Source organism: Enoplosus armatus, chromosome 20 (assembly GCF_043641665.1).
Source record: "Enoplosus armatus isolate fEnoArm2 chromosome 20, fEnoArm2.hap1, whole genome shotgun sequence".
Lineage (NCBI taxonomy): Eukaryota > Metazoa > Chordata > Actinopteri > Centrarchiformes > Enoplosidae > Enoplosus > Enoplosus armatus.
In genome coordinates this window covers 16781558-16852220 of record NC_092199.1, presented here as the reverse complement: position 1 = coordinate 16852220, position 70663 = coordinate 16781558, and the positions used below count along the sequence as shown (strand labels likewise).

The following is a 70663-nucleotide window of genomic DNA, read 5'->3' as shown; positions in this document are numbered from 1 at the left end:
TTCAGCGGCTTGTAGCTGATGTTGAAAGCACAACGTGGCGTGCATCACTTCATTCAATAAAGACTTTCATTGTACCATTGAAAGTGGACGGTGCACCACGGCTAACGAGCCGCGATAGCTTCAACCGCTTTGGACTCTCCGGCTCTCTGTTCCCTCAAAGGTCGGCGCTGTCAAGGCAGTTGGCGTTTGGTTCCGCGGTTCAAAATCTGTGGGTCAAAGTTCCCCGAAGTTGACATGAAATGCGCATGCGGTCAAATCCACGAATGCCGTGATTTCACTGGAGTGAAAGGATTTAGTTTGAAACGTTGGGGTCAACAGGCCTTTAGACGTGACACTAGAATGGTTTATATCCTGCCTGCAAAGCATATCGAGTAGAATCAATGTAACAAATGCAACACATAAAGAGTTTTGAGCCTCTTTTACGTTGAACAGTGCTTTAAGCCAGCGAAGAGACATTTTTTTATGTGCTTCGATCAATAAGGTGCTTATTCTGTATCTGCACTGTATCCGCGAAGCACAGGGCAACACACGAACGTCCCTTGAACTATTATTATTGTTGTTGTCGAAGGGCCCCAATCCCATCCGACACCCCACCGTTCCTAATTATACAGTGAAAATAATCCCATCGTGTAAAGAGGTTAAGTACAAGTGTGTGCGCATATGTGTGTGTGTGTGTGTGTTCCCCTGTGAATGCCAGCTGTAGGGAGTGTATATTCCCACTGAGGCCAAACCCCATCTGACTGAGCTGCGACATATGCTGCTCTCACCTAATGGACACACACACACACACACACACACACATAGAGACACTGCTCACTTGTTATCTGCAGAATAAGCAGACACACCAACACACGCAGCCTAATTGGTTTTGGGACTGTTCGCGTCTTGATGAAGAACCATTTACAGTCAGTGACGGACGGTTATTGAGCCACTGTTACTGTTGTAACAACTTAGATGGAAAGAGAGACAACGGTTGAAAAAGACAATATCATGAAACTCAACTCGTGCTATTAGCCGCAAGTTGGTCTCAAGTCTTGGCAGTCAAGTTCCAAATCAAGTCCCAAGTCCTAAATCTCGGGGGTTGTGAGTCCTAAAGTAAAGCAATGCACTCTTCACCAAATGTATTGCAGTTTCAAAATGTATAACACCAGAGCCGTGGACTTAAGACTTGGACTCGAGGAGGACTTAAAGCTGCTTTGATTTTTTTCCCTGGGGGTTGGTGAGGTTAGGCCACTTGGGGGCAGCAGAACCACCTGCAAACACAGCATCGAGGTAGTATCACCTTATGAGGTTGCTATAGCGAGCGTGTTGGCAAACAGTCGCCTATTTACGCACTCCAGCAGACGGAGCAACATTCATCGGAGTTTACGGCCCGCCACGAATAGTCCAATATTCACTATTGGGCTCTTCAGCAGCCAAATGCTCCACTGCGTTCACCAGCTAGCTGCTAACCTCGTCTGCCGGCTGTTTGGTGCTGAGAAGGTGGCGAGCAATAAAGTGGTGGCCTTAAAATTGCAAACGAAGAGCTTTAAGGAGAGCCATGAGCACCTTTCAGCCACTTCCCTTTGGATTTTGTGGGAAAACTGTGGAAAACAAACGCTATATGTGAGCACACAACTCAACTCCAACCAAGATTATTCCCGCAGCCTTGCCCCAGAGAAAATGTTTGTAGAGCTGAAACCCAAATCTGCCAATATTTGCCCTCATCCCTGTTGAGTAAATGAGTAAATAACAGCATGGGATTCGAATCAAAGCATTGTCTTATACATAAAAGCTTTTTTTTTTTTTTTAGACATCAAATATACCTTCTTTTTTTAAATATACAATGTTATAAAGTTTGTTTTGTATCATTTTCAAAAAATTGGTCTCCATGCTTTGGTTTGACTGTTTAAGGCGCATCTAAGCTGCTCAAAGCCAGCCTTGCCATTATCTGCATACTCTAATACTCCCACAGAGACCAGAGTGGTTTGCCATTATTTCAGCCAAGCAGAGGAGATCCCAGCCAGCAGAGCCCTCCATCGATCCCCCGAGTCCCCCGAGTCCAAACACAGCTTCTACCAAGGTCCACGTGGTGACCGCCGTAGCCGGGCCTCCATCAGGACTGATAACGATCCCAAATCCATCAAACAGTAATGGGCTGAGATACAGTAACATCAAGTACGATGACTCGCGAAGCCAAAACACAGTAACTATGCATTTGGTCAAAAGTGAGTTGAGGCCAGAATATGACTTTGTTTGACTTTGACATCTGTTTTTACCATCGGGGGGGGGGGGGGGGGGTATGCCTTAGAAATGTCTGTGAAAACAACATGAAATATATCTTATCTGTAACCAATATCATGGTGATTTACTTTCTTATTCCGCTTCACTAAATGAGGCTATATAATATATATCAGCCTAAAAAGGCATTAAATGGAAGCATTACAACCTTTCTTTTGCACAGTGTTCAAGCCAGCCGGAAAACATGAAATCCTTTTTCTTTCAACTGTGATCATAAAAATGTGTAAACTCGTACTTTCGGTTAACAGCAGCGGTTGGTCAATTGAATTAAAAAGTCATTGTTATGTCACCAACTGATTTTTGTTTTTTGTTTTCGCTCAAAAGTGTGGAAAACATGTTGAATTTTGAAAACATCTCCTCATGCCACAAAGAAACCTGCTGAGTAACAGCTTGGCGAGTTGGAAGCACATGCACACAACAGAGGCCACGTTCTCCGGCCCATTATGCAGTTGGGTCCCGGTAACCCGTCACAAAGATTACCCAGCAGCCCACATGGCCTCCATTCACAAATCCAAAATAACTCGTCCCAGCCTGAAGCGGCGGCGGCGGCGGCGGCGGCAGCACAACCCCAGCCAGCCAATCGAAGGGCAGAGTTCCACCGACAGAGACACAACGGTTACCAGCCGCTCTTTTCATAGCCAGTGATCCGAGACCTGTTAGTGGCCATGTAAAAGACACACACACACACACACACACACACACACACACGTTGGAGCTTTTTAGCGGGCGCATAAAAAGAAATATGCTGTCAGCCCCTGTGCAAGAGAACAAAAGTCTTCTTAACAGACAATTAGAATTCCTGCTTCTGTCCTCGTCTATGTCCATGCATGCCTTCCCCCGTGCTCCCATATCCTCCCACTCTCGTCCCCCTGTTCCATCCGTGCCCCTGCCCCCCCGCACCCCCTGAACTGAACCTCCTGCAGGCCCGTTCACGCCGGACCAGAGCGCAAAGGGTCTGAATGTGGGGAAAAGCAAAGTGATGTGACTGAAAGCAGCACTTTGTGCTACGGCTGAGCATCTGTAGGTTAAGCGGCCTGTGTAAATCCTGCATGACAAGGCAATCTGTATGTGGCAGGTGGACAGAACTGTTTCGATGGGGCGCACTAGGTGAGGACTTGTTTTGTGGATGCAATTTTGCCTTAATGTTTCCCCTGGTGACGCCCGTTTTATGTGTTTCATTCCACAACGCACAAGGCGGCCTTAGTGGTATTGACGGGCCCTGTGGTTTTGTGTGTTTTGTGCACGTGTCTCTTTGTTCCTCTTTGCCCTTTTGGCATAGACTCGAAGTGGGACTGAACCGGCGCTGCTGCGAGACGTGCAGTCAACTTCCACGGCCCCCAACTTTCATTAAGCAACACGAAAACACAAAAGCAATTCATAGAACAAGAAAGGGAACAATAATGAAACCAGGCACAAGATATGAGAATATACTGCAGAAAGAAAAGAAAGAAAAGGCAAAAATCAAGAGCAAATTAAAAAAAAAAAAAATATATATATATATAAATGTTTTTAATATAAATATATGTGAAACTATTAAAATAAAATATATTTGGACTTATCTGTTCTTTAATATACATTTAGAACTTAAAAATGAACTAAATCGACTGGAAATAAATTAAAGAAAAAGTCAATATATGTAATGAACACTAACAAGGCATTTCTTTTTTTTTTCCCTTTTTGAACAAGCCCACACAGCGTTAGCTGTCTAGCATTATGACTATTTAAGCCACCTGTCCCTTTGCAACATGAAACATTTGGAACGTGGAAGCTAAGTTAGCCTTGCTTGCTAACATTAGCACGGATTCCCACCGGACGTCGCTCTTGGCGCAGGTCATTTCCGCGCCACCTGAGTGCCGTTAGCGACACCTTGTGGCACAGAGGGCCTCTACCTCTGGGTCCAGGTTGTGTCGATGGACCAGGCCGTCGCAGTTTGTGTGGCGCGCGGAATCCCAGGGAAACGCGTGGCCGTGCTCGGGCCACCGATGGCTCCTCGGCAGACCTCAAACCTACACAGCAGTGGGCTGAAGAGTGCCTGCATGGCTCCTGGAATTGATATAGCAAAGTATTTGGTTCCCGCCACCACAGATGCTGCATCAGTCAAATTACCGTATTGACTGTGACAGCCATTACCAAAGACTGACATCACCGCAGAACACTAACGTAAGGGAGACATAAATAAAACCTACATTTCAGTTCAACTAAAAAGAAAGGATCATTTTACTTTACATCTATATATGAACATTTGTGCGTGTTGGTGCTGACAAGTGTCCATTGGAGATGAGACTAAAGCTCGAAATGACCAAAACTTTCAACCAAAGTTGTCATGGAAACATCTTTTGCAGATAAAAACAGTGACTGGGGATTAAGTCAGATCTATAACATGTGACTGAACACTACAGCTTTAAATTTCAGTGAGCGGGCGTGTGTGTGTGTGCACAAGTGCGTTTCATCCGTGAACGCAGCTTATGTAAGGCTATTCCAGGCCGCCCAGGGGCCACTCAGATATGACCCCCCCCCCCCCATCGCAGAAGTTGATAGCTATGCTGAGGAACACGCGCGAGCCTCTTCGTCACTGCGAGGCACGGTGCCTAGACGCACGGTTTCCCAGCGTTTTTTCTTCCTTTCCTTTCACAGAAAAATCCAATCAAGTCCTCTGAAAAGCCCCCTGCCTCTCCTCGGGCCTCGCTGGGTCAGAATGCGGCGGGCGGCCTGAGGAGGCCCCAGAAGGTTAGGAGCTGAGCTAGGGTCAAGGTACCCAGGCGACGGCGGCCTTTACAAATCCCTGCTCTCTCGGTGCCCCTTCTGTTTCATTAGCCGCCACCCCCCCTCCTCCTCCCATTATCACCCCCTCTCTAATTTAACTGAGGGGCAGGGAGAGGGTGCGAGCGTGTGGGGAGGGCTCAGTTGTTTGTGTGTGTGTGTGTTCAAGTTTATTACTCGTCTGTGCGTGCGCGCTCCACCTCCCAGCCCCACAGGATTCCGGTGATGCAACTCCTTCCTCCTTGCTCCTCTTCCTCTAAAATAGCGGCAGACCTAATGACCCCCACTCTAATTGCACCGTGTCAATATTGTTTTGCGTTTGGATTCCCACAGCTCTCATTTGATATGCACAAAGAGGGGGGGGCTCATCAGAACTCGATATGCTTAGCAACTCAGCCGGGGTGCATAAACGCTGATATCACGCTGCCGACTGTCACCCTCCGTATTACTCTGCAAGTTTGTTGGAATCGGGGTGTGTCACGTTAAATTTCTTTCTCGGAGCGTCTCTGCTTTACGAGCTGCCGCTTTGGTGATTCTCCATTGCTCCCCGTTAGTATGCATTCATTTCAGATACACATCCATTCCTCCTACTCTATTTCACCGCAGACAGAGAATGCAGAAAACAAATGTTTGTGAACGGTTATCTCAGCCTGGGCTTGGGGAATATCAGCAAGCCTGCGTTGCAAACTTGGGGTGCAGAGTTTGAAAGACCTGGGCATTCTGTTGGTTTGCATCATGGGGAAATGGAGGATTTCTATATCTTGTCTTATTGGCGACACATCTGATGTGTTTTTGATAGTCTTTGGCCGACGATTCCTCCACAGAGGAACGACAGAGACTTGGGTGTGTTTTGGTGTCATTATAAATTGTCTTTACTAATCTGTTTTCTTCATGTGGTGAAAACTGTATCTTACATGTGCTTGAACCCACTTGATCAATTCCAGTATCGGTTTGAAGGCCTGTAATGTTAATTAATTAAAGGGCCATACGGTGTTCTTTAAAGCTACAATCAAATGTATTTATTATATATCAAAATCTTATTTCTGATTCTGTTTCTGGCTGCCATTGTTTTCAGCAATACCCATTCGATGTATTTTGCATTTTGTAATTGCCTCTCTATATTGTAGTCTTCATTGTCGCTGGCGGAGTCCACCTTTCCCGCACAGGACGTGCTCCAAACAGACAACAGTTTTTAATTAGTTTGGTCAACAATTCCTCCACAGAGGAATGAGATAGCTTTGGGTACGCACTCAATACTTAGTTAGTGGGATACGTTCATTGTTGGTTTGGGGCTTTTCATGGGAAAATATTATTAATAGTCATTAATATAAAACAGGTTTAACTTCAAGCAAACAGTATATCATGTACACATCTTTACACGCGGAAATGTTATGTGAGCCATTCTAGAGTTTAAAAAAAAAAAACTGAGGGGAAACAATAGAAATGTCGCGTCACGTGACGACCACTTAGCCATCTCCATGACAACTGGGCCAACTCCATCATGCTGATGAAGACAATAAGGTGCATTAAAAAAAAGGCTCCCTTAAGAGCTCGTAAGTTGACCTTGAGGTTTTTTTTTTTTTCACACAAAAATGTTTGTTTCTACCTTTCGGCTATTCCACATCCAGCCTTTTGAGTTCACACGTGCATGTTCACATTAACTGCTGTATCAACGGGTCCTCAGTTTTCCATAGTAACAGTCCCAGATCATCTTGCAATGGATCGTGAAATAGCGCATAAAGTTCTTTGTGTGTGTGTGTGTGTGTGTGTGTGTGTGTAATGGAAAGAAGGACCTATTTACAAGGGCATGCAATAAAGCCGACACGTCAGCTGAGCGCCCCGACATTGAACAATAAGTTACCACCCGATACATTGACTCCTGACAGGCAGACAATCAATAGAGGGACTCGAACTTTATTAACGCCTCCAGTTAGGCCCGGTGTGATCGATAAGGGCGCCGACGCGCCGACATTCTAACAAAGAGCCGCCCCTAATGGCTTAAATGAAGCCCTGGAAAAAGAAACGATAAACTCTGCACTTATCAAATTAATCCAGATCTATTTTCAGCACAAGGATTCGATGCTTCAATTTGGCTTTTTGTTGCATTTGCACATAAAGGATTTCGCCTGGCCAACTGCAACGCTGGTCTGCCCCCCCCCCCACCAAAGTTTGCACTGATTTAAATCTTTCTCTCTCTCCGGCATCCGCTGGTAACATAATTATATCTGTGGTCCCTCTTGATTTGAGGGTCATGAGAAACATTATAATGCTTTCGCTGCTCGAAAGCAAGAAAATGGAAGGATTACGGTCAGTCTCATTCTTGCGGAGACTGTTGTGTGTCTGTGAGAAAGTGCTCCGCGAAGTGAAGGGATGTGCGAAGCAGTGCACGCTGGGATTTACAAGAGATTAAGGCAAACTTTCCCTTTAAGATTAAACATGTGTAATCTTTAAACCAAACGAGGACTGAAGGATTAGGAAGACTTCTATGACCAAAAAAAAAAAAAAAATCCCCTTCTCAAGATGTCGTGCAATGCCAAGATTATACCTTGAAAGAATCGTTTAATCCTGTGTGGTGCGCTCAGGCTGACAGGTTGGGGTCTGTCTAAATGATTCTACTTCAGTGTGCAATTTCAAAAGGAGCTTTTTTTCCCCTTCAGAATAACAGAGTGGACAAATATGCCTCTTTCATCCTAAAAAAGAAACGAAAAACGTTTGACTGTAAAATGACTCCATAAACTTATCAATGGTTGAACTGAACAGTCAAAAGGTCAGTCAAAAAGTAACAGCTGGCCACAATGACTGGTGAGTGTTGGTGTCAATCAATCAAACTTATTTATTATGTATCAAAATCTTATTTCTGATATTGTTTCTGGCTGCCATTGTTTTCAGCAATACCCATTCGATGTATTCTGCATTCTGTAATTGTCTCTCTCCGTGTTGTAGTTTTCATTGCCACTGGCGGAGTCCGCCATTTCACCGCAAACAACGCTCCTACTCGCGGACTGGGCGTGGTCCAAGCGGCGGCCGCCGAAGTTGGACGACATCGCCGACTGTCTCCCTGAGGGCAACAGAGCAAGCCACACAGGACACAGCAGTGACATATTATTACTTACTATAAAGTTGTTGTAGTGAAAGACAAAAAGTTGCCTACGGAACAGAGAATCTCACTTGGATTCTCATTTGCGATTAGCACAAAGGGGTGAGGCGGCTCGATTCAAATCTGAATTACATCGAGATGAAGTTTAAATATAGGAATATACACAGATACCCAAAAGTACTTCCTTTTTTTCTTTTTATACTTTTTCATGCTGGTTTGGGTGAGCCCTGATGCTTGTAGGAGCTTTTTGGGTGTAGATGTGGTGCGGAATGAACCTCCATCATGTTGGAGGTGGCCAGTCATAACTTTGCAGCATCCAGTAAGTAGTAAAAGAATAAATGGGCAGGCCGAGGTGCTGCTCTCATGTCTATATGTCTGTCTTTACAGTTGCACCGCAGGGCAGAATGCCACAACAGATGGACAGAGAGGGCCCCCTCCCGCGCAGGCATTACCTTAATACTCATTGGAGCAATAACGCCCGCTATCAACCGATATTTTACAGGGAAGAGCCCCCCCCCCCTCCCCTCCCTCTGGTGTTGTACGTGAAAGCTTAGGGAATCATTACCACGGCCTCTGCATAACCTCCATAAGTCAGGTTAGTGTCAATAACTCCAGCTTTAAAAAAGAAAAACTGATAAGTGCGATCGCCCCCCCCCCCCGCTCATGGAAAGACCACTTCCTGAGCGGCAGGCGTCCCCGTGAGATGATTCTCATATATAAGTCACGCCGCGCGCTCTGGATGCGTCACTCCGAATATCGCTCGAGGGCAGTCATCCTCGCCGCGTTGGGGTGGGGGGGGGCTTGTCAACATATCGCTCGGGCCGATGACTGAGAGGAGCAGTCAGGCTCAGGTCATCCTCACCTACTCGCAGCCAGACAATGTATTCATAATGCGGGGCCGCCTGCCGCTGCACTGCGGTGAAACCCACGCGCTGCCGCGTGACACATGTAAATTGCGCCCGATCAGAAGCGCCAATTTGGAGGGTCCAGCTGAGTGCTGCAGGAGGAGGACTCCCCGTCCCCGTTTGACATGTGGAAACCTCGCAGCGCTGCATTTATTCATGCGGGCGTTGGAGAGGGGCACATTCCTGTCCGCCGTACAAAAGATGTGGAACTCCCCCCGAGGAGAGTGACCTGGAGGACAGGCTCACGCATACCAGCTGGACTTGACACCAACACACACACACACACACACACACACACACACACTGAATCAACTCATTTGCATTTTTGTTGGGGAGCCCTGTGACATTTAGTTGCCGAGCGAATGTAACACGAACCTGCCAAATGTTTTTGTTTTGTTTTGTTTTTGACCTATCGAGCAATCACCCAGTAGAATATGCGTTGACGTCCCGGGCTGATTGGAGCGGCATTGATCCCTGCAGGGTAATCCCTGCAGGACGCTGAGTCCTCCAGCTATAAACCCTCAGTGACGTGTAATTGGACGTGTTGCGTCTGTGTACACAACATCACCGCCGCCTGAGGAAGGCCTTTGGTAAACAGCATTCTTTTTTTTTTATTATTATTATTATTATTATTATTATTGCAATGCACCTGCAATTATTAGTAACAATAGAGGGGAAAGTGCCCCCAAGAGCCAATGAACGGTGCGTCACAGTTCAGAAGAAAACGGGTCAAGATTCATCACTCGAAGTCTGTTCGTCGGTTGTTTCATAGTCGACAATTTAGGAGAGTTAGAGTGAGTGATTCAAAAGGGGGCAAACACTGGGACACGCTGCTCCCCCACAGATAACTGGCTGTGAAAGGGGGGGGGGGGGGGGGTCTGAGAAAGGCTGCAAAGTGTCGTCGATAATTGTGTGTTGCTGCCACCTAGAGGACGTGCAGAGAAAGACGTTGACACTGGTGACTCCATTAGAAATAAAGGTCCCGCATTCAAACCATTTTTATACGTCAAGCATGATCAGCAGAATGTACATGATTCACTATCACTGCCGTGTTGACGTGTAACCTGTAACGTTGCAGCTGGTTGGGGTTGTTTTACATTCACGTGCGACAGCGCCGCATTAACGCACGCCTGGATCACTATCTTGCACGTGTGTGCTGTCCCTGCACAAACCAACCAAACACGGGAATAAAGATGATTCTGAGTACATATTGCCGGGCAGCTTAACTTTTAACAATGCGCGTCAAGTACTATGGCCGTCCGATAAGTGTGGTGCAGTAAAAAGCGCAGTATTTGCCTCTGAAGGGTTGTGGAGCGGAGGTATAGAGTAAATGAAGTTCGTAATAATTAGGACTTTATTGTGAGATTCAGCTGTTGCTGAAATGCAAATGCCGATGAATTCAAGTACTTTACTTCGAAAAGCATCCATCTGGATTCGTGAGGTTTGCGCACAGTTTCAGAGAGGAAATGTAAGTGTTCTGTCACTCACCTCATGGATCACGTGACTGACGAAATGGGATTCCACTCAGGCCCGATTGTACATCAGCCTGGATGTTTGAGTTTGGATCTTTCATGTGACGTTCTGGCGTCTTTCATAAGGCCTCATAGGATCCAAGTCCTCGTGGGCTTTCTTTGCTTCCATGAAGGAAAATAGAAGCACTGAAGTGAAATACAAGTACCTCAAAATTGCTTCATATCGGCTGCCTTTTCCGCCTGCAAATACCAGCGGCGCACATGTACTGTGTTTCTGTACACGCAGTGAATCTGCATCAATCTTTTCATGTGAAAAAAAAACAACAACGCACAGTGCACACGTGGCAGGATGCAAGACGAACATTTATTACATTTGCTTGATTTGCCCCGCTCTTAATCCGCCATGGCGGTTTCTTCTAACAGGACGCCATTACAATACACACAATGCATCAGCTCATCCCAGATCAGTCTTCTTATTTCGTTTTGGTTTGTCATTTTCAACATATTTGATACTTTAATGTTCTGTGAGGGCTCATATGTCAAGCCAGGACTGAATATACCCACTAGGGGGCCCAAAGTTGTTGTGGGCCACTGCTATTGACCCCCCTCCTCCACCACCACCACCACCACCACCTCTCTCTTGTCTTAGGCCCTGGTATTAATATACTTTCTGTGCATTGTGTCTGTAAGCAAAATATATACAAAGATTAAGTTAAGTTAAATAAATTTGAACTGATCTGGGATCCAAGCGCTTTGCCCACATACCACATCTACCATCTCCAAACGGTCCAATGCGCCATTTCACATCTCCGCGTGACTCCAGCCTCTCCCCTCCCCTAATGCATCTGCTCGGCCAGGGCCGAGTCCTTCACTCCGGCGGCCAGCACAGCGAAGAGGAAGGAGGGGAGGAGGGAGCGGAGGTGGAGGGCCACCCAGGGGATGGGGTGGGCCAGCACGACCTCCTTCCTCTTCCTGTTCACCGTTTGCATAATCTCATTGGCCAGGACGGACGGGCGCACGCCATGGGTCAGCTGCTTGGCGATAACTGTGGAGGAACAGATGCATTCAGATTTGTCTTTGACTACAAAACATGGATGTTAAACAGCATGTTTTTCAGTTTTCTCGACTCCCAAAAGCAAACGACATTTCCCATGAACTGAGCTACCTTTGTAATGGCTTTCCATATATCGTTACGCCTTCAGTCACCTCCAGACCGGTTCTTTTACTCACATGCAGCCAGGGAGTTTGCTTTAGGGGCGGGCTCCTCGACAGGCAGCGGGTCGGAGGCGTCGATGAAGGTGTGGCTGATGGTGCTGACGACTATTCCATACTCCTCCACTTCAGCCCGCAGGCAGTCGAAGAAGGCCTGCGCCGCGTGCTTGGATGCGGCATCTGACAGGCGCACACACAGTCATGTTTCCGTCACTTCAGGGGACATTACATTGACTTCCATTCATTTCCTGGGGACATATCCTAAGCCCAACCACGACCACTACTTGCCTAAACCTAACCCTTACCCTCACCTTAACCTAAACCATACCTAACCCTAATCTTAAAACCAAGGCCTCACCCTAAAATGTAATGATTTACATTATGGGGACTTGGCGATTTGTCCCTAAAAGGAAGGGCGAGTCCCCACAATGTGACTGTGTAAACAGATTTATGCCCACACAACAAAGGTAAGACACGCTCACACACACACACACACACAGTAATTGTTGTGCACAAACACAAAAGAGGTGTGACACAGCCGTCTCATTCCATACATTGCAGGGGACATACTTTGTCTAATGGCTTTCTGTCACAGGAAGCCTTCCTGTCTGTTACACTGCGCCGTAAGAACAAAACTACTATGTTTGAAACCTCAGTGGCGTTGGTACTATTTTATTTCTACCTATGTGTAAGCATTAAAGGGAACATTAAAGTGTCTAGCCATGTGAACGCTTTTGGTTTGATGTTTTTGGTCCAGGCATTTAAGATATTCATCCGTGAGACTGCTGCCTCCACGTCATAACAGTGGAGGTGAATGGAATTTTGTTTGTGGTGCCTGTGGTAGGCTTTCTCGCAAAGCAAGTGTTCACCTCACTTCGACTAGCTGGGCCACCTGTGCAGACGCTAGCTGTGAGTTAGCTAGCGATGCTTGGTATTCAGTCCGATACAACAGCCCTGCGATGTCTTCCTACCTTCGTGGAGCTTATAACGTTCAGTTCAGAGAGGTGCCACACATGTGTCGGACCAAATAATAGAAACGCCTGTCGGTATAACGCAATGGAAATTTCAGCAGCACCACGGCCCCCGCATCCTCCAAAAGCCACGACCACACAGCCCAATCAACACCCCTCTAAAACAGTCTCGACAGAAACTGAACGTTAATAGCGCACGTTTAACTAATCAGGAGGTGATGATGCGACATCTCATAAAACAAATCACATTACACATGAAGTGACTTCTATACAGTTGCTGGCGGGCCCTACCCACCTCGAATGGCTAGATGCCACAAGAGGAGTGTGCGAAAAATATATGTACTTCCTGATTTAGGTGAACCAGCGCCTTTAAATCTGGTTGAGAAAAGCTTCTATTGGCGACTCACATGAACTTCTGAAGGGGACCGCCAGTCTTCCCTGGATGCTGTTGACCAGCACAATGTGCCCCGATCTTCTTGAGATCATTGTCGGAAGAACACCTGCCAAATTAGCATTTAGATTAAAAAAAACAAAAAACAAAACAACAATATCATAAAAATAGGATTGTAGCCTTTTTTGGTTATGATTTTGCTCAGGAGTCTCCCGCCCACCTTTGGCCAGAGTGCTGGGGCCGAAGTAGTTCATGTCCATGACGTTTCTGTCCAGTTCCAGGGAGACGCTCTGCACGGGGGCCTTCAGTTTCACGCTGCTGTTACAGATCAGCACATCCACGCAGCCGTAACACTCCGCCACCTCCGCCACCACGTCCTCCATGCTGTCCATATCACTGAAGTCCAGGATCACCAGCTTTGGGGCAAACGTCTGCAGGGGGCAAGAAAGATAAATAAATAAAAACATCTTTGTGGGGAAGGTAAATGAGCCATGATCTCCGGCCAATGATAAACCCGAGAACAATCTCAGCAGTAACCAGAAATCAGTTGATTTGTATCGTTGACAGCTAAAACACCATTGGTTCATATATGTGCATACTGTTATCTATTTATGTACTTTTTCCCCATATAGACACACATCTGCTCTGGCCGGTGTACATTAGATAGATGGAGGACAGTGTGCTGTCAGAGAGGATATCCTGCTATTGTGTTGACAAAAGGAGGAAGCGGTGATCTGGGTTGGGGGCGTAGAGGATTATGATAAAAACAAGGACAGAAGCTGCTATTCTCTCGCTTAAAACTTTAAACCCACCGCGCCATGTCCATGTCGTGCGTTAATTCCTCGCGACTGCTCGAGGGATCTTTGTGGTATGGCGAGGGCTTTGCTCTCCGATAAGAACCCGCCACCGTGCTGTCCCAAAGTTCCCAGTGTGCATAAATAGACATGAGAGGGTCGTGTGTACTGGAGCAGCCATAGTGAACGATTTGTTTCTCAGCTGGGTGGTTTGCCAGATAAAAGGGGGTGACTCAGCACCACGAGAGAGAGTAATGGTTTTCGTTTGGAAGGGTTTCCTCGGAGTCTGGCATGTTTATGACGTTTCAAACTGAGACTAATGCCGGTGCGCGGCGTGCGCATTTATTCGATTTCCTCACCTCCCCGGGGTCAGCGTCATTCGTCAGAGAGTCGTACAGGGACTCCAGCTTATCCCAGCTCGCCCCGCACAGGATCAGCCGGGCACCGCCCTTGTGGAAGAGATGGGCACACTCTGAACAGGAAAGGGAAACACACATGTCGAATGACTTATCTATTCACTTAAAGGAAGGAGTGTGACATTTTGTGACATCTGCCCTCCTGCTAGAGAGTTAGATAAGAGGATTGATACCACTCTCGTGTCTGCATGCTAAATATGAAGCTACAGCCAGCGGTTAGCTTCGCTTAACATAAAGAGTGAAAACCGGGGTGCAGCTAGCCTTGAGGTGTCCAAAGGATGGACTCCAGGAACTTACTGCCCCCGGCCAAGAAGCAGTCCAGCACATTAGCCAACATGAGGAGATATAATATATTAATTAGTGAGCTTTAGAGGTGCTGGTAGGCGGGTAGCTTCCTTTCCACATTGCCAGGCTCGCTGTTTGCTTTCTGTCTTTATGCTAAGCTAAGCTAACAGCTGGCTGTAGCTTCATATCGTCTAACTCTCAGCAAGAAAGCAGAAATGTAGAAAGGTTGCCATTTACATGCAGTTCAGAGCAACACACTTTGGATTTAGTCTGCAACACAATAACCACCAAATGGCAGAAATCCAAGGTCTGAATCTATTCCCAAGTCAATTGTCCCTTTGCCCCCAAGGCTTACAAGTCTAGTGAAATTTCATGGAATCTGCTTTTGAGACCGGCAGACAGAGAAACTAACAAAATAAAAAAAGGATGAAAACAAAACCTCCATGGCAATGGAAGTAAGGTTGAAAGCACAAGTGGGATCATTTACCCGTTCCCACCCCGGACACTGAATCCGTGATCACCACCACTTTGTTCCGCACCAGGGACTTGGACATGAACTGCATGACCTCATTGTAGATGTAGTACACCCCCGCCGCCACGACAATCAGCAGGGGCAACACCATCACGGAGGGCAGGGCCATGTTCTGTAGGGGACAGAGCACAGGGTCAGTGCAGGGGGAAGCTACAGGCCTACTGGCCTGAATCAGAGGAGCCGGCAGGACAGCTCAGATCAGGTTTTAGCCCCCCCCCCCCGAGGTGCGTCTCACTCTAACTAATACAGTGTCAATAACAAATAGCACATCAAATTGAAAGTAAGTGCAGATCTGAAAGCTGAAGATCCATTCTCCAAATGATTTTCTGTACTCCTCTTCTCTGTTTGGTATTGATTCAATCACACCAAAAATGGACGATGGGCTTTAATCAGGATTCGCCTTATCAGTGTACTTCAGGAAAACAGCGTTCCTTATGTTTTGCTGGCTCAGTGTTCATCAGCATGATCTGTCAGAGACAATCGCGTCGTGTGCGACAGTAACATTCCCAAATGCGTTCCGGAAACAGCAAAGGCCACGAAGCAATACAATTCTCCGTGCCGTGTGTGTCTCTTCCTGTCTGCACCGCTGAGGCTGAAGTGTGTTGTGAATGTAGCGCTAGAGCCAGCAGCCAATTAGTATAGCTTAGCACAAAGACTCGCAAGGGGAAACAGCTAAAACCCACCCACCAGCGTTTCTGAAGCTCTCTATTTGACACATTATATCTCACTGGTGTAATCAATGCAAAAAGCGTGTAAAAATTACAATTTGCGTTTTACAGGGGGGGGGGGGGGGGGGGACTCCACTTCCCTGACAACTTGTCCCGACCAAGAAATAGCACATAGCTCCTCTATGAAACCGCCACATAGGCACAACACAGCAGACTGGATATAACGTGATGATTAGTGAGCGTCAGAGGTGCCTTTGGACGTGGACAGGCTGGCTGTTTCCCCCTGTTGCTTTCACTCTTTGTGCTAAGCTAACTGGCTGCCGACTCCAGCTCCACGTTAACTGTGCAAATGTGAGAGTGGCATTGCGCTTCTCATCTAACGCTCCGCAAGCAATCGCCTTTCCCAAAATGTCAAACTATTACTTTAAAGTGGACGCGAGGCAGCGTGCTAAAGCCAGAGAAGTGTGAACTAATTCCTTGCCCAGAGCCATTTGTACTTTTCCATACGTCTAAAAATACTTCCAGGCTGTGACTGTGACAAACTATAGTTTTCTGCTCTAAATGTGTTAAGGCCCCCGAGGGAAGAATTTGCATTCGGAGGCCTTGATATAAAAGTTACCATGTGAAGTGAGTTTGAGGAGAACAGCTAAATATATTCTGCCACAGAATGCCTTTTCACTATGTCACCTCCAGGATATTGTCATAGGATACCCCAAGGGGTGGGGGGTGGGGGGGGGCAACCGGGTAGGCTCACATTTATAAGCAATGGATGACCTTACTTGTCCTGCTTTACTTGGGAAACACTTTAAGATAGCCCCTAATCCACATTAAAACTAGTATTTATGATGACTCCAGAGAACCCACTTCCCAGCTCAGCCCCACATTTGGGCAGACACACGATTGGATCCCAGAGGGTTAGTCAGCCTGTGAGTGCACATCTATAGCAACCACACAACACACACACACACACACACACCTGTAATCTGTGTTATTCTTGGTCCACTTACAGCACGAACTGGGAGCTAATCCTTCAGCAGGACTGGCTGTTGTTTTTTTTCCCCCCGGGTTTAGTTAGGTAACAGAGGCACCTTCTCCTCCCTCTATGTCCCCCACACAGCTCTGTTCCTCAGTCTGTCCGCCCGTCTGTCCGGCTGCTGTCCCCTGGAACCTGCTGCTTATAATAGCCCCCTGCTTGAGTCAGCCATTAATAGTAGTATCTGAGGCATCCCTCCCTTGTTGCCAGCATGAAGGGATGGACGACAAGTGAGAGTCTCAGTTCCACTTTGTGTTAAGGGGCAAATGTTTGCATTATACTGCTGTTTTAAAGTCAGTAATGTTTTCCAACTAATCAATTACTCTCTTATTAATAAAGCATGTAATGCAGAAATACCTTGACTAAGAGAGACAGATCATTTCCCTACTCTTTCCTAGGGCCAGATACAGCTTGAAGACTGAATTACTTAGAATTGAATTTGGCTACCCAGCCATATAAAGTTGTCAAAATTAGCTCCACCTCAAGCAACTTGTTTGAAAACCTGTTCGCACATGAATGCATCAGTATATATAGTATAAAACATGGAAAATGCATTGTCATATATTAAAATAACCAACTGTATATGAAGTAGTTTAGCATTAATTCCTGCTTGAGCCACTACAGTATTAAAATAGCACCAGTAATGATAATGCAATGTCATTAGCAGCAATGACACAAAACACACAATAATGTAACAGTGTGAAAAGCATGCAGTTATAGTACTTGTAAAATACTTTAAGGACATTTAGCTGTGTTTAGCTTGTTTAATTTTACTTATTTCGCCTCTGCACTGTGTACTTTTACTTGAGTAGAATTTTGAATTAGAAACTTATTTAGTACTTAGCTGTTGTATTGCTTATTTTACTTGAGTTAAGGAGGAAAGTGTGAATTGGTTTTGAGCTTTTGAGGTGTGACACTAGGAATCTGACATAATGTCAAATTAAATAGGCTTTAAAAAGCATCTAAATCTTGTAAGGTTATCCTCCTTTCTAAGGGTCAGTAACTGTGTTCTCTCTATGGGCGGCGACAGCGAGCAGTTATCGCGAGACTCCATAGAATTCCAGGAGCTTGTGTGTGCGCTCTCTCCGCTCCCCCCTCGCTCCATTGGGAAAGAAGAAAATAAACCTATTGCTGCTAAACAGGCTAGTTATGGAACCAAACCCCAAATACTCATTTGGCCCTCTGTGACTGGCCAAGAGTTGCGTTCCCCGCATGCGGCGTCTCTACCTGGGAGAAAAGCACGGGTACCGTTCAGAGTTTCGGACCGTCTTTTTTTTTTTTTAAGTCAAGTTAAATACGCCAGCCAGGAGAGAATTTCATTAGCTAGCCTCTCTGCGAGCTAGCTAACTGGGCTAACCCGTAGCCTAGCAAAGAAGCACTGGGTGAACTTCGCATGGACTGACTGCTGCGGCTGGGATAGTAGCCTGCTGTCTGACTGCAAGCTGGGTTGGGCCGTTCACATGGGAGTTACTTTTGTTACTTAATGGACACCGTCGCCTCGGAGCTCGAAGGCGATAACTGTGTGCAAATGTTGTTTTTGCGGCGTCCGTCGCGTTATTGATTTTTTTTTTTTTAGGAGATCCACTGGCAAGCTAACAGGATATTAGCCACCTTCCCTCGCCTCTGCTTTGTGGTTGCAGGCCATGGACTGAAAAGCATTCATCACTGACTGAGTGGTGATGAGAAGGCTGGCTTGATGGCAGCTAATTATTTATCGGGAAGCAGCAATTGGATACGACCAAACGGACAGAATAAGCGTTCGATTTGAAACGTTGTTCCCGGAACACTTCAACAAATGCATCGGAGCTCCGGGGCTTTTGCGAAGTTGGGATAACGTTGGAAGACACGCACGCAAGAAAACAGCGGGATTACAACGCCACCGAGGAGCTACCCCCGGGAGTTTGAACAGAGGCGAAATATAATGTCTGCCGCAAAAGAAAACCCTTGCAGGAAATTCCAGGCGAACTTCTTCAACAAAAGCAAATGTCAAAACTGCTTCAAGCCGCGGGAGTTGCATCTCTTGACGGACCAGGACTTGACCCAGGTAAGCAGCGCATGCTACGAACAATAATACTATTAATAACATTCAGACCCCCCCGTTTTTTTTTAATAGTTTAAAGCCCCGTCAGTGATTGCCAGCCAATCATTTCCAAGACCTGCCAAACTTTGGGAAGCGAAAAACGATTATCGTCTGGTGACTGTGTAACCAGCTTGTCAGCAATGTAGGCTGGCAGCCACATCCGCGTAGCTTTTAAAACGCCTTGATTGCCTTCTTAACATCTGTTTTTATGTTTTTAATTTTAAAGGGTTATCAACGGCCCTCCGAGTTAGATATCAGAGTGGATGTGTAATGAGCAGCAGGGTGTCCACTAGAGAGGCTGTCACGTCTGTATGTGGTGCAATCAACCCGAAAGCACTTGGTAAGCAATAGTGCAATTACTGCTGTGGTGTAGAGGAAATTAGGGTGTTTGTTTAGTCTGAGACACAAGGCATCCATGGGCTCCTAAGCTCTTCCTTGTGCCTCTCTCTCTCTCCATGTGACTGAACCAGAGCGGTGAAAGTGGAACTCCCGTGGATTCCTCCTCACCACGATGGTTACATTCGCCTGCCAGTTTGGTCCCTGTGATTGATCGTGTAACCTTCAGCTGTTGTTTATCTGCAGTTGTTTTTTTTGTTTGTTCGTTTGTTCTTTTTAACATGCGTGCCCCGGGCAGACTAGAGGCCACTATGTGGAAGCTAGTGGGGATCTGGATGAAGTCCCTGTTCCTCTCTCCCTCAGATCATTAGTTTAGTCTCTGTTGTGTCCTGTAATTGATCCCAGACGTGAGGCCCAGATGGGCCCTTGAACGCGGCTCAAGAGCCAAAACAGCAACGTCAGCATCCTCCTCTCCTCCATGAGTGTGTGTGTGTGTGGGGGACACACACACACATGCACACACTTGCTCTCTTTTTCAAAAGTAGGTATGGCCTGCTGCACTTCAGTTTATTGCAGGGTAACCCTTTCAGATGCAAGGCTCCTCAGTCAGGACAGGCAGCTCGCGGTTGCATCACTCCCTCTAATCTCTCTGTGACCCGGCCCGCACTCTCTCCCGCAACCCGGAACCACAGTGGCTCACTACCCCGGCCTTCAAGAATAATACCGGCCGTCGGCCCTTGGCTCATCACTGTTACCCCAGCCGTCCACAGGCTGTTGGAAAACTGTCTCCAGTCTGTCAGCCATCCAAACAGTTAGCAGGGAGCTCAGTTGCACAAGCAGGATTTGTAAGGACTCTGGAAGTCCTCAAACCAGTTGCCGCTATGCACCAGGCGTAAAGCTGCATTATGTAACTCCACATAAACAGTGTTCAACTTCTGAGCCTTGTCCAGCAGGCCCAAGGTGAGGGCTAGGTTTTGTGAAATGTTCCCAGGGAAGAAACTGATTCGGGCCAACCTAGAGGAGATAAACTCAATAACCCAGTGAGAAGAAAGCCCCCGTAAAGCTGTGTATTGCTGTTAAAACACCATGAATAGGTGATTTAGCTAAGTGAATTTGAGCCCTAAATTAAATGCACATTATGTAGAACTTAAAGGGAGTCGGAGCTCGAAAAGCAGCTCTGAAACAGATAGCCCACATGGAAAAGTTATGCAAAGGGAAGAGAGCTCAATGTCGGAAGGACAGTATCCAATATAAACAATCTCTTTGTTCAACACTGCTAGAATAAAAGGTGGGCCGGGGGAGGGGGGCTGCTGCCGGAGCTCGAGCGCATTCTTTTATTTCAGTCAGTGTGCCTCCAAAAGGAGTTTTTATTTCCCCCACGAGTTCCTAGTCCGTTGTCACGGTTTTCACCCGGTCACATGAATTGTCTATCCCCAGAGAGCCGAGATGTTCGCTGGCTTGGCGGGCCCCCACCCCGTCTGGGGGGAAAGCGGTCACGCTGTCCGGGAGAGGTGGTGGGAGGCAGGGCAGTGATGGAGGATGCAGGCAGGATAAGGTTTTACGTATACGTGGGAGGGACGGAGAAAAGACGGGCGGAGATGTGATGGGACCTTAAGGAGAGGGAGCGGGAGTCACAGGGAGAGGAAGGAAGCGTGGGGTTGGAAGGAGTAGAGTTTCCCAACGTCCCACCATGTGAGGTCATACGGATGCGCTGTTGAATCAAATATAACAGAGCCTCTTAGCTTTAACGCATACCAAATGTTCCCGTTACCGACTGCAGGCTGTTCTCAGAGTTGTTTTCATCACTCAAGGATAGACGTCATCACTTGAACTTCATGCCAAATAGACTATAGCTCATGCCTGTGGCTCTGTCCCAGCCTAATTGTGTTTCTGTACGAGCTTTTGTATGTAGGATCGCCGTCGGTGATGAAAGACTTTCACAAGGGTCTGCTGGTGTCACATTCAGCTGCGTTTGTTTTTGTCACCCACATCCTGGTCAGTGACAACGGCACTCCTGCTAGAATGAACCCGCTCTTCTGAGTCGCTGCCCCAACTACCTTCAGGATAGATAGATCTGCAAACACTGGCCTCATATTGTAGTCCAGACTGGGGAAACACTGAAGACACTGACGCATTATTACCTTTTTATTATGGTTGAGTGCTTCCATGTAGCAGCAAAGTTAAGAGGCCAACTTTCTGTCATCTGTATCCGCGATCGCTCCTTCATTGTCACTAATGCCAATCACACAGCATTGTGTAGTCCCTGATGTAGTTATGTTTATGCTGTTGAGTGTCGGCACAATTACAGAACACTTTGAAGCTCTGCCAGGGAAGCGCCTGTAGCCTTTGTTAGACAGCAGTTATGTCTGGCTGAAAGAAGTCAGTGAGAGCGCCTGTAATGTTGTGCTCAATTGCACCAAAAGTCAAAATGAATCTTACTTATAATTGTATTCGCCACAGTGTTTGCATTCTTTCATTCACTTCGTGATGCGAGCGAGGGTGGAATGGTTCCCCTTTCGTCGTTACTGAATATGGGGCAGCCGTTTTGAATTCACAGCAGAGGGTTTGCGGTGGAAGCGGCTTTGCTAGGTGTCCGTTACTGAAAAAGAGGAGATAACTGAGCCTGTTTCACAACTTGCTTAATGTTGTATTGCCTCTCAATAATCTCCACTGGCTTAAGAAACCTGCAGAAGAAAACACAAGCTGACCAATCATTGTTCCTGCGCTCCCCATGTGGCATCTCCGTAGCCTGTTTTAGACCCGATTATGTAGTTACATTTGTAACGTCAGCTCCATCCATAGGCTCCGTAGTCTGTGCATGCGGCAAATATATCTGAATGTGTCTGTTTATGTTGACACTCAATACATTTAAGTTTACATTACATTACAATACATTACTTTTTTTTTTTTTCATTCTTTACACAACTGTTCAAACATTGTCATGTTTCATGTAACACTTTGAATGCCTTCCAGGAGAGACTGTCTGAATATGTGCGCCACTATCCCAATATGTGCGCCACTATCCCCATAATAATTTCCGACGAAGTTGGACAACGCGACACATGAGCCAGTTCAAGCACACATTTGTCGCACAGCACCATGTAGCGCATGCAGTGTGCCAATGCCACTGGTTACTTTGCAGTCGTCAACCCACAGGGGAGATGAGTTGAGATAAGTTTTTATAATATATCAGCGTTCATTTGGACCACAAGTGTGTGAGCGCATGCAGGGATGTGCGTTCCTCCTCCTCCTGTTCTTTCTGAAACAACCGTCCCGTGCTTTCTCCCTCTCTCATAGTGGTCGTCTCACGAGTGTCTGTACCCCTTTCGGGCTGTCTGACTCTGTGCAGGACCTCCAGAACATGAGTGAAATCGCTTGTCATCATCCGCCAAATCAGCAGACTGATTTTGATTTATCTGGGTCACGACACGCAGCCCCTCTAAAATGATCTTTTTTTCCCTTTTTTTTTTTTAATGGTTTCACCTCGTGAAAAACGGCCTTCATGGGCACGTCCACACAAGCTCAAACAAGGCATGTATAGATTTATAGCAGGCATGCAGTGACATGGAGCGGTAACAGGGCCAGTATTAGAAGAGCAGACTAATAATCGGAGCCTTCTGGCAGAGACGTTTTTAGGTGTGAGTGCTGGTACGAGAGCCGCTCGCTAATGGTTAACACTTGCAGAGAGACTGTCAGTGTTAATGGAGAGCAAAGAGCAGCAGTTTAAAGGGCCTACCCGCCGCCCACTGGGAGCGGGCTCCATGTTTACATGTTTCCACGTCTTTTGAGCCCTTCTGCCTCCTGAGGTAGTACGTGTTTTGTTTGTTTTGAGTGTGCCAGTCAGTCAGTCAGTCAGTCAGCGTTTGTCACACTGGTCTCCTCTGCTGTGGGGAAACAGGAAAGAGAGGCACTCAGGCATGTCATCAAACAGAGCTGATTACAGCGAAAGGCTCCCTAACCGGTTGTGTGTGTGTGTGTGTGTGTGTGTGTGTGTGTGTGTGTGTGTGTGTGTGTGTGTGTGTGTGTGTGTGTGTGTGTGTGTGTATGTGTTTGTGTGTGGCTGCAAAATGCACTGTGAGAACGGAGGCAACATCTGGACCCCAAAAGGCTCTCTTCTCTTTCTCTTTTTTTTACGCCATCTCTCTCCCTCCCAACCCCCCCTCAGCTCACACTCTCTTCCAGTTTTAATGATTACCTAAATTGCTCTTTTTCTCTCCCCCTCTCTCCTTTACAGGCTAAACCTATTTACGGTGGATGGCTGTGCTTGGCCCCCGAGGGAACTGACTTCGACAATCCTATGCAGAGGTCCCGGGTAAGAGCATGCATACTTACACACACAATGTATACACATATATATACGCTGATACCTGCCCTTAATTAATGGAAATTTACTGCAGTAGGAATACTGAACAAGCTCCATTCACCTTACAGCCTCTCCTGAAGTGAGGCTACACTTTAATGCTGAATAGTTTTTGGTATTGAAGAGGAGCAACATGGTTGTGTGTGTGTGTGTGTGTGTGTGTGTGTGTGTGTGTGTGTGTGTGTGTGTGTGTGTGTGTGTTTCAAAATCCGACTGCTCTGATCAGCATGTACTTCCCCTGACAGAAATGGCAGCGGAGATTCTTCGTGCTGTACGAACATGGCTGCCTGCGCTTTGCCCTGGACGAATCGGTAAGTAACAAGCCTCATGCACTGTTAGGACTTCTCCTCGTCTCCTTCCATAGGAGCCGCATTGTGAGGCTGGACCTAAAGCCTTGGAAACAGCATACTTACATGCTTGTTTTGGTTGTGTGTAGCGGCAGCGTTAGGGGTCGTAATTTTAGAACACGAGTAGTTAAAGTTGCCCTGTGGGGTTTTCTTGTGGACAAACAAATGTATGTTTACATCCAGTATTTCGTATTGAAGCCCATCGTGTGTGTTCTTGAGGCCTAGCAAACTAGTTGAATTTGCAACGCCCACTTTCGTTTGCATCCGTTGTTACTAGCTTGCGATCATCTTCTTCCCTGCCGTTTGCTGGCGCATGGCCACACTTCTCGGCCACCAACTGTCGATCCGTATAGCCTGAAACCAGATGGCAGGAGCGTGTATTGTGGGGCGTCTTGACATCTTCGGTCTGACTGGTTCTCGGAGACCCGTCACGTGGATCAGCATCGCCATGTGTCCTGTTAGTCACCGCTCTCAGCCGCAGCTTTACCTGTATCTTTGTCTTTCTACTCTTCATGGTTTTTTTGTAACACTTGTTATGTCCCTCACATTTCCTATTGTCTCTCATAGTGTGTTTCCCACTTAAACCTTTATATGTTGTGTGTGTGTGTGATCATTTAATGAAATGACAGGTGTGTTTTGTGTCTGCGTGTGTAAGAGTTATCATTCATCGAGTGTTCTCAGGTCTGCCGAGGGGGGTTGGCAAAAATCGTAAGGCTACAGTATAAGTCTCATGGAGGGTTAAATGGAGCAATTGAGGTACACAGGGTTTTTCTAAAAGAGCGACACAATAGTGCTGCAAAATCAGACTCTTCATAATTTCACATATGATATGCAAACTATGTCAGTAAAAACACATTTTGAAACTGATGGCACCATCGTAGCCAGGTGCCGGTGAGCGTTCTGCCGTGAAAGAGGCCTGAGAACTAAAGAGAGCCTGGGAAGTCGCCTCTCGGTGCCCACCATAAGCCTGTGTTTGTGGTGGTGTGTGTGTGTTTGTGTCGCCAGGGGAATGTGACACGGGTGACCAAACCCATGCTGGCCGATCTGGCTGGAAATTAGACTGCTTGTGTGTAAACACTGGGGGGCCACGCACTACCGGCCAGCAAACACACAGGCTTTTACTTTTACGTGTCGTGAAGACAGGCTCCCCCAAATCCAGCATAGCAAACACTTTCGACCAGCGACCCTGTTCTTCACAAGCTTGTCAAATGAAAGTGATGGACTCTCCCAGCAGGTGTGTCCCCGTAAGTGCTGACTTTGTAGTAGCCCGACTCTGCCTCTGTGGATAAGCCAGGCGTTTGAAGTCACATTTGGTGAATCTCTTTGTGCTGCCAGTGATGACAATGGGAGGAAACTCAGGTTGCGTTTCGCGCGCGCAGTTTCCACCGTGCAATGTGTTTCCAGTGACACCCAGGGCTGGTGTGCAGTTGTGTTTTCCTCTCATTGTAACAGTGATTCCAAAACTGTCCGCCTCCATTGTCCTTTGGTCTTTTCATGTGCTCCACAAGGCAGGAAAAACTGGGCCGTGGAAATGGCTGCTTTGTGCTCCGTACCCTGAGGATAGGAACTCCCCAAAACCGTGGAGCTGATAACGGCACATAAATGGTCTCGATCTCATCAAGCTCATCATTGTTTACCCAAACGGCTCGAGCCACCAGCGGAGGGCAGATATGATTTGTTTGGGGTCAGGGTAGAGGTTTTACATTCATCATACCCCATTCCTCTCATGTGGCTTTTATATAGTGGAGAGATTTACAGGAACCACGCCCACCCATTCTTTGTCTTAAGGCTCTTTTGATCACATTAGCTCTCTTGCTGTTGGTCAACACGCCTCTCATGGCGAGGAGGCTCATGCCACACAGTACACACATTTAAAAGCATTGTTATTTTTGGCTCCATATTGAATGGCGGCCATATCGAGTCACGAGAGCTCGAAGTCAAGTCTCCTCCTTCATGTTCTCGTTTTGTGCAACAGTTCTTGTTGTGGTCCACGACCGTCAGACATATATATATACTTGTGATTTCAAGATCTTACTTTTATTTATGGGATTGAATCACTTTAGCATAATTTAAGAATCGTTGGCATGGTAGAGAGAGCTCCAACTCTGAGGTGAGGTGATTTTCCAACTACTCGCATTGATAAAAACACAAAACCTTTCCCCCCTTTTAATGTTATGTGATGGGGAGGGAGAGAGGTATGTTTCTCTGGCGCACAAACATTATATGTCCTCAGCTTAGGCCTCCAGTAAACTGGAACTTGAACCAGTTATTCGCTACAGCTTTAAAGGAATAGTTCGACAGTTCCGCTTATTTGCGCTCTCGTACCTAAAGCCAGCCGCCGATAAGCTAAGCTAAGCTTAGCTTAGCCCGGCCATTTCCAAAAGGAGCTAAATTGGCCTGCCAGCTCCTCTAAAGCTTGTTAATTAAGACATACTATCTTATCTGCACAAAAATCTGTGTAAAAATGTCAGTGTGCGGTTTTATGGGGGTTATGTGTGGGTTATTGCTTGGCACTGAGCAGTGACTTTTTGGATAAATAGACCCATCAATCATTGCAAGGCTTGATTGATGGGTCTTTTTCCTAACTCTTTACTCCATTTTCTAAAAGAAATTCCATGTTCTTCTTCATATAGGACAGATAAATAATATGAGAGTTCTATCTTGGGCTCCTGATGTTATTAACTTGGAGTCCCTCAAATGGATCATACTCCAAAAACTCAAGAGTTTTTTTTTATTTATTTTTTTAAGTGTGTTCACACCAAATGCAAAGCAATTTTTTTTCTTGTGTTGTTCAAGTGTGGCCACTGGTTTGTTTTCGGAGTCCGTGTTCATTCGCCCCAAACAGCCAAACCGCCCACTGCACAGACAATGGCTGCAAGCTAGGCGAGCCACTGTTTTGTGTCTTTGTGTGTTGACAGCTCGGCCGCCGAAGAAACTTATCAGGAACTCCAGTTATTTGTGGCATTTACCTCCGGACCCTTCTCCATTTCTTCTTTTCTCCATTTCTTCTTGTCTCCATGTGCTCATGAGGTGAAAGCAGTGTCAGCTATGTTTTAGCAGTATGATATTGATCTCTTTTTGCTTTTTCTGTGTGTTTAGTCAGTCTCAGTGCCCTGTTCACACCTGGCATGCACTTCCGTCTTGGGTGATCCGATCACAAGTTCTAAGTACAGGTGTGAATGCACCCAAGATGCGTTGGGGATGCGCTGAGATTCGATCGCTCAGACCACGTTCGGAGGTGGTCCGGGCCACATATGGCCCCATTCTTTTAGCAGTGAATGTGTCCTGGGCCACATTGACGGACAGGCTACTCAGTCGAGACGCATTCTAATGCCAGGTGTGAATTGACGTACTTAGAGCTGTCCACTTGTGATCGGATCACCCAAGACGCGTTTTAATGTCAGGTGTAAATAGGGCCTAGGATCAGGGTTAGACTATTATCATATATCACTTTGATAATGACACAAGAACGTGGTTGAATCAAACTGTCGTTGTATTGATGCCCCAATCATCTGAATCCACTTTAAGAACAAGGCCCAGGGAGCAATGACATCTTCTGCTATTTTTCGCCCAGTTGACCTGCAGGGTGCTATCTGAAGCCTCTTATAGCTGAACTATTTGCACCACGAGCAGAGGGAAAGATGCTCTCCCATCTAAAGCAGAATTCCTCCTCCAATGCCCTTATTTGGTGAACTGCAGTGAGCTCGCAGGCCCGGACCACAGAGAGCAAGAGAAAGGGAGCTGCAGCCCCCTAAGAACCACAGAGGAAACGTCAGACCTGCCCCAGACCCAGACATTCCACACCCGGCCTGCCACAGCAAGCACCCAGCTGTGCTGATGCTGCCGCCGGTAATGCATCAGATAGTTGAACAGTTGGAGGAATAGTTTAGTTTAGTACATCACCATTACATGTGAGACTAATCAGATTTAAGACGAAGACTGCGAATGGAAAGATAGTGAGAGAGACCATCACAGAGAGAGAGAGAGATTTTCCCAGAAGGATGGGGATATAATGAGACCACCCTGAAAGGTTAAAAGGTCGATGACCATGAGAACATGCCGAAGGAGGGGTCAGGAGGGGACCACTTTGCTCCGGGGCTGCTTCTTTCCTACGTCGTATTTTTAGAGGATTAAAAGCAGTTCTGTCACTCAGGTTTTAGCTTCAACTGTTGTCGGTTTTCTGAAAGTACGTCCATCACGGCAGGAGCTTAGGAGACGCCTGACTGGCAACCCCTATCTTCTAAGAGTTTTGATGGAGGGTGCTGTGTCGAGGCACATGCACCATATAAAACAGCAGCCCTCCTCTCCAGAGCCCGCTGTGGCGGACTTGCCTTTTGGCTCGGCCTGTAAAAGCCTCCTGGAGGATTTATTATTATTATTTATGGAGTGGGTGTACTCCACTCAATTCTAAAGCTGGCTCTGTTGTTTTTACAGTTTTTTTTCTTTTTGGAAACTTTACCATTGGGCATGGACTCCCATTAAAAAAAAAAAAAAAAAGCATGCTTTAGTCTAAAGCATTTTACTTGTCAGTCTCCTGTGGGTTGTATTGTTTCTGTTTAGTTTGCCTCTGCATGTTTTATAGCCTCTTGTGTCGTGTCCGCCAGAGTGACAGACACGAGAAGTCCGTGAGAAAGTCGGTTTTGATCATTTTTCCATCGCAAAGCTAAAAATAGCCAGCCCCGTGGAAGGCAGAGACAATTGGAGGATATGGAATTGGACCCGTTGTGCAGAAATCAAACCCACGACAATTCATTTGCGTTTGAATGGTAGCTTTGGCAGATACGTCTCCTTTGTTTTGGTGCCAGTAGGCAGCGGGCAGTTTCCAAGCAACGAGTTGCCTTTTTTTTATGCTTTCAGGACCAGGATCAGCGTGACTTGAGAAATCCAGGCTCCACCTAACGGCAACAAATAACACAGAAAAGCGTCCCTTCACCTCTGCCTGATCTGATACACTGACTATGTGGGTGGACAGTGGGTTCAAGTTGTTGGATCAAACTAGACTCAATTCATTTCAGCCAACGCAGTTTGAATGTGTTTGTCGTAGTTCCAGGTGCCAAAAAGGGCCCTGCTCAGGGGGCACTACTTTGTGATGGCCCATGAACTATTGGGGCGGAGTTTGCGGTGACGCACTTCGCTGACAGTTGAAACACAAAACTTGCGGCTCTTGTGTACAACTTCACTTACAAAATAAGGAAGCACTGGACCACACCAGCAGTAATAATAGAACGAGGGATGGACACTTCCTGCACTGCCGGACGAATCGCTGCAGCTCTAATCACAGTTGTATATACTAATATAGTGTACTAGTGCATAAAAAAAACAAACGATCAGCATCAGGCTCCATTTCCACTTCTGCATACCGTCTGTTTATCCGTTCATTACGTCCGTTTAAACTCGAGTCGCACCACATTGCAAACAAAGTGAAACAGTGTTTCTGTCTCCTACTGTTTAGTGGTAATAGATTTCTAGAATGCAGTCTCAGCTTTTCTGCACGTGTGTTACCCTTCTCATCTTAGTCAAACATCACTGCCATACTGATGATGCCACACTGCAGGGTTGCACACAGTTACTTACTCTCAAACATGATGGTTTTCTTTCCAGTGGAGGAAAAGTCCTCCATGGCGTCTTTCGAGCTCTAAAGCGCGACGCAGTGCAGTTGCCATATTTGGCAGCCCCTGGGGTTTTTTATTTTTTTACAGGCAGATCTTAATAAAGCTGGATCTGCGTTCGGTGGCCTTAAAAGGAGCTGGAACGGGATCCAGCACCTGTTTTACATCTGTAGCAGGCACGGCCCAGCAAAGCCTGATAACAGAGCCGCAGGATTCAGAGCAGACAGAGGGGGTTGGAGAGGAAGTTTAGGGGATTTCTCCTCTCTGATGTTAACGAGACAATAAGTTATCAGGTTCAAATGACAATGTATTTATTATCCAGTCACACAAAACATACATGAAGCTTAAATCAGTGTATTTCTATTTCTTTTTTTATTTACCACCAAGATATTGAGGTTTTTCCGCCGTTCTAAGTGAATCGCTTCAGTGTCGTATCTGGTTTACAAAGCAGACCCAGCTCTGTGTTCTTCACTGATCTCACACACACACAAAGCAGCTTTAGTCTGGCATCCCATTGCTGTCATCTCCCCTTTTCACTCAGTGTGCGCTGCAAGTGAAAGTGATTTGCCTAGTTGCCATGGTGAGCTGCTTGATAACAGTGGAGGGTCCATACGGTACAGGCCCTGAAATCTACCTCCTTTTTGAAAAAGAGAGGCAGGTGAGTGACGAGGGATTGGAAGTGTGAATCCAGCTGAGCCAAGTCTCTGAAACACTGTGCAGCACTCAGGTCTCCTCTGTTTGAGTCTTGAACCACTTGAAATGTGATGCCGATGATATCAGCGTTTAGTCGGGCAGTCACCCATCCGATATGGAAACAAACCAGTGACTCAAACACTGAAACCATTTCAAATTTTTTCCACATTTGTCATTTCTTTTAAAAAATACTTTGTTGAGTTCTGTGTAAACTGCTCTATCATTTCAGTTAGCTCATATAGGCTAATACAGTGGCTAATATGTCGCTTTGTGCCCCCTCTAGCCAAGCACTCTGCCTCAGGGCACGGTTAACATGAACCTGTGCACGGACGTCATAGACGCCGAGCCCAAGACGGGCCAGAAGAACTCCCTGTGCATCATCACGCCGGAGCAAGAGTACTTCATCAGAGGGGAGAATAAAGAGATCATCAATGGGTACGTTGTCCCGATGTGTCTGCTAATGATGGGCTGGGTGGGATAGGACGAATACGCACGGGTGTCAAGAACCCTCTCGTCTGTCTGCAGGTGGAGCGAACAGCTGGTGGTGTACCCCCGAACCAACAAACAGAACCAGAAGAAGAAACGCAAGGTGGAGCCCACGACCTCCCAGGTAATCCTCCTGTGGTTCGCGTCACAGCTCGACACCACATTCTGCTCTTTCTTGTTTCGTGCTCTCTGACCGCTGTCGTGTGTTCCTGTCCAGGAGCCGGGTCCGGCCAAGGTAGCGGTGACCGGCTCCGGCATCCCCGAGGCGGAGAAGGTTCCAGACTCGAGCTCCATCATCTGGCAGGAGGAGCTGAACCAGAGAGAGGCCGAGGGGGCTGCTGTCTGGGCCGCTGCGGACCTGCCTCCAGGATCCCCGCTGCCCCGCACAGGTAAAGGAGGAATAACACCTTCGTATGAATTGGAAAAATAAATTCAAGCAAATATCACACGTAACAGAAAGTAATGTGTATCATCTTTTGTTCTGAAAGTATTAATATGTGCTGTCCTCTCATCTGCTTGTCTAGGTGACTGTATGCCCGCTGCACAGGGTTCTGACGCCGGCTCCGTGAATGGCGACGAGGTGGACCGGGGAAGCCTGGTGCTGCATGGCTCCGCGCCACAGCCCCCCAGCGACCTGCTCTCCCCGACGGGCTCGTGCTCCAGCCTGGGGGGCGTCCCGCGCTGCCTCTCCCCGGCCCCCAGCGATCCCTTCCCCTCCGGCAGCTCCCTGCTCTCCAACGGCTCCCACATCAGCGGCTCGGTGAGCTCCCTGGACTCGGACGCCAGCGGCAGCACGGTGACCAGCACAGACAGCCACCCGGCCCACCAGAGGGGCAGCCTCTCCTACGGCCACCACGACGCACCACGATCCCGCCGGCTGGAGGCCGAGGCCCGAAAGGCTGAGAAGAGGAGCCGCTTCAGGAGCCCTGACAGGCAGGAGAGGGAGGCTGTCCTCAGCCCCGAGAGGAGGTCAGTGTCTGCTCCTGCTGCCTCGCACCTCGCCTTTCTTTGTCTCAGTGGTTCCCGACTTTTTACACTAAAAGAAGCAAAGTTGGGACCTTTTGTGTTAAGACATGATGCAATTGGCAAACATCACTTTTTGAAGGCAGAAACTAGTTTTCAGACTGAACCTGCTGACGGCTGACGTTGTGTGATCATTCTCTTTATTTTAAATTTGACTGTTGTCATCCCAAAACACTAATCACAGTCAGGTTTTAGCCCATCGTGAACTGCTTAGACATCATTGTCATTTGTTCGTCTTTTCATGTGTGAAAACAATTCGAACATTTCGAATATATTGCACGACATTTTCAGTCCCCCAGTCCCCTCCCCGTCTTAATAGCAATTTAGTGTGCACTTCCATAAAGTTTGTGGGTCTCTTAAGAGATGGATTTAAAAACGGAACATATATCTAACAAATATGTATCATAACTTCAAGATATAAAAGCGGAATCCTACAATTTCCGCAGTGCAGCACCTTTCAAACCATGCTTCCAGTTAGTGTGACCGATTTCTTTCTGTTATAAAATTATAGTCTTCAAGCCCGAGGTGGGACGATAACAGCTGTTTTCACAGGCCGACTAAACTAATCTCAACGTGTAAAACCGGCCGGCCTGTTGCGTCGTCCCAGCTGATGCCTGGCTCCCCAAAACGACAGTAAATAACTGAGAACGCTTCAGCTGTACGTGCCGGTGTTGGAAAGACACACTCATTGGCGAAGATGGTTTGGGCGGTGTCGTTACGTGTAACAGTTCCTTGTCTGGGCACATTGGCGGTCCAATATATGGGACTAAATATGAGAGGAGGCTCATTTTCACTGATCCAGGGTGTTGTTTATTTTGCTGAGAGAGGCTCGAGTGAAACAAGGACACATTAACACACAGGTGAGCCTGAAGAGGGGATATTACATCGGCCTCTGATTTAACCGGATGAACCAGGTCAGTAGACTGCTTTCTTGGAATCTCAGCTACAGACACTGTGGTCTGGAAATACTTGAGCCTCTTGACTTATCCTTTTAAAGGCATGGATACACACATATACACACACATACACAGACACACAGTCCAGTGACGCACAAAGCTTTTGATGTGCACACATACACTCTCACAACTGGTTTTAATGGAAGGGAGGAGAAAAGGCTGTATTTAGTGAAATGAAGACATGCTGGGAGTTGTGATGGGCTTTGAATACCCCTCGTGTGTGTGTGTTTCTTGATAATCACCCCTCCCTGTCAGTTTCTTTTTTTTTTTTTTTTGTCTATCGGCAGTCTTACTAACTGTAAGCATAAACACACATTTTCCATTCAGTAATCCGGTGCCGTTCGAGAAGAGGTCACAGGTCTCACGCACACACACATACACACCCGAAACGGCAGCATTTCAAACAAACCGAGCGGTCGAGGTGGGGGGGGCGGGTCATCTTTTTCCTCCCACAACCAGCTTCCTGCTCTATTCAGTCCCTCCATCCATGTCGGGCGTGAAAGGAAAAGGAGCAGAGGAAAGTAGGAGGAGTGCCCGCATGCTGCCCTGTAAACACATGGAGCCAGTTTGGGGGGGGTTTAAGTGAAGCAGACTCTCCCTCTGGACGGACTAGACCCTTTCAGAAATGTGCCTCATTGCGCACATGCGATGGCAATTTACACGTCGGTCCTGTCCAAATAAGCACCAGAGTCATGTTTACATAAAAGTCCCAGCCCAGCAGCCCCCCCCATGTGGACAAACAAGATGAAAAAGAACACAACCCAGGGGACATCTCATTCCTGGTCTCTCTTTCCTCATTTCCTGTCACCTCTCTTAATGACAGCCATCTAATTAAGACATAGGAAATAGCATGTCATGTCCAGTTGCACGGGCGACATTATTTAATATCCTGCAAAATGCTTTACACACAGCGTTCTATCCTTGTGTGCTGATGACATCGAGGATTTATTTTGAGGTGGAGATGGGGAGTGAGTGTGACATTGCCTCATAGTTTGAGGGCGGGTCGTTCCAAGAAATGTCATTGTCGTTTTTTTTTCAAAATCTAGAGGACAGAATTACTGGATTTTCAAAGGCAAATAATTTCTGTTGTAATAAACACTACAGACTGGGACCAGGTTCAGTTGCTAGTGTAATAGCAACCGTACGCGTAAGTGTATTACATGTTCCATGTCTGAAAAGGGCTTAAATGTCCCTGTAGGTCAAAACCCATCCATGTCTGTGTCCCATTTGCCAAACTTTAATTAATATCTTGAACTCTGAAACGCACACACACGCACTGTAAGACGAGTTGACGACAATGAGCAAAATGGGTGGCTGGCTTATTAAAAAGTCTATGTATGATTTTGATTCAGGCGGGATACGTCTCTAAAGCTCTCTGCAGGGAGAGAGGAAAAAAGACGAATCTTAACTTTGATCCCTGATAAACTAAAAGTCACAGCAGATGAAACTCAACAACACTCTGGTGTGCCGGTGGCATGCTCCGGAAATGTCACTGGCCTTTAAAAAAAACAAACAAAAGAAACATGATGGGCAAACATGTTTGATACAAACAAGACCTGCATTGCTCAGGGACAGTTGGATCTGACCTTCTCATAGCAGGTTTGTGATAAGGCCCTGTCAAATTTATATCTATATCTATATATATATTTACTCAAGCCTGTCTGAGACGTAGCTTTAGACCAAAAAGAAAAATCACACTGTCCTCGTCCTCCTCCCCTCTCCTTCCTTCCCTTTTAAGGACTGCAGCTTTGGCCGAAGAGTCCCCAAATAAGGGCAACATTTAGGCAAAAGAGTAATATAATATTTTCCCACCGCCTCTCGCCCTCTTCCTCTCCTCTCTGTAATGCAGAAGAGTCCTCTGTCATGTAACAAAAGGCTTGTGCGGGTGCGTGTCACCATTTGAGGAAGGTTACAGGTGGACACCAGTGAGCGGCCGGTTTGTTGTTTGTTTGTTTTTTTTGGGGGGGGGGGGGGGGGGGGGGCTCTTGTCCTTTATGGATATTTCACAGGCATGTAGCCAATTTAACGGATGAAGTCGTAGCGCAAGAGCAACGTAGCATGCTGTTCAGCCCCATGTTTTAGGGCCATGACCATCCCCACTAAAATCGTGACTCATAATATCGTAAATATCTGTCAGCGCGCTTCATTTCTCCCACCTCAAATAAATGTCTTTAAATCCAGCCCACTGCATAACTAAATAATGTGATGGTAACAGAGGTAGTGTATTGGTTACATTTTGTTATTCCTTTTGTTCGCACAAAGTGAACCAAGGAAGAAAAGCGGCAGATTGCTTTAGATTCTGACGTAATCTGATTCATGTCCACCCAAATCGGGAGTGGTGGTTTCTGGATTCGCACAAAACTGTAGCAACTGTGGCGTGCAGTAACTCGTGTACAGCTTCGGTCGCACAGTAAACGGGCCAGGTCGGGGACCTTTTTCAAGAACTCTGGAACTTTACCTGCATCTCGACAGCAGGATCAGGGGCTACATTTTAACGCGTGTGTGTGGGTTGATTTGCAGTCGCTCCGGTGTTATTGAGAAGCTGGAGGCCTTGGAGCTGGAGAATCCAGAGAAAATGGAGGTGGAGGAGTCGGGGAGGAGCGGAGCCAGACAGGGACGCAGTGAGCACAGGCGTTTCCACAGAGAGGTAACACTGCTGTGTGTGTGTGTGTGTGTGTGTGTGTGTGTGTGTGTGTGTGTGTGTGTGTGTGTGTGTGTGTGTGTGCGCGATCCAACAGTGCCAACATTGTGCAGCAGTTTACAATAGATAGGGTAAGACTTGTAAACAGTGTTTTTAAACAACATCACATGGCTGTGCAGATGTGAGCTCGGCATTGGACCTACCAGCGTGGGTTTTTTTTCTTTTTCCTGTCCCAGCACCCCCCCCCGACTCTTCTGTCTTTTCCCTTCACCCTCGCCCTCTTCCCTCCATCTTTTCCCCCTCTCTCTGTCCTGTCTTTGTTTTGCTTGTAGGTCAGAGGTCAGCCGTGTGTGCTGTATTCATTTCCAGTTTCCACTCTGCGGTGGGATTCCCCCAGCGATTATGCTTCCCTTTCCCACCCCGGCCCTCTGTGCTCGGCCAGAAACCCGACTGTAGGAGTTGATATAAATGATCTGTGGTTTTTGTTTGTTTGTTCATAAGTTGACTCAAAAAGTGTCATTCTTTTGCATTTCTGTTCTTATTTTGTTTGTTTTTGGTCTATGAGAGTTAACTTGCCTTACAGAGATATAAAAAGCAATATAGAAATAATGTGTTGTATTTGTTGTATTGTGTGTGTGTGTGTGTGTGTGTGTGTGTGTGTTGTTCAGGAGCAGAGGCATGATGTGGGCCAGGGTCTGGATTTCCCCTCCACCCTGCCGCCCCTGAGGAGAGCCAAGTCCCTGGACAGAAGGACCACAGAGTCGGTCATGACGGTGAGTGTTTACCCTCTCTGGCCTCTGTGAAACTGCCTCATCGAGGTCCGGGGTTTCATCTCCACGGCGTCGCCTATGACTGTCGACTGCCTTCTAGATATATCTGAATCGCTAGATGCTAAAAGCTCGACTTTCTTAACCGAGTGACTTTGTCCATGTGCCGTTCCATGCAGGGTAGATATTGTCCAGTAGCTTTAGCTTTTGTTTCCCGGCTGCCAACAGGGGTTGATGTGAACAGTAAGAACTACACAGTGCATAAATGGGCCATTACAGGGAGCTAAAATAGGTTCGAAAGCTCTGTGGTTGTCACTACAAGCAACCCCTTTTGTTTAATATTGACACCTGAGTATGGTTACAACAAACTACTCTTGCTTTTGAGTCACTGATTCGTAATTTTGTCAATAAAATGAAAAAACTGACGGTGAATTTTCTGCCGTAATTTCTCAGCTGCAGACCTGAAACCAGAGTTGTAATCGACACATCGTTGCCGCTAGAAAACCTGCGAATGAGCCACAAGTTCACAGCTGGTACAGCTGAGGATACGGTTTGGGTTTAAATTAGTTTGAAATATTGGGGTCTCCCTCTGAAGGCCGGTGCGTTTCCGTGTGTCCCTGGTCTCCCAGACAAAGCCTCCCCTGTTCTGCTGAGCTGCAGGATCCAGGGTCAGCATCAGTGCCAGGTCTTCAGCTGTGCGAAGGGAGATCGCTGGGTTGTTGTTGTTGTTGTTGTTGTTATTGTTGGGACTTGAGAGGCTCGATTCGGTTAGGTAACAGAGTTAGGAGAATTAAAAATTGGGAAAGGTCTCCTTGGGTCGACCCCAAGAGTGCAGCAGCTTTGCTCAGGAAACTTTGTATTTTTCCTACCTCTACTGTGTACACACAGCTATGTACTGCAGTATTGTGAGTTTAAGTAGTATGCACAAAATGGCCTGTTTAATCCATCCCACTTTCAGCTCTGACCTTTGACCTCTCCATTAAGTTGAGTAAAAGATCCACTCGATGATCAAGTTTCAAATTGCGTGTGAATCTGACCATCAGTGTGTGATTTGCTGTTGTCGTTAAAATTGCCTTTTTTTTTCCCTAATGTTTTTTTTTTTTCTTGGGCTTGGTGTGGTGGTGCGTGGGTTTGGATGTTGTAGGCCAAACCTCCGTGCTGTAGGGGCCAGTGCAGCCCCCTCCTCTCCAGGTTATACTCCCCTTCCCGCTCCCCTCTGTGTGCAGATTTTGCCCGCTGCGTGTATCCATTGCACCCATTCTGTGCCGTGTGTGTTATTATGTTTCTGTCAGCCGGAGACCGTGTGTGTGTGTGTGTGTGTGTGTGTGTGTGTGTGTGCTGTCTGTGTGTGAGAGTGTATATCACAACTTATACCACTGCTTCCTGAGGCCACCGTGCACCATGTATGCGTTTCTTCCACTGTGTGGAATCACAGCAGACTACAGTAGTACTGAGCACCGGGTTCTCTGCATCCTCAGCTGGAGTCACACAGAGTTGCCCATGGCCAGTGGCCCGCATTTAGGCCATCTCACACCATCTGATTTTTAATTTGTCTGAGCCATTGGTAGGGTCAATTTCTACCCCCCAGCTGACCGAGCATGTGTGTTTTAAACGACGACAACGTGATTTTGTACTTGAACTTGACATGTTAGGAATTGTATCTGCTTTTTCTTTTGGTTGAATTTGTAGTCTGCTTTATTTTGCTCTATTTTAAGGTAAGTAAGTGGTAATCTACCGCAGCACTTTGTATTTGTATTTGACTGCTTCTGAGGTCATCTTGCATGTTGAACATTTTGACACCTTACGTTTTTTTTTCTTTTTCAATACTATTTCAGACAGATGTTTTCTCAATATTGCTTCTTTTATTGTTGTTTTTTTGCAGCCGGATTTACTGAACTTCAAGAAAGGTTGGATGGTGAAGCTGGATGAGCAAGGCCAGGTACTTAATGAACTGTTGATATGCCTTTTGTCTTGTTTTTAGAAGAAGTCGTAACAAAAAAGGGAAAATAAAAGTGCCAAATGGAGTAAAAACCATCTGTTAGAGTTCAATCAAAAGCCTACCTTCAAATCATGCAGAGGGCCCGACGCCGTGCAGTGACTAAAGATGTAACGTTGGCATTTATGCGGCGCACTTTCACACTGAGGGTTTCTTTATGAAAAAGAATGATGGAGTCATCAAAAAGCCAGTTCAAACAGCATCTGAGCTGTCCACCCTAAAGCACTCGCGAATGTCTGCAGCATTTTATGGCCTTTCACAGAGGTGTGGTCCGACTTTGATGTCACATCTTCAATGGACTTAAAAGACGAGGGTGGAGCCCGGAGGTTTTAGGATACATCTTTTTATATGATACGCAGAGAGGCGAAGCAGGTGTTATTGACTGAGCGGACGTTCAGCTCGTGACTGCTCCTTCGTTGTATCAGCAGCCGCTTTACAGAACTCTCTTTGAACCAACTTTGTCTCTCTTCCCCCCCCTCCACGTCCACGTTGTAGTGGAAGAAATACTGGTTTGTTTTGACGGATCACAGCCTGAGATACTACAAAGATTCAATTGCAGAGGAGGTGAGCTTATTCGCTCTTCGTTAATACCTAACTGCATGTTTTTTTGTACGTGGATGTATTTCATGTCCGCGCTGTGCCTCATCTCTGTGTTACCTCAGGCCTCCGATCTGGATGGTGAGATTGACCTGTCCACGTGCTGCAGTGTAACTGAGTACCAGGCTCAACGCAACTATGGTTTCCAAATACACGTAAGATAAAGGACAAATGTTTTTGACTAATGTTTTTGCTTTAAATGTTCTTTTATTCTGGCGTTTATATAGCACAGGAAGTTTGACTTCCTCCCGCATAGCCCTGAGCTTTTTAATAAAGTAAAAGCCTTTTATACACTGTACTGTGATTCAGTACAACAGTCCTGTGTCAGAGGGGCAACAGTATGATAATGTTTTAGCTGTAGTTGGGTTTGGTTCTGCACTTCAGTGTGAGGTGTCACGCTCGTGGGAATGAGGGAAACAAAATATTAGAAACCCTTTTCAGTATGCAGTCCAATGCTACGTAACCACAAACGACAGCCTCAAAATGTACCATATGGCTGTCAACACATAAACAACTCTAAATAAGGGCTGGACCCATATCTGTACATGTCATTTTATATTGGGATATTGATATATTTAGTAATATAATAATTATCTGGAAAATCTGTGAAGAAACTGTTGAAATGAAATAAAATAAGCAGATAAGAAGTCCTGCTTTTGGCTAGTACAAGGAGTTAAATACCTGACAGATAAGTCGCATTAGCATATTAATACAAACAAATGTAAATCCATCATTTCCATGAAGCAGTTCCATAATATACCCAAAAATATTAAACTGACAGCTACCACAGTATAAACGTGTGGCAAAATCTCTGATGGTCGACACAAGACATGAAAACGAATTGTTATTTATTGCAGCACTGTTGCATCACCTTACATACGGTGCACATTTCACGGTGCTTTTTTTAAATGTTTAGACCCAGGAGGGAGTGCACACTCTGTCGGCCATGACGGCAGGTATACGCAGGAACTGGATCCAGGCGGTCATGAAGAACGTCAGACCCTCCACCGCCCCCGATGTGGCAAGGTCGGTGCAACCACGTCCGCATTGCGGCGCACGTTCCGCAACCGCAATGTTAAATATTTTAGCCCTAGGATTCTTGATAGCGTCTTTTGGGACATGGACAATGAGCGCTTTGAAACTAAAACTGCCCTTTTCACTGCCTTTCAGCTCCACTGAGGATCACGGCTCCTTCTCTCCTTTGGAGGGTCTGGTCAGGCCAGACGTCACCCAGGACTCTCCCTCCTCCGAGGCCTCGTCTGCGGAGAGAGAATCCACCGCGGGTGTCCCAAAGAGCCGCGTGCGCGAACGCAGAAGAGAAGGCCGCTCCAAGACCTTCGACTGGGCAGACTTCAGGCCCATCGCTCAGGCGCTGGCTCAGCAGCGGGCACAGGAGGCTGAGAGCCTCCAGGCAGACCTGGGAGAGCTGGAGCGCAGTCGGAGGAGGGAGGAGAGGCGGAAGAGGTACGAGTCTGTGACCAGCTCATCTGCGGATACATCTGGCAACGACGGAGGGAGGACGGACTATGAGAGTGGAGGGGGAGTCGGACCAACGGATTCACCAGGTCCAACGTCTTTGGAGAGGCAGCAGAGGGTGGAGGAGGTGATTGAACAGCACTGGCAACAGGTGGAGAAGACTCCCGTGCGGGAGGAGAGGAGGGTGCCTCTGCCCACCGCAGGGCAGTCCAGAGAGACGGCAGAGCTGGAGCAGCTACTGGAGAATTACAAGCAAGGGGTATGTTTAGTCATGTGTGAAGAATAAAAAAAAGCAGCTTTCTCCCAGTCCTGTTAAGCATGATACCATATTTATCTTGTTTGTGCATGGATAAAATCTGATTAAATAATGCTGCAGCTAGTTCTTTTTTTCAGTTTGGTTTAGCTCATCAAAGATATTACATGTGTGGTATACCTTTTTATATTACTTTATCACTAATATTATAATACTCAATACGTACTTGATAATATTCAAATATAATCTTAACATTCCATTTTCCTGCTGCATAGTTGGTGGTAATAATGAGAACCCGACTGACGGAACCCTACTGCTGCGCTAAAAGCTCTGTGTTTTTTCGCTTCTTGAGCTAACGTTAACATTAGCTTCACAGACTGGCAGCATGAACAGCAAAAACACACAGCCCGTAAATAATGGTGTTTTCTTTTTTCCACAAAAAACATCCTTGGCAAAATACACAAACACCGGCATGCACAGAGGATATTGACCAGGAAACAGCCAAGACTTTCAGTTTTGTAGCTTTGCCAACTCACAGAATGAACTAATTAACAACAACTGAGTAAATTTCCCGGCTGAAGTTGTCATCTTAAACTTTTCAGTTGGTGTTTAAATGTGTCAATCATTGCCTGATTCACTCTAGCCTAAAATCCACCAGTGGCTAAACATAAACCATTTCACTTTTTTTTTTTTTTTCAAAACACAGCTTCCAGATTGTTAATAGTTCAAAACGTTCTCCTCCGGCAGATAGAGGACCTGAAGGCGCAGCTGGAGAGCTGTCACCACCAGCTCCTGGACTCAAACAAGCACAAGCAGGAGCTGGAGCTCCAGCTGAGAACGGCGCTGGAGCGGGAGCAGGACGTCCGGACAGGTTACATCTCCCCGGTGAGTTATCAGTCTCCGTGTACTCGGTGTGCAGCTGTGTCGCACCGTATGTCGCTCCGCTACGGTGGGGAAACCTGTTGTAGATTTCATGCAAATATTCTCAGCTGAGCAGTATTTTCTCCTCCATTTTGTAACATTCTTTGCATGTTGTATTTTATTGTAAGAAACATCAAACAAACTGACATCGACGCAACAAAATGGCTACAGATATGTGCCTTTGCATGAGTTCATTGCATGTAAAAAAATAAATTTAAAAAAACCCATTGAGATCGTATTACTACATTGGCTTCTACTAGTTAATCTCCTATCTCTGTTTTATAGGCCTGAACTGTATCTGAACTCATGCTCGCAGTTCCTTCAGTATTGCGTTGATTTGGAAGGAACTCAAGTTTTCTTGTTGTTGATGTGACTTTCTGAGGATTATTTCACTCTAAATGAAAACCAAGCAATATGTTTCGCAATATTTCAATTTTTTTATTTATTTTTTTATTTCTGGTGTGGATGGAAACACTTATTGTCATCTCCTAAGTTATACAACCTGCCCCCCCCCCCCACCTCTTGCATACAGTTCAAAATATAACTTCTTTTTTTTTTTTTTTTTTTACAGTTGTAATTTTCCACTGAAATGTTTTCCTGTTTTTGTTCTTACATTTATTTCTTTTTAGATTAATGTTTGATGAGATCAATTTCATATACATATATTTAATTATAACTTGATTCTTAATGGTACCTAACTTGATCTAGTTGATAACTTTTTTTTTATTTTTTTTTTTATATGAATTTAGAGTGATATTATCCTCCATGGTCACTGGCCCAATAGCTCTACTTGCTGAAATGTTTGGCTCAACATGTATGAAGAATAACCCCTTGGCTTGTTTTCTTATTGTTTGCATGGACGTCAGATTCTCATCTTCTATTAACTGCTATACAGACCATCCATTTGTAATTCTGTTAACAAATATTGTATATAGCTATGAAATGGCATAAATGTGTGACGTTGGATGAATTGGATGAATGCGCTTGCGTGTCAATGGACGGATGGATTTGCCAGACTGAGGCTGAATGATAACTTTTCTAGACGATTCAGTTTGGTTATGGCTGGATTTAAGTTAGGCAGTGCTGTGATTTTTAGATAAAGTGTATGCAATTTCTGTGTTGCCTTTTTGGTTTTAGAAAGATAAAACACTTAAGTGACTTGCAATGAGTTAGAGAAAGTTTGAAAATATATTTGAACTCAAATCGATTTTAGTTGAATAATACTATTCACTATCTTCACTCAGAAAAGGCTTGCTTTGGTGCAAGACATGAGCTTGGACCAGAGAACCTCAGAAATGTGTTTGTAGGACCTGGTATGCCTTCATCCTTGAGTAAACCATCTAGCTGAAACTAATATTGCATTACTTACCACATGAAGTAACTTTTAACCATTTAATGTGCATGCTCTGTGATTAACTAACCCTGGCCATTTAATCTCTTTCCTTTGCTTTGAATTTACACCATTAAAACCTAAGGGGTTTTTGTTTTGAATCACTGTTAATATACATAATTTGGGATTATCATGTGGGAAAGCTAATTGTAATGCCAAGTATTAATAGAAATTAGAAGGAAATGATTGGTAGTTAGTGCTGAAAATTATTAGCAAGCTTTGTGTCTCCCCTGCTGTGTGTTAACCAAATGTCTGGTCCCCTTTTCCAAGCTGGAGCACCCTTTGGGTCTGGAGGCTGATGTGACGCCCCAGACGAAGAGGCCCGAACTGGTTAGTTCTCAAGCACAGAGTTTAACAAAGAAGTACCAGGAGACCAAAGAGCTCCTGAAGCAGCAAGAGCTGAAAAAGCGCAATATGCAGGCACAGCTTGGCCTCTCGCTTTCTCACCTCCCCATCAAGGAACCTTACTTTTCTGAACCCCTAAACCAATCCATTCTGGAAGGCCCTCCTCCTGAACCTGTCCAAAAAACACTTAGCTTCTTGCTCCAGGACAGCACAGAGGCAATTCAAGAACTAGAAGACTTGATAAGTGATAAACCTCTGACCCTACGGGATCTCACAAAATTGTTGGGATCCCATAGTTGTAATCAAGAGACAGCAGAGAAGCATCAACTTCAGAGGCTCTTAGAGACCTGGAAGTACCAGCAGGAGGTGGAAAATGAAACATTAAAAAAGAGTTTAGCCAGGGCAGGAAAAAGCATCCGTGAATACGAAGCCCGTCTTTTAACCATGGAAGATTTGGTGGGGAAGGTTCAGAAGCAAAGTTTTGAAAGCCTGATAAGCCCCTACGGCCCCCTCTCAGAAATCGAAAAGCATTCGGAGACTAATGAGATGACGATCGGGATGCTCTCCCAGAGGGTCGAACTTTTAACTATTGAAAACGGGGCATTGAAACAACGATGTCAGGAGATAGTGAACCAGTTGACTGAGGCTGACAGAGAAATAGACAGACTGAAAGCCGAGCTAATCAGTCATCAGGGCAGCAAACAGCATCATCTGGTTATGGAAGAGCTGAAAAGACTGAAGGCCGACCTGGCTGAAAACCAGGCAAACGCTATAGACAGGGAGTATTACGAGAGGGAGCTGAATGAGAAATCCTTGAGGCTTCATGAAGCTCTGGTTACGTTGGAGGAGCTTGGTAGCACCCTAAAAGACACTGAGAAGAAGCTACAGTTGAAAGAGGCCACGCTGAAAGGTCTGGGCTTTCGAGCAGATTATGAGGATGAAGAGTTACACCTGGAGAAAGAGCAACTCAAAGAGCTACTCGAAGCCTCACAAGCAAAGTTATTTGAGACGGACGCAAACCTGCAGTCGACAGAGCAGCGCTGTTTGGAACTTGAAGCCAGGAACAGTGAACTAATCACACTGAACCAGGAATCTGAGAAAGTCAGTGAAGAGAAGCTAAGAGAAGCAGAAAACGAAATAAGAATGCTGCGAGAGAAGTTAGAAATGACCACAGGCGGAGTTGAAAAGACAGTTAGCAAGTGTGTTGAGGCAGGAGAGGAGCAGGTTGATGAAAAAGGACTTATAAAGCAAGTAGTAGGAGAGATTGAGAGGAAGTCTGGGGCGATAAATCAGGTTTTAGAGATGTTAGCGAAGGTAGATGTTAATGTAGAGAAAATGCTCAGTGATTTAAAACGCACTTTATTCAGTTCTTCGAAGGAAGAGCCACTCTGTTTGAGCCAGAAAGACATGGGTTTGCTAATGGAGGGAGAGTTCTGGAGCCAGCTGTCGGGTACATCCGAAATAAAACCAGAGGAAGACAGACGCAGCAGCGAAAGAGGTGTGGCAGAACAGATGATGGCACAGAAGCGCTTGATGCTCTTGATTAGGAGCATTTATCCAAAAGCAAAAGTTGATAGTGAGGTAGTGACAGAGCCAGATTTTGAAGCCATGTACCGATGGCGTGATAATGAAACAAATGCTCTGATTCTTAAAGAATTGACAGAGACGTTGGAGGCAAAGTCAAATGTTTTGAAGCAGTTTGCATCCAGTGTGAAGTCGGCCAAAGATGACAAGCTTCTGTCTTTGGCCCTAGCGAGCTTTGATTTTGGTCGAGAACAGAAACAGTCCTCTGAATATCTGTTTGATGCCCTTAAAGAAGCCTACGTTTCTTACGTGATCACCAGGCTGAAAGTCCAACATGAGAAAGAACTAAAGCAAAAGCAGACAGAAGGTCAGATTGGTAGCTTGGATTGTCCAAATTGTCCTAAATTGAGAGAAGCTACCAGAGATCTCGAGTCCAAACTGGCAGATCTTCAGAGTCAACTATCTGAGGCTTCTTTGAAAGCCGCCACAGGGCCACAAACTTTGATCCAGATCGAAGGAGAGCCCATAGACTCATTGGATAAATACATTGAGCTTCATGACATGGTAGCCAGGCATAGGAAGGAACTACGAGAGGTCAAAGACAGCTACGAGCAGGAAGCTGAAAAGTTGAGGCAGGAAATCGCTAAGGCCAGTGAGACACTGCGTCTCCGTTCAGAAGAAAATGTGAAAGAGATCGACTCGCTGACGAACTGCATGGAGAACCTGAAGAAGAAGCACGAGACAGAGAGGACAAACCTCACGGAGAGGTTTGACCGGGAAATGGAAGAGCTGAGAAGCATGATGAGTCCCGCAAACCCTGACAAGAACCCGACAGACGAGGACAGGCCGCCACATCATGTCTCGCCCCCGATGTCCACCCTGAAGGAGCGCATTCAAGAGCTGGTGACCCAGGTCTCAGTCATGACCCAAGAGATGAGACGACGTGAAGAGCAGGGCGACATTGCGACCCTGCGGCTGAAATACGAGAAAGACCTGGAAAACCTGAAGGTGGAAGCGCTCCTTGTCCTTGCCGTCGTCCATCTGTGATGCCTTGTGTTCCTTTGTGGCATTCCCAGATCCCCCTTCCTTCCCCGACCCCTACTCCCCTTCCTAACCTCGCTCACCCGACTCTCGCTCTTTGTCCTGTGAACCACTTTTCTTCTGTGTTGCATGAAAACTAACCTCCTGTAGGTTTGTGTTGTCGTTGATGCCGCAGTAGTTGTGTACGGAGGAACCCATTTTGTTGAAGTTTCACCACCATCAGAACTTCTAAGTAACTGGAACATTAGATTAGCCGTGACATAAATTCAACAGACGCTATTCAATTCTTTCACACTACCACATCATATTAGCCTCTTGTCCTCTGAAATGAGTTCCTCTGGTCGTAGTTCAGTGTGCTTATTAATCTAACCCTTTGGCTCAGCTATGCCGCATTTTAAATTGTTAAGGGCAAAGAGTTGACCCTTTTTAACACCTTTTGAACTTTTGAATATTTAGGATTAAAATAGCCAATCATCATATGAAATTATTGTGGCTATTTATTTGTATGGGTCTGATCTCTTTTCCTTTAGCTGTTTCTACTAACAGTTTAATTCCTACTGTCTCTGAATAACAGCTGATGGCCCAACTTGCTAACTTTTTCTGGTGCTCTCCGCTGCATCCTGCGGTCGTCGGCAGCAAGTGGAGTTGTTGGCTCGGCTGTGACGATGTGACCCAAGTATGGAGCTTTGATCAAGGGATAAGAAGGGATCGTATGTAGGCCAACAACTTCATTTGCTGGTGGAGGCAGTGAAATGTAGTTTAAAAACTCTAGTCTAGTCACAAGGTCAAGGATAAACGTTCAAGTGTAGTTTTGTATTTCTTGCTACGATTAAAAGCCAGTTCAGCCAACTAAAATACATGTTTTCACACTTAGCCCTAATCGTATTTGGCCAAGCAGATATCTTTGGTTTTATTTGTGAAGGTTTCCCTTAAAGAATGGAAGTGAAAGGAATTTTGTTTGTGGTGCTCAAAGCACCTCAAAAATAGATTTAATAAAGACTTTATGGAAATGTCTTTTTCCAATAACAACATCTGGATTTACGGCGATCCACAGACCTGGCTATGGACAGTTTACAGCACTATTCACCTTTGGTAGAACATGATTGCTGTTGAAGTTTTTTTTTTAAATGAAATATTTTAATGCTTTGTGTACAATGGATGAAATTCCATTCAGCTCAGTTTTACTGGGGGGAGTGGATCTCAAAACCTTTGCAAATCAAACTAAAATTGCATCTGGATGGCGAGACACCACAAGAGATATGTGGGGGAAATGTGTCCTTGTGATTCGAGTGGAACAACCCTTTAATGTGTGGTCAAATTAGACTTTTAGTGTAGAAATTGTATTATTTGTAATTGTGTATTATTAGCTTAATTTGTGCATTTAAAGGGTAAGGCTGGTGGTATTCTACATTTTTCTTAGTGTGAACAAATCCCATGAAAAGACCAAAAGCAACACTGCACACTTGGCATTTCTTAGGATTAATTGGTTGCTGGTTTTGGACTTTTGATAGGATTTGTTAAGAATAAGAAAAATACAGAACATCGCCAGCCTTATACTTATAAAAGGGCTTATTTATAATTTTGTGATGTGGTTAATTGAACTCATTTTAATTTAAACTTGGCAGTTGAATGCTTATGAGATTGTAATGGAATAATAGTGAAGTCCAGGTTGGGAGGTATCCAAGAATTCAATCCAGTGTTTGACTTTCCTTTGGAGAGTACTTGTGGTGGAGTGTTAGACGGTGTGTTGGATGCTCAGATAGTTGGCTTACGTCTTAGCTAACTAAATACTCTGCTGTGTCTACGTAGTGAGCCCATGCCCCCGCCGTGACCTATGATATATTTACACACAAGATGCATAGCCTGGCATGCTTCTGAATAAAGCTGGTCTGACGTCCGAGCAGGAAGTTTACATTTGCTCTGTGGGGGAGACGTTTCAGCCTCTCACAGTAGGTTCCTGTGTCTGAGCCCTCTGGGGGAGGGGGGGGGGTGTTATCCCTATTAAAACACGCTGGACCTCCATTTCCCCCTGTTTGGCTGGAGCGAGACCGAGGCAGAGAGAGGGGACGCAGGTCACGGCGCAGCCGTCGACTGAGTTCTCAGATTAGTGGCAGTGAATAGAGGACGGAAGCAGGACATGGTTTTTCAGTCGGGCTAGTGAAAAGGCCATTGAAATCCTCTCTTGTGGAAACTTGCACTGTAGTTTATGACAGCTCTTTCGAAAAGAGTGTTGAGGATTTTCTCCTCTCTCCCTTTCTCCATGCCACCCAAAGGTGCTAGTTTGGCAAGCTGACCTCCAAATAAATGCCCCGTGCTGGAGATACATTTACAGTGTCGCAGACACCCAGCTATTCATGGTTGTATTAGGCTATCAGCTTAACCCCGCATTCCATCAAAGATTTGGCCCATAGGCTGATTAGGATTTGCACATGAGCTGCAGACTACAGCCACTGTTCAACAACATGAGCTCAGTTTAGAACAAGGACTTTATCATCAGTGGATAGCAAAGGGCAGCATATACTTTCTTACACCCTCCTCTCCTGTTGTCTTTGCATTCCTTCAGTGTATCGTGTACCCCGTCACTCCTCTTAACCCTTTTTTTGTACTCACACAGGCTCGACTTGCTCACGGTTAACAGGCTGTAGCTTGCAAGTTATTTGCTGGAAATAAATGCCGATGATGATCTGCACTGAATTACATTGTAGGGGGCCCGGGGGTTTGTTCCTGCTCGACTTATATGGTCAGGAGCACCCTTCGGCCAAATGTGCGGATGACCCACAAACTCAGATGTGGCACCTTTTTTCCCGTCTCACAGGCCACCTGTGAGAGGGGCTTCGCGGCCATGGAGGAGTCCCATCAGAAGGTGATCGACGAGCTGCAGAGGAAGCACCAGAGAGAGCTGGAGAACCTGCACGAGGAGAAAGAGCGACTGCTGGCAGAGGAGACGGCAGCCACCATCGCTGGTAAATAACATCCAGGATCAGATAACCTTTGACCTGACAGAATAAAGTCTCTCGTGATCGCAGGCACTTCCTGCCATAATTTTGTACTTATTAAAGTTTTTTTTTTGTCTAATACTTTAGCAATTGAAGCGATGAAAAACGCCCACCGGACAGAGTTGGAGAAGGAGTTGGACAAGGCTCGCAAGGCCAACAGCAACACAGAAAACGCAGACATAGAGGAGATTCGCAGGCAGCACGAGTAAGTTTTTCATAGGGCGGCTGCAGTACGGCCTTTACAACCGGGCCGACGTTGACCGATTATCATACATTTGAATCTGTCTGGCGATTTAAAACGACGCGAACAGCACTGCTTGTTTGGTTTGCAGTGCCTGAAAGCGCCGTGTTGGATATACTGTACTGTATCGCTTCTTTTTCCCCAGACGTAGTTTTCCCAGTTGCAATTATGACTGGGATGTTGACATGGCGCCCACATGACAACATAATCTTAAACTGTGCTGACGTGACTCAATAGATAAATTGTGGTGGCACTGTGACAGATTCTTTTAACCCATCAGCCTCACCTGTCATCCATCATTTTTACATGTATGGCGTAAAACCAAAATAATACTTCACTGACTCAGTGTCTCTCAGACGCTTTGATGCCATGATTATCTGTCCAGCAGGCCACTTTACTGATAGCTAATATCGATATTGGCATCAATAATCCAGCATCTATAGGTTCATACCTTTTCTTGCTGTTCTTTTATGTGCTTTAAGACTCTTCTGGCTGTGCCTGATTAAAGCCAGTTTCATCTGATCTGAGGACTGGTAAAGTGCCGAGGGATCAGGTTCTGCAGCTGACGCTCATGACTTGCTGGGACGTGTGTGTGTGTGTGTGTGTGTGTGTGTGTGTGTGTGTGTGTGTGTGTGTGTGTGTGTGTGTGTGTGTGTGTGTGTGTGTGTGTGTGTGTGTGTGTGTGTGTGTGTGAGGTACGCTGCGTTCAGGCTCACCTGCCTGTCCTCAGCATGCTGTAACACTGAACCTGGTGACGTGTGGAAGTACAGGTGTTGACAGTAAATCAAACTGCATTTCATTAAGCTGAGAGGTTTTTTTTTTTTTTTGGGACGGTGTAGCGGCTCATTCACTGATCCCAAAGCTGCGTGTCAGATCCTGGCACACAGCTTGTCAACCTTTAACCACGGTGGAGTAGCTAAAATGAGACGCTGCTGTACACAGAATTACACGAGCATCCAGCTGTATCTGCATCCCTTTTTTACGCTCCTGATCCCAGACTTGGCGGCATCAGATCTTCTCCTCAGTGCGGTGGACGTTGTGTTGTGTTTCAGGGAGGAGCTGTGTTCGTTCCAGCGGGAGATCGAGGTGCTGTCAGAGCAGTATTCCCAGAAGTGCCTGGAAAACGCCCACCTGGCCCAGGCGCTGGAGGCCGAGAGGCAGGCCCTAAGGCAGTGTCAGAGGGAGAACCAGGAGCTCAACGCACACAACCAGGTGCGGACACACACACACACACACACACACACACACACACACACACACACACACACACACACTCTAGAACACGCAACACGCCTCTGTGCAATTATTTCCTCCGGGACACTGTTTGGACTGCTGGGAGAAGCGGCGTACATGAAAGCATCCCTGCTGACTGCCATGTCTGACTGCGTCGTCCTTGTTTTCAGCTGTATGTCTTATTTCTGTGCAAGTGCATAGAGAGCAACGAAAAACCATGTGTGTGTACACCAATAAAGCTGATCCTGTTTGGTTGTTTTTAGGAGCTGAACAACCGCCTGGCAGCAGAGATCACCAAGATGCGCTCCATGACATCTGAGGACGGAGTAGGAGACACAAACACCACAATACAGGGGAAGGAGCTCTACGAGTTAGAAGTAAGGTTCAAGCTCAAGTCTGTACTAGCTTTTAAATAGCAGCTGGTGCTCCTAAGGCAGGGTCTTACAAAGGCTTCTTTTGCCATTTCAATCTTATTTTCCTAGGTGATGCTGAGGGTGAAGGAGTCAGAGGTCCAGTACCTGAAGCAGGAGATCAACTCCCTGAAAGATGAACTCCAAGCTGCCCAAAGAGTAGGTTTTTGTTCCTGATGAGTGAACACTTTAAAAAAAAAAAAAAAAAAAAAAGGGGGGGGGGGGAGCCCCTTTTAACCGGGAATGTCCTTGAATTCCTAGCTTAGAGACGACATGAATAACTTTCTATCCGAACTGTCCAAACAATGTGTTTCCAGGACAAGAAATATGCGACGGATAAGTACAAGGACATATACACAGAGCTGAGCATCGTCAAGGCCAAAGCGGAGCGGGATCTGGGCCGGCTCAGAGACCAGCTGCAGCTGGCCCACGAGGCACTCGGGGAGCCGTCGCTGGAGGAGGTGGAGCGAGGAGGATATGGTATGATAGCGATGGGTACAATTTTTGTGATCCAACCCAAAACTTACTCTTCCGGTTTTTCTGTGATGCTTGCTCGTACGAGTCAGTTCCAAGTCGGATTCAACAAACTCTCTTAAGAGAAAGCAACAGAGGCCCTCAGCTGGAGTTTATTTAATCCCTTACGCCTCTTCCCTCCTAGATATCATGAAGTCCAAAAGCAACCCCGACATCCTCAAGATGGCAGCCGCTGCAGCCAAACGCTCGGAGCGCACCATGAGGTCAAAGGTGGGTTTCCTGCTGAAGCGGCCGATTTAATTTGAGTAAAATCAATCCGTCATCCCTGGTGTGTTCATTTCAGGGTTTTTCCATGGAACTGTATCACCCATTGTGACCCATTGTGTCGCATTGCTTAAGCAGCAACAGATTTAGAACCCGACAGAGCAGTCAGTCACTGAGAGTCTGTTTCAAGTGACTTGCTGCCATCTACTGGTCGCCTGCAAAGTTGCATGCAGCATCGCATGCCCACTGTTGCATCATTATTGGCAGTGTTCGCGCCAGGCTGCATTTTATTTATCCATTTTGTGACTCCATCAGAAACTGCGGCCTTGGCATTGTGATGCAAAAATCAAACACCAGAGTAGTCTAACACACATTTGCTGGTGTGTTGTTGTTTTTTTTCCCCCCACCCTTCTGTCCTCAGTCTGTGAGTCGGGACATGCCCTGGGACAGTTAGGGGCTGCTGAGGACGCGTAGGCCTCCTTCCCCTTCTCCTTTTAGGTAAACCAAACCTGACGCACCCACCGGGTGGTTTAAACACACCCTCTTGTCCTCCACCTCTAAAGCACTCGATAAGATCTGAGTCGCTGCCTCACATTAATATCCACAAATATCGCATTCCAGGGACGCATGGTGGTGAAGAGCGAATGGTGTCTGACATATCACTGGGGTGTTTTTAATAATTACTAATCCGTGTGTCCTTTCACATTAGCGGCCATTGTTAAGGAGTTGCTTACAGACATCAGTCGAGTCAAATATATAACTGAACACATTAATAAATATTGCTCTTAGTTAAATAATTAAAATCGAAGGCTATAGAAGGCTTTGTATTTTTCCCTTAATCTCCATTCATTTCTTTCACCCTTCTTTCTTTAGCTAGCGTCTTCTTTTTGTCTTAACACACGTTGAATCATTTAGTAATTTTTCCTTACCATATGTCCAATTTTCCTTTTTTGCAATGCAACTCACTTAAAACCACTGGTAGCCAACACATAGAGGCCTTTTTAGCTAGCACCCAGCTACGGCTAGTTTTTGTCATAAAACTACTGTGCACGCATTAATCGTTCATATACTTTGTACTCTTGTAGCATCACTGTATAAACTCTGCTAACAGTAGCTAAAGCTTTTGAGCCCGCGAGCTAACACTGACAAAGCTATCTGGCTTTAGGTCAGTTTGACGTTATGAGAAAGGAAACACTAAACAGCACACATGTCCAAAGATGAGTCCGTTATCATTTATGTATTCACTTCAGTTAAGTATCACAGCTAATAGATAATGACATTATGAAGACAGAAGTAGGCTATAGTGTCTGTGAACTTCTAATTAGTGCTAGCTAGCTAGCTATGTTAGTGTTAGCTTGGCGGCTAGAATTATTTAGCTACTATCATGGGTTTATATTTGATGATATATAAGTATTATATGATGTAACACGTATATGTATAATATATACATATGTGGATGATTAACAGAACCTGCACTGGTGTAGTTTTATGATTAAAGTTGTTGGCCGCGGCTGGATCGTTAGCTGAAAGACCAGTGTGTGCTAGCTACTAGTGTTTTCAGGTAATCAAGCTAGTATTCTTGCTTGCCCCAGACACACACACACACACACACACACACACACACACACACACACACACACACACTTCCACTCCTACCTTTGACCAGTACTGCTGGAAAACTGGAAATGTGGTGAGGAATATGGGAAGTGAAAAGTAAAATAAGCCGTTCATCAACAGATTTGGAGATAAAAGGAAAACCAAAAGGCCATCTCTATTTCTTTTAACACACAGTTTTAATGATTTAATATTAACCTTTTTACTGCCTTTTGTCGGTTTCGGGACTCCATAGCGCACAGAGTGTAGAAGGGTTTCGCAGTCAGCTGTAATGTGGTGTGGGTGTGTGTGTGCGTGCGTGGGCTCTTTTTAGAGATTCAATCACTGGGCCACATCTGTCCAGAAAGGCCTCTGTTTGTCATAGTCACTACTAACATCTGCTTTCTCTCCCCCCCAGAGTCTAAAGGAAGGGCTGACTGCTGAGCAGAGACTCCACCTGTTTGAAAATAAAGACACTAAGGAGTTCTGACAGCGATGCATCGTGTCTACCTACCTTGCTGCATGTTTAGAAGCCCACTATATTTTAGCTCCTGTAATTACTTATTTAGTAACACTACACACTGGTCACAAAACACAGATCATATATTATTAAACAAAAAAACAAACCATGGTATGAAGTTTGAATTTCATGTCTAGATTTTGCATTCCATGCACTTCAGTTAACTGTGACATTTTTTTTTGTGTGTTTTTTTTTGCTGCCATGTCTTACTGTAAATACTGTTTTTAATTGAGCGTCTGTCATGCATACACTAAAACTATGACTGTGTAAGCTACTGTTTTAACTCTCTAGACCGTTGCTAGCCAAAGGCACAAATGTGATGTTCAGTGGCTATAAACACAACCGCGTATTGATGAGTGAGCTAACCCTTGCATAAAAACAAAAGCGTAGGAGCGAGTCCGGTGTGCGCGTTAATACATCCACCGCTCCGTTATCGTTCCAGCACGGGCGGAGGTGTTGCCCTGTGGAGCAGAAGCGCTCGCCTGCATTGGAAAACGAGCACGCTTCATCGCCTCGCCTCCCAATTAACATCATAGATGTTCTCTGCAATCCTTGGATCGATCCGAGATACCCGTGGAAAGGCGACCGCTGAATGCATATGGATGGGATTCACTGATTTATAATTTAAATATATATATATGAAAATTTATATAGTTTTTTTTTGTTTTGTTTGTTTTCTCACTGCAATCATTGGTCCAGCTGTATAGGAGCTGTATGAGTCGGTTATGTTTGTAGTCTTGTTCAGTGGCAGTCCCTTTGTATTTATTTAAATGGTTGGGATTTTTCTTTCACATTCCCATTCCTCTGTACTCTATTATTGTAAATATAAAGCAAATATACACCAACTGACTACAGGTTTATTAGCAATAAATATTTTTGCACCCTTTTTTGTTGTGTGACTTTGAAATGTTGGTGGGGTGGGGTGGGGGGGGTTAACACATTGAACAAATACACACAATACAAGTAAAACGATGATGTCTTTAATGCAACAGCATACCATTTGATTGCTATTGGAAGTAGCTGAATGAATAACAAAGTGAAGGAAGAAAACATGAAGTGTCTTAGTAAGGTCATTTGGTGACCCCCCCCCCCCCCCCACACACACACACACACACACACCTTGCTCCCTGTGCGGCAGCGTCTGCATTTCTCCACTCATTTATTCTGGTCTTCCTGTCAAGTCATCCAGGACGTGAACGTCCCCAAATCAACAAAGCCAAACCTCCCATGAGTATTGTTCTACCAGAAGTGGAAGGGACTCCATGGTTTGATAGGAGGGGGGGAAATAAGCCCCCATGACCCCAAATACTCCACCAGGAGTGGAACAGGCCCCACCACTCTGCTCCCTCAATGCCTCTGCTCCACAGCTGAGTGGCAACTGTTTCCACTGCTGGGGGGTTTCACTTGTCAAGCCACCCAGACTGAGACGGCACACAGCTGGAAAGTGATGCCCAATAATTGAGTCACTTCGAGGGATAAAAAAAGAATAAAGGTAGCAAAAAGGTTGAAGCTTTCTGAAGCTCTGACATCTTACATGCAACAGTTGGATCAAGAGCGGGTTTTTCTGACTGGACTGAGCAATGGGCTTCCTTCCTGCAAACATTTAGAGGAATTGTGTTCGTTTTAGTAATTTCCACGCTCTTGATGCACGTTTAAATTTCGCTTTTTTGTTCTATTTTATTTCAAATAAAAGAAAGGAGAACCACCGAAAGGCACAACTAATTGTCTTATTGTGAAGGGGGCATCCGGAAGTTTGAGATTAGACTCTAAACAACTTGACGCTGCTGCCGAGAGTAGTGTGTTCCTGGAAAGTGTGAAGATCTTTATTTAATTTTGGGGGGCTTACTCTCTCTGTGGTGTGATTGTGATCCGCTGGGGCAGATGGGCTGTTGAAAGAGATGCAGGGAGGGACGAATTCTTAACTGGACGTTTAGAAGCGCTACAATCTCCCCCGTCCGGGTAAGTTTTCATCAGCAGCACAGCGCAGCGCATTACCCCCGCTCTGTCTTTGTTTCATTCAGCCGGGCCTTGCCCCGACGCGTGCCGTTCTTCTTAAATGGAGCGAACGTGTCGCCAAACTCCACGAAAAGTAACCCGCAATTTTAAAAATGCGTTGCTTATCGTTGAATGTTACAATCGAGTAGAAAGCAAAGTGTACTTTGTTTAACCGTCAACATCCACTCTTCAATTCGGAATCCATGCAATAGCGTCAAAGAACACCCTGTGAAACAAGATTAAACATTTTAAAACTGGTTTAGCCGTTGTTCTCGAAACAAAGTTACTAACAGGCGTATTGGGCAATAACGAACAATGTGGACCACTAAGCTATAAAAGTTGGCATTTTATCGAAATAATGCGGTTCTTGTTGGAGTTGACCTCGCCGAAATGAGGAGTGACCGCTATCGACCAGTACAAGTCGTACAGTCCCGTTCTGTCGCGTGTGAATATCTGTCTTTAATGAAAATCACTTAAAGCTGCCAGATATTTAATGTAGTTCGGCGTACGGTAACGTCACCGGAGCCAAGCCGGGCCTAGCTAGCGAATGCTAGCTGTGGCTAGGCTAAGCTAACTGTCGTTGGCAACCCTGACCTGTCAACGTTGGTGGTAAACAAAACAACAACAAAAAAGAGAGTCAGCCGGCTGTCTGGAAAGACGTTATCCGCTGAACCTAACAGCTTGATATTTTAAACGCTCAATAATATTAAAATATTACAAAAACGCAAATTGTCAGTTGACCTAACCCCTGCCATGTTCTCACACGGTAACTAATCAAATTCAGGCACACGTCAGTTTCCTTGCTAATGTCAACGCTGTGACTAGCTGTGAGGGCTTGTGGTTTAACTTTCTGCTTGAAGTCTTTAGAATAAAATGGAATTTAAAGCGGACTGAATGACACGCCGACAAAGTGAGAAGACCAAAGTGATGTAGCTTAGTGGTCTAAAGTAATTAAACTATGACCTCGGCAGTTGTGCTCAGTGGATCTGGTTAGATAAAGAGTTGTTTACCGGCGTTAAAAAAAAGAAGAAGTGGTAATGATAATTATATGCTTCCTCCTGGACAGAACTTGTAAGTTACACCGCTTTCTTTTCTCCTCTCCATCTATTGCAGTTGTTATGGAGCAGCAACCACCTGGGAGTTTGGATGATCTACAGCCTCAAGACCTCTCCACCTCCAGCATCCCAGCGGTGATTGACCTGACCAGGAAAGGCGAGGAATGCGTCCTCAACGCCACGTCCCTCGAAGCCCTGCAGAAGGTCAAGAGCCCCGGCTGGTACCCAAACTCCGGGGCCAGCAACCCCGGACTACCCTTCTCGGAGACCGGCTCCTCGAACGTCGCACTCCAATCAGGGGATCAGATTCAACCAGACGATGCCTTCTCCCACACTACGGTCACCCTCTCCTACGTGAGCAGGTCTCGCGTCTTCTCCACACACGACTCCCTGTCTCGGCGTCCGCCTCTGTGCGGCGTGCCGCCTATCAGCAAGTTGTCCCTCCACCCTCCTTGTGACTCCGATAAGGGGCTTGGGGAGACTGGCTGTGCACTCGACCAGCATTACTTGGAGCAGGTTGAGGGGCCCGTGGGCCTCGCCACACAGACAGCACTTTTTCAGTCACTGCCGCAGGCTCAGGCGGGACCGGAGACCGATGGGGGAGTCTGTCCAACGCAGGAGACTCGTGAGGTCAATGGTGGAGTCATTTCCAGCGACTCTGTCGTGGATAAGCATGTACAAGGCGAAGAGGAACACAGCCTTTCTCGGGGTTTGGAGAATGGTCGGAGTGATAGCTGGTCAAGTTCCAGAGTATGTGCTGAATCCTCGCCGGAAACTGTCACCCCTGCCACACGGGAGGATGAGGACAGGGGGGGGCCTGAGGTGCTCTTTCACATGTCTAAGAAGCAGGACCCAGTGGTCGTCCCAAACAGCGTCGGCGCTCGAGACCTGTGCTCACTAAGCAGGGAGTACATCAGTCCTCTGGAGGACCCCGTCTCCCCATCGGCTACCTCACAGGATGATGTGGAGGACGTATTCATCCTGCCTCAGACCTCCAGCTCACCCAGCGGCGACAACTCTTATCTAGAGACAACAGACGAGGTTGCGTGGGATGTCTTGAGTACAGAGGGGGCCATTCAGCCAGGCTCTGGCATCAGCGATGGCACCACCAGGTTGGACTCGAGCGATGAAGACAAGCAGCCTGTCCATCGACGGACGTCTTTGGTCGACGATGTTCGTGTGTCAGATGTTTCGGAAACCAAACCCAAGACTGTCATTCCTCACATGAACGGGAACGCGAGGGCACTACAGAGAACTTTAAGAGAAAAGAAGCTGCCAATACGGTCTGGCCGAGGGACGCGGTTAGAGGCCATAGTTATGAACATAAACTCGGGCAGGTTGACCAGTCCTAAGAGGGACGGCGCCCTGTCGGAAAAAAAGCGGAAAAGCAGAACGAAAGCGTCTTTCTCAGTGAAACAGAAAGCAGTAATTCCAATGAAAAGGGGTCAAACTAATACCATTAACACTGACAGTTGCAAAGACTCTACCTCTGATTCTAAGAAGTCACACAGCAGCACACCTCCAAAAAGCCCTCAGTTTGCTGTGCACAAAAACTCAAAGGGGGAGCCTCTTTCTCACCCTGACCCCTCCGTGGAAATTCCTGCGGAAAGGTTCTCCCCACCGCCGCCAGCACCATCGAAATCTCCAAAGAAAAGCCCAGGCAAAGCCAAAGGCAAGGCCACAGGTAGCAAAACATCTCCCACTGCCAAGACGAGGGGGGCTCGCGCTCCCAAGAATAGGCGGAAGAAACACAAGCCGAGCCAGTCGTCCTCCATGTTCGCCCCCAAGGAGCCGGAGATCAAGTTGAGGTACGTCAACTACAAAGAGGAGAAAAGGGACTTGAGGCTTGACGGTTTCTCTCCATTCATCCGCGTGGAGCGTCAGCAGTCGTCGCCGTCACTGTGTACTGTAGTCAACTACCCCGAGGAGGTGAGGACGCAACGCAAGAGGGGCCAGCAGCACCCCGGTGGCTTTATTTCTGCAGTTGTGCCCAGCACTTCCTGTCTGCAGCTGGGCCGGGTGTCCATGCACAGCCAGCACCAGCGCTCGCTCGTCTGCTGCCTGTGCGGGCAGTCGGCCAACGCCATGGACTTGGGGGACCTCCACGGCCCTTATTACCCCGAGGGCTACCAGCCAAGCACCAAAACACCAGCCAGCATGTCGGGCCTCAAAGAGGACGAGGATGACTACAGTGATTCGGACTCCTCGTCCTGCAGTGTCAGGGGCAGGGGGAGGAAGTGTGCCGCACCGCGGCCCCCCAGGCCGGGAGCTCCGCTGAAGCAGAAGGGCCTCCTGGATAGCCAGCGGTGGACTGCAGACTGTACTGGCAGCCCTGCAGCTAAGCGGGCTCGGTCAGAAGGCGGCTCCGCCGATGTGGAAGACTGGTACAGCCCCCCCGTGCTGCCTCTGGAGCCCTGCGAATACTGGCTCCACGAAGACTGCGGCATCTGGTCCGCAGGCGTGTTCCTCGTCAAGGGCAGAGTCTACGGACTGGAGGAGGCTGTCAAGGTGGCCCAGGAGACGGTAAAGCTGCCCTTCTTTAAGACTGTAATGTGAACATATTGTTTGCACAGTGCCACACGGAGATGCGGTTGATGTGATGGAGCTGGAAATTATCAAAACATGAAGATAATGGCCGCCTGTTTTAAAGGCCTCTAGGATACGAATATGTTTTGGATCTTTTATCAAATCAAAGCATCAGTAAGCATGAATAATGACAATTATGCCAAATGGAAACAGATTAGAAATTATTGGTAAAGGCAAGCAACCCTGAGACATTGTGATTTGTTCAATATGAAAAAGATTTTGCATTGCTCGAGGGCTTGGCTTGTTGTGCTTTTGCAAAGAGAGATGCTCTTTAAAAAGCGCAGCTCTCTGCAGTGATGCTCCCTCACAGCTGGCGAGGCAGCAAGGAGCTCTCAGTTTGCAGTCAGAGAAAACCAGTAAATAGTCACATTTTAAGAGGCTGGACAAAAAGAAATGGCTTAAATGATTACTTTATGATTAAAGCGGTTCCAGGTTAACGTGCAGGCCATCAGCTGATCACTTCATCCACTAGGTGCCCTCAGGCTAAAATGTCTCTCCGCACAAAATATCTTATGATCAGCATCAGGACGTTTCCCATATTCGTGATCCCAAGGGGGGAAAACACGTGAGTAATGGATGGAAGGCGTCAGGCTGCAGGGGCCCGGTAGACTCGGTCGTGTTTTCCTTTTCTTTGGTTGCCCGTGGGCCTGCGTTTTCATAATGAAACTCACCACACAAACCTATGATTTATGAGTGTGTGTGTGTGTGTATGTGTGTGTGTGTGAGGTGCGTCGACTTGCTGTCGCACTGTCATGGCTTACTGGGACAACACCTTTTTCTCTGTCGAGTCCAGATACCTGCTGTGAAAAAGGCCTGTTAAGGCAGAATACTGTGAGGCAGGTTGAACGCTCAGTCGATTGTACACCAACCATGTTTGTACCACGCACAGTTTTCTTCACGGATGAACGTAGGACATTTCTACGCCTGTAACTTTAACTTCAAGGCCTGATTGCGGGTAAACACGGCCTTTAAATTCACAAAAAGATCTTGAAGCAGCTCCTGTTCTGCTCTTGTCTCCAGCAGTTTGTGTTTTTAACGTATTTCATATGGTTGGTACTGCATCTTGTATGTAAGCATGACATGTTCACAATGTCTCCATTTGACCGTGTGTGTGTGTGTGTGTGTTTTTTTTAGATGTGTTCAGCGTGCCGCGAGCTGGGCGCCACGCTGGGGTGCTTCTTCAAAGGCTGTCCCAGCAAGTACCACTACAGGTGTGCTCTGGAGTCAGGTGAGTGCCGCTCTCTGCCCCCCATCCTCTCCACACATCACAAGGGAACAAAGCCACAGGTACAATGTGCGCCGCCATGTTTTTTTTCTGTCTTTTTAATCCGAAAGTTGTGGGCTCACTCAATTCATTCCTAGTGGCATCCAGCCATGTAGTTTAGTTTTGGTTCTGTTTGTCCAGGTTTAGATTCTGGTGCCTTTTTGTGGCTAAAGTTGGTATGTTGAACCCCCCCCCCCCCCCAGCTGGTGCGTTGTGTGAGTGCGTCTGAGTTCTTGTGTGTTTTGGGTTTGTAAATAGCTCTTTTGTGAAGTGCGGCTGGCTGTTATCACTTCTGCACAAAGCCCGAGCTTGCACGTGTGGGCGGTTGAACCTTTTTTAATTAATTTATTTAGTTAGATTTTGGGGGAATCAGTGTGGCATCTTCAGCTCCTGTTCTGCTCTTGTCTCCAGCAGACTGTGTACTCATTGAAGAGAATTTCTCCATGAAGTGTAAAAAGCACAAGGTGAGCCGACATAACTGCACCTTTTCAAATTGTACAAGTTGTTTTAGACAAATTAGCTAATTGGGCATAATGTTTGTTTCTGTTATTAAAACTAAATATTACTATTATCAACTAAATATTGATGTTTGTGATTCCTCTCCCCTCCCCAGAACAAGACATTCAAAGCCCCTCCAGGGAACCGATGGGATGACAGCAGGTGACGAAGTTAGCAGAAACCACACGAGGTCAGTAAATACCCGCTCTGCTTTCATGTCCTCTGGAGGAAGTTGTGTCAAGTTTTCGTCTCCAAAGCAGTGTCAAAGTGGTCTCCAAGCTGGAAATTAGTTGCATTATGGGAAGTATAGGAGGTTTTTGGAGCTCGGCCCACATAGAGTGCTGCAGGGATGACGTATTTTTGTAGGCCAACCCGGGGAAGTTAGCATCGCCCTGGTTCCCTCGACTAAACGCTAATGGGATTTTTCTGTGGCATTTCGGATTATTGCAGAAAATAAGCTCTGTGGCAAACAGCATGTTCAGCAAGATAATCTTCACCGCTTTTATGATTATTTTTTTTAAAAGCGTACACGGAATTGCCAGAAAAGAATCGCCAGAAGTGAAAAGCTAACGTTAGGCTGTAAACTTCACCATGGTCTCCATGATAGCATAATAATTAGCTAGCGTTAGCAAGCTACATATAACGTCAAATACATTACACATTGTTCTTCACGACAAGCAGCTGAATATGTCAGTCGACATAGGCTAACGGCGTTGCGGCTAACGGCGTTGCCTAATTTAGCTAGCATTAGAGTAATGCTAATTACAAATGATAACTTCTGTAATAGCGTTATGTTTGCTGTCGTACATGGATACTGTAGCGTGACCTAACAACTGCCTTGTCCCTGCTAAATAAAGAGAAATTAATTTGTTTATTTAGTGCCGATGAATTTCGCCACTTGGAAACATGTTTTCTGTTTATCCATCCAGAAGTTCACCTGCAACACCGCTCTCCTGTGGACCAGGGCTCTTCTGACTGACAGCTAGCACCCGTAAACCTTAACTTCATCCTCTGCTCTTCAACTGCACTGTTACCCCCCCCCCCCCCCCCCCCCCCCCCCACCACCACCTCCCACCTCGGTACTCATCAGGCAGACACCAACAACGCCCGCTGACTGAGGAAAAACCTACTCTCAGCTCCACACAAAGTAACATGCTGAATTTTGTCATTTGTGTTGTCACTTTGTAGTTTATTTATATGGATTTTTTTTGTTTCCTGGATTAAATTTGAATAACAATCAAAGATATTTAATTTTTTTTAAAGATTTTGTAAGTATTTGATTATATTTGGTTTATTTATTCCTGGAGTTGTTTTTTTTTAAAGTTTTTTTTCTTTTCTTATAGGCTTCTTTAGCAGTTGTCAAAGAGGTTTGATTGTGTGTGTGTTTTTTCTTTAAGTTATTGCTGTTGCCGGTCGAGGGGATACTGGCTTTATTAAAAGATGGGACAGAGAAAGGGCTGGACGGTCCAGATATGACACCCGCAGAACAAGGTACTTCATCGGACGATGTGGACACATCAGGGTTCCACGTTTTTTTGGCGGGGGGGGCGTGACGTGATGCGACGCATGGCATTACATTACATTTTTGTTTCACAGAGCGGTGTCTCAAATACACTTGCACTGAATGTTTGGGGCCCAGTTGCTGTTCTCGAGGGGACTGAACCGCTTGTTTCGAATGTATTCTCCCCCACGTGAGGGGTTTTTGCAGGCAGCACTTTGGAGTGGCACTGAACACGTCTGGTCCTACAGTATTACTTTCTTCAGCTAACTGGCACCCCCCCCCACCCCACCCCACCCCACTCCACCTCATTTGCTTCAAGCTTTCTCATGTGGCTCTTTGAGGTCCACAGGTCGTCCTGTGAACTTCGAAAAAAAGAGACACATTGGACCATCCGGATGAGACAATGTGATATTTTATTATTATTATTATTATTTGGCTTAAAGCACTTTGGCCTCCCACTTTCAGGCTGGCAGAACTTAAATGCTCCCATGTTTGCCCTTAAAATCAGTTGTTATCTTAATAGAATTTCGGTAAGATTTGTCGAGAGCCCTGTTTTGGGGATAATGAATTAAAGCAGGCTTATTATTTTGTTTTTTTCCCCCGCGAAGTAAAGGGATTCCTCTTCAATGCAAGTCATCTGCTGTTTTACTCGGATTTCTTCTCTGTCGGAGCGGCAATCATTTCTCTCTCTGTTCAGTTTGCTCTTGAGTGTACCTCAAGAAAAACCCTGTTTGGGACTTTAAGGACCCCTCGGCTTCGCCGGTGTCACTGAAGTTTAAGCAGGATCTGCGTTTCTATGCTGACATTGAGGATCTTTGGTTTACATCAACCTTAATTTTTAATAGGAATGACAATGCTGACGGCCCACTGCGGTTTTTATTTCTTGACTGTGGCCTAAATGGTGAATTACACCCAGAACCTCTCTGAAAAAGCCTTATCTGATGTACTAGAGGTATATACAGTTTTTCCTGTTCTCACTAGCTTGTGGTGCAACGACAAATCAGTGGATGTACATCACCTTCCTTTGGACATCCTGATGACTGAAGGCAGCTTGCATGCACTTTTCTGCTGCAGACTCTCATCAGTACCAGGGGGCATTGGTAGGCCAAGTCCTGATGAACCCTCCGACCACGCAGGTACACACTGACAGTCCGGGATGTGTTTTTAAAACCATGTGCTGAGATGAGCTCCCGGTGTGTTTTAGTACTTGTTGAATCAGGTGATGAGGTCAGGGCTTCGGTCCGGCAGCCTGCCTGTTTTTGTTTCGAGAGAAAAGTTGGTCAGTGGTGGTGTGACGTCTCCATGTACTCTTGCATAGCGCCACTAGGGGCAGCGTTGTGCCATCTGAGACCTGTTTGTGTTTGTGTTTGTGTTTGTGTTTGTGTTTGTGTGTGTGTGAGATCCATGAAGCCACGGCTCAGTGTCGGCGGGTGTCCTCACAGAGGCGGCCAAAGGCTTCGTCTGCTTAGAGCCCCCACCAGCAGCACACACACACCTCACCCCCCCCCCCCCCAAATCCCCTTATCCTGGAACACCATGTTCATGTGTGCCATCTTTTATGTTCTGTGTATTTTACATTTTGTTGCATTGAAATTGATTTTTTTTTTTTTTATTTTCACTGATTTTTTTTCAGTTACAGGCAGTTGTTTGCTTTGTACCAAATACAGCTTTTGGAATATGTTTTATTCTTACAAAAAAAAATTTTGTCCATGTGTTAATCTCAGGGCTGAATCTCAGATATTCTAATGATTTGAATTTTTTTTTCCTTTCTGTTTTTCCTTTCTGGGCCGGGGGGGGGGCAGCTAGTTGTGTTTAACCCCTCATTGACTGGAGCAATGATACATGTGGCAGGATGTGGTCATCCCCTCAGATGCAAAGCCCGCCCCGGTGCACACTTAACTCATCACATTCCAACGCCCCCCTCCGTGTGTCTGTCAGTGTGTGGTGTTCCTTTAGGTTTAACGTGGGACTGGGACTGCCACCTCGTGTCACTTTTCTCCATGGTCTTTTTTTATGGCAACTTTTTGTGCCGTCTCGGCCACCTCTCGGAGCGTCAGAGGTCCATGTAATTGTCAAAAATAAATATTTTGTTCAACTTTGTGGTTTTCTGTACGAGATTTGTATTTTTGGGTGACTGGTGGCAAAAATGTTCATTTGATGAAAATATTTTGATCATATTGTGAGCTGCAAAATGACCACTATTAAATATAACATAATAAATATGAATAGTAATACGTATAAATACATGAACTGTGAAATAATGGGTTCATTTCTATTGTAATTCTATTTAAAGCTGCACTAGTTCATGTTTTTTGTATTAATGGATCAAATGACTAAGGAGTGCTTATGACAAACCCAAAGAATTAAAAAAAAAAAAAAAAAAAGTCCTTTTTCACAGCGGACATTTTGACTTGTCATAGTAGGAAAAACTCAGGTGTTGCTAATAACAAATGATGGCCCCATTCCATTCAGGTGGACCCTGCAACTCAAGCAGCTAAATGGAATTCAGCTACATTCATTTTAGTATTCACAGCTGTGCTTTTCCCACTGTGACATTTGCTGTCCTCTACTTGCCGCAGCGTCACGCGGCCGCATTAGCGACTAGCTGATGAACGTAGCGGAGCATTTAGCAGCTAACGCTAAAGAGCCACGCATTCCCCTTTAGGAGTTGGTTGAGGCCCAACGGAGTTAAAATGGAGAGCGAATGTCAGCCTCGCTTTATCAAGTAGCCAGAAACACGACTCAAAACAAATGCTAATGTTGGTCTGCTGGCAGCTGTTCGCTAACATGTTCGCCTCAACAACTCTGTAAGGTGATAATGTGTCAACGTTGTGTTTATAGTTTTGTTGTGACCTAACAAAAAAAATATGCAGCATTAATTATTATTTAATTATTTCAAAATGCCTGGCTCCTTCACTTGGATGCTAAGTAGGCTAAAGATCCAAGCTCACAGGCCAAACCTGGTGGGTTAGCCAGCTTGCATCAGTAGCCTTGTAAAGTAAGTGGTTCTGGTGTCTGCGCACTGTATTTCTTTAGCACAGCAGCTCATTAGGTTGATTCACAAGCACTGTGGCATTGTTGGCGCTCTAGCTGACAGGAGCTAGTTGGCTACATTTGTTAGCGGCTGTTGAATTTGCTCAGATGGGCTGGGACCACGTGATTGGCTGAGGGGTGAAAGGGCAGGACTTGGCGACAACACCAATTAAAAATGCAAATTTTAATAATGACAATGAAAATAATGAGTTTACTTTTAATTGTGTGTGTGTGTATTTATATATATATAATATATATTTCACAATATTTTAATTCATATAGATTTTTTTTCATTAATGTGTTATTTCTTAGATGTTTACCATTTCAAAGTTTGATAAATTAAGATGAATTAAGGGGGGGGGGGGACAAAAGAGTCTGGATAACAAAGATCACTCCGACAAGAATTCTCGTTTTATTGACTAAATCTCAGCTTACAGGAAGACAGTTGTATTGCAAAGACAGAACCGGATACGAGTTCTAGTGCTGTGGTCATCTACTCACAAAAACTCCACCAAAATCGTGATGCTTTGAAACAAAGACACTGGACAGAAAGACACTGGAACTCCATTACAACACGTTACGTTGTGGATGAGGTGAGGGGGCAGCAGCGACCGATTCAGGCGTCGCGAGGAAGGGAAGGTGACGTGTCCCTTTTAATGCGTGGTTTGGTGTGACTCATCCTTCCTTCCCAGGTCAAGGTGTCCTCAGCTGCAGCGGAAAGTGGACCCGACCGTAAATCAAGTGGAAAGTGGAATTATCTCAGCCAGATTCTGGTGGCGGAGCCAGTCAGTTTTCATACAGGCGGCTGAAACCATTATTCTCTTTGGCACATAAATCTGCCCTTTTCATTTTTTTTGTGTAGCGTCACTATTTTGGATCACTCTCTTCTTAATTCAACAGTCACTGCTAAAGGAGCACCAAGCTTAAAAGACGTTTAATGGGCAATTAGTGGGTGTTGGATGCTCGCTAGTGAACAAAAGGTGGCTATGTTGTCCAAAATGAGCACCTAATAGTGTTGGCGGCCCGAAATAATGATGAATCTTCCTGTTTCAAAGACAGGAGCCAAACACTTGGAAGTAATAAAAGTCAGTGAGAATTTTGGAACGCACTTGAATGATGTTGATGCAGAAATCTTGTGAAAAATTTGGGTCTCCACTTCAACTCTGAAAGACAACACTGTGCAGTTAAAGGGGCCCTGTGGAGTTTTTGACTTGTTTTTTAACGAGTGGGTCCCCATTTGTGCGTGGAAGGACGCACATGCGCGCGCAACTCGCATCCTGCCGTCAGTTTTGTGCTATTCTGCTGACAATTGGTGGCGTCACGTTAGTTTACATGAAAACTCCAGAGGGCACCTTTAAACATCACTCCTACACAGCGTAGGAAAAAGTAGGCCTGCTAAACCAGCTAACTAATCTGTAGTGATCTGATTGAATTCGTGATTCGTGCAAATGAGGTACTTTAAAATACACTGCAATAAAATACGCTGTCACTCTGATCTATTGTACGCCCTGTTGCCCTGTCGGTAAACTGCACAATCGTCGTCCTCGCTAACGCAAAACGTAGGAAACTATCAAGCTGCGCCCAACAGATAATATTGACACCAAATCACAGATAAGGTGGAGCTGTTCGCTGCCCTTTCACAGCGACTGAGGTCAAACGTTAGCATGGCGCCTGCTAAGGAAGCGGAGGCACGGCAAAGGAACAAAAGGTCAACTCTGCAGTGTATTTTACGATTAGGCTGTGTGGCTTGCGTTCCATATAATTCAAACACGTTATGTGTTAGTTCTCATTCCTATATATTTTTTCAAAAAACCAACAGCCCTAGAGGCCGTCACTGGCCACCCCTTGGCTCCGCCACTGCCAGATTTACCATCGTCTCGCTTGACTTGTAGTGAGACGAAATGGTTTGTTTGGATGGACGTTTGACACACTGTGAACACATCTGGGAAGTGCTAAGGAGAAGCAGGAGGCTGGTTTTAGGGGTACGCAGCGGAGAAAGAATGACGTGATGAGGTAACGAATACGGTCACGTGGAAGGCGACTCACCAGTTGAGTCTCATGCGCTGGAGCTCACACAGTAAACGCTGCGGAGTGAGTGGCAGAGGGAGGGAGGGCAAGCGGCTGCGGAAAACAGCGCGGCTACAGTGTCTGTACCAGGACCGTCCTTTGTTCCCCAGTCAGAAGTCAGGCTGCCGATGAGGTCAGAGATTTGCCACAAGATGTAGCCCATTTGCATACTCGCTCGCTGATCCCGGAGCAGCTTTCGATGAACCAAAGAATGAATCCAAGCGGGATCACGTGAGGGCGGATCCGAGCCGAGGCCACGGACTCTCACGAGATAAAGAAACATGTTCGCAGCTATGCTACGTCTACGGAGTACTACGGCTTTGTGGCGGGAGAAACACGGAGCAGGTTTTCACAACAGAGCTTTAGCACACACAAGTTCATGCAGATTTATGTCTGAAAAGCAACACACAAAACGCCCATTCCCGTGAATGATCCAATACCTTTTTTTCTTCTGATTATTTAGGTAATATTAATGATGAGTCAAAGAAAGGAATGGATTACCTTTTTGCTGTTTTAACTTTAAAAAAAAACAAACACATCTATGCCACACTACTTCACTAAAATCTGCAATAAGGGAAGCAAAGTTCTCTTTTATAATTACATCATTGAATTCCCTACCAGCGATTGAAACTCAAGCCTCTCGCTCTATGTCCTCATGCTTTTCTCCTGTTCCTGAAGGTGGTAAGATGTACATGTCATTAATAGCAAATACAAATACAACACACTGAATAGAAACGAATTATTGTTCTGAATTTTTTTTTCTTTTTCTTTTTTTTTTTTTAAGCCCTAGGATGTCTCAGGAGATCATGACGGCAATATTCACTCTGGGACATAATGCAAGAAATTGTGCTACGGCGGAAATTCCACATCACGACATTTTTTTTTTTTGTAAAGCCGGTTCAAATTTTCTGTTTAAAGGTAAGTTTGAGCTACTCGTCATGCATTTCATAAAAGGTGACTCTTTTAACATCTGTGTTTTTTTGGGGGGTTTTTTTCTTCAGATTGAGTCGAAAATCCATTTTTCTCTTCTTTTCAGACATCACATTTCGGAGGAAGTTTCGGAACAGAATTCTTCAGAAAAGAGTTTCAAAGAAGGAGAATTTCAAGCGTGAGTAGAAAATAGTCTTTCAACAGTGAAGTAGATATGTTTGACAAGGAGAACAGAGACATCATAAGCCTTCTCTCAGTCTAGTCTGACGTCATAGACGGTGAAATATTCCGTCTGAAAACGGCTGGTCAAACCTCATACAGCAGCCAACCAAAGGTGTTGCACAGAGAAGTCGACGGAAAAGTAAAGAAATCTGCTTTACCCAAAAAAAACAAACAAAAAAAACAATAGAAAAAATAGAGTATGAAGTCTTTTTAGATTCAAATAAATACTACAATTCAAAGCAAAATAAACCCACTTCTTTTGGATTCATACATACATGACAAACACACTCACGTGTTCACGTGTTTTTGTTTGTTTTTTTTGTCGTTGCACATGAAACATTTAAAACCACCACTCGCTCGTCTTTATCTGGCAAGGTATTTCCTTGAGCTCTGTTTTTAGTCCTCTTCAAAAATACAAATCCTTTAGTCCCTTGGCTTCATTCAAAAATGACATCCGGTCACATCCTGAAGAGGTCACGCGGCACACGCTGCCACTTTTGTGTCTCTATTTGATTTATTTATTTTATAATTTTTTTTGCTGGAAGTATTGCTTTAAGAAATACATTTTGGTCTTCTTTTCGTATGGTTTCGGTGACAGAATCTCTAATGGAAGCAATTTTTCTTTTTCTTTTTTCCCCTCGTGGTTTCACGAAACTGCATTTGCACACGTCATCAAACTCAAATTGTGAACGGGGCTTCTCTTGGAGTCTCGTGACTCCGATTTGACCAAAAACCCTACCTCATGAGGAATGTATGCATCCTACAAATACTCTCTAAGTCTTCTGTGTGTGTGTGCTCTTCCTTTCCCAAGATGTTTAAAGCAGGATACGTGTTAGTACTCATTGTCTGTTTGTTTCTTTTTCCATGCATGCACATCTATGTGGTTGGATGAGAGGTATAAAAGTGTGTACCGAGTGAGTTTGTGACAACATTAACGTTCCTGACGCGCTCAGACGCAGATTTCAATGGGCGTAGCCACCAGCATGCGGCCACCCGGCGAACTGTTTTCTCGCGGCATTCGATCGTAACTGTTGGTGGACGACACAGAGCTGTTGGTGGAGACGGACACGAAATGGTGGCCGCCGCCTGGCTCCATCATCCCGCCCTTTGCCCCGCCGCCGCTCCCCCTCTCCACCGCCACCAGAGACATGGGAGAGAGGGGTGACAGCGGGGAGAGAGGAGATAAAGTCTGCTGCTTCATCCTCTCCACAAGGAGCTCCTCGTCTTCCTCCCCGGACGAAGATGACGAGATAGTGCCGTCCACCTCTCCCCGCACCCCTCCTCCACCTCCTCCGCCCCCAACCCTCTCTCCGCAGCCTCCGCTGTTGCCGTTGCCATTGTTGTTGTTGTTCTCCGCGTCCAGCATCCAGGAGTGGCTGAAGTACCCGAAGACCTCCTTGACGGAGCAGCGGCGGTCCTGTTCCACGGAGAGCAACCGGCGGAACATGCGGAGGGCCTGCTCGGTGAAGCGCCTCCACTGGGACGGCACCGTGCTCGTCCTCCTCCTCTGCCAGCGGATGAACTCCTGGTAGAAGGAGTCGGAGGGCAGCGCCTTCTCCCAGGGGAAGTTGCCGGTCAGCATGCAGAAGAGCAGCACGCCAAAGGCCCAGACGTCAGTGCTGTAGTCCACGCAGAAACCCTCGTGGCGGGACACGTCGCAGAGCTCCGGGGCCGTGTAGGGGATGGTGCCACTCACCTGGAGGGGAAGTTCAACAGGTCAAAACCGTGGTTTAAAACAAGAGAGAACTGGAGATCTTAGACAGAAACGTTACTCACTCTTTTCACGGGTGAGCCAGCTCGGCGGGTCATGCCGAAGTCAGACAGCTTGACCTTGCGGCACTCTCGGTCAAAAATTAGGATGTTTTCGGGCTTGATGTCCCTGTGGACCAGCTTCTTACAATGCAGGTAGTCTAGGGCGATGGCTACTTGGTGCACACAGCGCTTTGCCACCGCCTCAGGAAGACCAACCTGAAGGAATGGACAGAAGAAGATGAGAGTGTAACCCACAATACATAAGGTGTACTCCAGGAGTGTCAACACAATGTCAACTGGTTCAAGAGGATTCTTGAAACCGGCTGAGTAAAAACAACTCCGCTGGCTGACTTAGACTTCACTGGGACTTTT

At 46.1% G+C, this 70663-nt stretch overlaps 3 protein-coding genes across 5 annotated transcripts in view; 1 reads left to right on the top strand and 2 right to left on the bottom strand.

The window, feature by feature from the left end:
* Nucleotides 1–11157: 11157 nt before the first annotated feature.
* Nucleotides 11158–16913, bottom strand: dhrs7cb (dehydrogenase/reductase (SDR family) member 7Cb). Its single transcript, XM_070927239.1, has 7 exons — nt 16791–16913; nt 15071–15227; nt 14242–14354; nt 13309–13519; nt 13105–13197; nt 11745–11906; nt 11158–11559 (listed from the first exon to the last, which is right to left on the bottom strand). Exons 2-7 carry the CDS (start codon nt 15222–15224, stop codon nt 11351–11353), a joined length of 942 nt encoding a protein of 313 aa, XP_070783340.1. The 5' UTR covers nt 15225–15227; nt 16791–16913; the 3' UTR covers nt 11158–11350.
* A 1691-nt stretch (nt 16914–18604) lies between these two features.
* Nucleotides 18605–54274, top strand: mprip (myosin phosphatase Rho interacting protein). 3 transcript variants are annotated; one of them, XM_070926718.1, is made up of 24 exons: nt 18605–18860; nt 23467–23544; nt 23838–23903; nt 30525–30676; nt 30767–30851; nt 30945–31116; nt 31252–31696; nt 35227–35353; nt 36016–36120; nt 37997–38053; nt 38606–38674; nt 38773–38862; nt 39624–39733; nt 39878–40442; nt 41184–41321; nt 48473–48620; nt 48741–48858; nt 49947–50106; nt 50391–50504; nt 50610–50696; nt 50855–51017; nt 51196–51281; nt 51697–51773; nt 53287–54274. In XM_070926718.1, exons 1-23 carry the CDS (start codon nt 18738–18740, stop codon nt 51727–51729), a joined length of 3291 nt encoding a protein of 1096 aa, XP_070782819.1. In that variant the 5' UTR covers nt 18605–18737; the 3' UTR covers nt 51730–51773; nt 53287–54274. The 3 variants fall into 3 exon arrangements, with proteins under 3 accessions (XP_070782819.1, XP_070782817.1, XP_070782818.1); XM_070926716.1 differs by lacking the exon at nt 51697–51773 and adding an exon at nt 43018–45624; XM_070926717.1 differs by lacking the exon at nt 51697–51773.
* A 15214-nt stretch (nt 54275–69488) lies between these two features.
* The window catches only part of bsk146 (brain specific kinase 146), a 1745-nt gene continuing 570 nt past the window's right edge, over nt 69489–70663 (bottom strand). Inside the window, exons 3-5 of the mRNA XM_070927355.1 lie at nt 70316–70507; nt 69875–70235; nt 69489–69805 (exon numbers count right to left, since the gene is read on the bottom strand). Of these exons, the coding sequence (XP_070783456.1) occupies nt 69489–69805; nt 69875–70235; nt 70316–70507 (870 nt within the window). The remainder of the gene's footprint in view (nt 69806–69874; nt 70236–70315; nt 70508–70663) is intronic.

Coding starts and splice junctions, on each gene's coding strand:
- mprip (XM_070926716.1), top strand. CDS start 18,738: ATGTCTGCCGCAAAAGAAAACCCTTGCAGGAAATTCCAGGCGAACTTC. Junction 50,697..50,854: donor AACTCCAAGCTGCCCAAAGA/GTAGGTTTTTGT, acceptor ATGTGTTTCCAG/GACAAGAAATATGCGACGGA. Junction 51,018..51,195: donor GGTGGAGCGAGGAGGATATG/GTATGATAGCGA, acceptor CTTCCCTCCTAG/ATATCATGAAGTCCAAAAGC.
- dhrs7cb (XM_070927239.1), bottom strand. CDS start 15,224: ATGGCCCTGCCCTCCGTGATGGTGTTGCCCCTGCTGATTGTCGTGGCG. Junction 13,198..13,308: donor CCCCAGCACTCTGGCCAAAG/GTGGGCGGGAGA, acceptor CTAATTTGGCAG/GTGTTCTTCCGACAATGATC. Junction 11,560..11,744: donor AGCAAACTCCCTGGCTGCAT/GTGAGTAAAAGA, acceptor GTTCCTCCACAG/TTATCGCCAAGCAGCTGACC.